The sequence below is a fragment of the Haliotis cracherodii genome, unplaced genomic scaffold (assembly GCF_022045235.1).
Source record: "Haliotis cracherodii isolate W230 unplaced genomic scaffold, xgHalCrac1.p SCAF_13, whole genome shotgun sequence".
Lineage (NCBI taxonomy): Eukaryota > Metazoa > Mollusca > Gastropoda > Lepetellida > Haliotidae > Haliotis > Haliotis cracherodii.
This window is the reverse complement of record NW_027266268.1, coordinates 12296515-12368603: the sequence shown is the minus strand read 5'-3', so window position 1 is coordinate 12368603 and position 72089 is coordinate 12296515. Positions and strand designations below refer to the sequence as shown.

Below are 72089 nucleotides of genomic sequence, written 5' to 3'. Positions count from 1 at the left end.
CAACTACTCTCCGCCGCCGGCGCTGTACAGGAACACGAAATTGTTTCGGGTGTCTTGTTATATATCATCAATTTATACTTCACGGGTTTGTAAACACTACGTTCCTTTCTTCTTACCTACTTACCTACCTACCTACCTACCTACCTTAATTAAATTGCATTGTAGCGGGTGTCTATATCAAGTCGAGCAATAAAATTAGATACATCTCATAGAAGTCACAATAGTCCTAACTTCCGTGTCCTCCTATTAAAGCAGTGTGAAGAGAAGGTGGCCACAAGGGTGCATCAGAAATATTGGTTTTTGTGCGATGTTATCTGATATCTCATTGGTCTGAGCACTCGCTTGTCTCCCTCTCGGTGGAACCAGTACCCGTGGCTTATTTAGTTGTTTATGAACAGCGACAACATCGCAAATCGGTCGTATGTATTCACGGGTGATGGAGAAATGTAACATACACAAACCCGTGAAGTGTAGACGATACTTTAGTATGCCCCCAACACATGTAGTGTGCGTGCATGTTTATGTTTTACCCATTTGTTGTTGAGTGAGAAGGTATTTTCATTTGTAAATATACGTATAAGGATGTGTTTGGTGCCAGATGCATGCTATTTTTTATGGTCAAGTTTTTTGTTTTACGAATAAAATTAATCCGAGGTTGACATACCTCTCTGGACACTGACTTTATAACTGTCCTGGCTCTGTCCATACACCATGACAGTGTTGACCGATGTAAACATCTGGTTTGCCAGGTTCAGACTCGCTTATTAACAGGACGCAGTGGGACCACGTGTGGATTTCGGGTTAGAGTTGGTCCCAGGTAACATATACTGGTCGCAAGAGGCGACTGAATGGATTGGATGGTCAGACTCGGTCCGACATGATCAGTAGCGTGGTTTGCCAGGTTCAGACTCGCATATTAACAGGACGCAGTTGGACCACGTGGGGATATCGGGTTAGAGTTGGTCCATGGCAACCTATACTGGTCGTAAGAGGCGACTTCATGGATTGAATGGTCGGACCCGGTCAGACATGATTAGTAGCGTGTCATCGTACCCCGACAGCGCGGATCGTTGCTCTGTTGTCTGTTCCACGATCGATTATTTACAGGCTGCAGTCATGTGGCTGGAGTATTGCTGTCTGCGGCGGTTAAAAGCCAACCAACTAAACAAACACTCACTCGAACATCATAACGGTTCATCCTGCTTGAATCCTGAATCCTGAAATCCTGAAATGTGGTATCCTTTTAATCAACATTGATCACTTTACAGATTCGTTTTGGTGGATTCGATCAGTGTGTTGTATTTCTGCATAGAAATACATTATTTCCCCTTCATCGCGACAGCCTGTAAATAATCAAATCTTGGACAGGTAAATAAGCGGAAGATGTTATGAGCGACGTTCCACGCGGTCAGTGTCATGCCATGACTGATACACTGTAGTAATATGAAACAATCGGATGCTCTTTAACTTCTTTTGAGTAGTATATATACTTTATAGTCAGAAACCACAAAGTCCAAAGAGCTGAAAGTGAATGTGATTCACAAGGATCAGGAGTCATAAGGACCATTATGTTTTAGAACATCGTTCGAAGGAACTATCATCTACATTGCATCTCCGACAGAGATCACGTAAAGAATATTCAAAGAGAACATGCTTGTACATCTTCCTGAGGCAAGGTCGGTAACTGAGTCCAGTTACCACCCTTGCCGAACTACGATGGAATGTCCCTTCTATGTCCCTCCTATTGACCAATCAGATTCAATCTCTCTTATCACTGGGGCGGTGCGGTAGCCTAGCGGTTAAAGCATTCGCTCGTCAAGCTGAAGACCCGGGTTCGATTCCCCGCATGGGCGCAATATGTGAAACCCATTTCTGGTGTCCCCCGCCGTGATATTGCTGGACTATTGCTAAAAGCGGCGTAAATCCATACTCACTCGCTCACTCACTCTCATATCACTTGCATTTGCTGCAAACATAATGGCGGCGCCCAGTCCAGACGATCTGAACGATAATCAGGGTCTCTGTTGTTATGAAACGGGTCTTTCCCAGCGAAGTGCATCAAATCACGAGAGCACCTTGATGAAAAACATGAAACAATTTGCCAAATACCCAGTCGACGTCCAGTTGGCAGTACACATTAATCCTGCAGTCGATCAGGTACATGTTGTTTACGAACCGGGTATCTACTTCGTTAATCGATTTTGATTGGCCTGTGTATCGACTCGTTATTCCAGCCAAAATGTATCTCCGAAATTCCAGCCTAGTTCGGCAAGGGTGGAAACTGGACTTTATATAGTCAATTAACGTCCTTGCCTCGAGAAAAGTTTTGCTTTTAGAACCAAAATATATGTTTTAAAATAATATATATATATATGTGTGTATATATATATATATATATAAACGTAGAGATCGTGAGAATCTGGTACCTCTGGATTATATAACTTGGTGCAGTACCCTAGTCTGTCTTACAGACCCTGATACAAATATATATCAAATACAGCCCATGCAAGTCTATAATGTTTGGCAAGTCTAGATCACTGCAGTATCAGGTCTGAAAATGAAGAGAGTCACTGGGCTCCTTTTTATTATATTTTTATTACGATAACTGAACAACTGTTTTTTTATGTAAGATGTGTTCATTTCAGAGACTAGATGTTAGTCTAGCAATACCCGTATAACCCGTCCGCCTGTATCTGTAACCAGACCATATAGCGGGAGTATTGCCGAGTGCGGCGTTCAACAGAATCAAAGAACTCGGATGACGAGGATTCAAATAGTAAACTCTCACTGGTACTTGAATGTCATGTCAGAATAACTAATCATATAATCTATGGATGATGAGCAATAAACACAAAACAATCAGAAGTTGAAATAAGAGTAATTTATTCTTGTGAACACTCGTTCTTACTGCAACATATTTACAATGTTATATACCTCGTCAATCCACCGAGATGTCTTAAATTGTGCATTGCGATCATCTTGACGTTGATATTGACATAAGGCAGACACAGAAGCTCAGTTGGGTCATCAGGGATCAGTTGAAACCTCCAAATGGCCATGATAGTGTAGTGATTGACTTGTTTGTTCAGAAAAGTGTGAACATGTTCTTCTTCTTCGTCAAATATACAACCAAAGAAAATTCAACACTGAGACGTTTTATGATTTTACAGAGTTCCAAAACGTAAGATAATGTCAGCAAGGATTAAGTATGCTAGGACCCATGAAGATCCGGGGTAGAATAGGTCTTCATCAATCCATGCATGCCGTAAAAGGCGACTATGCTTGTCGTAAAAGGCGACGAACGGGATCGGGTGGTCAGGCTCGCTGACTTGGTTGATACATGTCATAGATCCCAATTGCGTGGATCGATGCTCATAATGTCAATCACTGGATTGTCTGGTTCAGACTCGATTATTTTACAGACTGCCGTCAAATAGCTGGAATATTGCTGAGTGCGGCGTTAAACAACGAACAAAGTATGCTTGATCCATGAAGAGCTTCATCTTCTTCTAGAATCTTCTCTAAATGTATTTTCTTGACAATTACTTTCTTGGTTCCTACTCGTCGTCATGTAACTTGGTCTTAACATCTTGCAGACACTGATTTCGGTCTGGAGACTGTTTCGTTGAGTTGATCGGTTGCTCGCAACACATATTTCCATCTGTAGAAAGAAGCTCTTTCATCAGCTGTCATCTTTGTAAACAGAATAATGATGTTCAACCATGAGAATGTCTCTGTCTACCGTTAATAGTTTAATTTTAGTGTGTCGTATTATTTCTAAAACCACTCACCTTAGGAAACAAAACGATATTTTAGCAGACAACGTACGATACAGCACTCTAACAGTAAGAGTCGAATATGCTCTCCTTTTACTCAGGACCCGTGAAGATTCGGGCCAGAATTGGTCTTCATCAACCAACTTGCCGTTAAAGGCATCTAAACTTGTCGTTAGAGGCGACTATAAACGGGATCGGGTGGTCCGGCTTGGTTGATGCATCGTGTCCCAATTGCGTGGATCGATGCTCATGATGTCAATCACTGGATTGTCTTGTCCAAACTCGATTATTTACAGACCGCCGTCATATAGCTGGAATATTACTGAGTGCGGCGTTTAACAACAAATAAACAAACAAACAGTGTAGATGGCCACAAGGGATTGTGTCATGGAAAAAAGATATGTAAACTTTCTAGTTAGAAACTACAACGTCCAAAAAGCTGAAAGTGTATGTGTATCATACGGTTCATTAAGTGTTGCATGGTTCGAATAAACTATGATCTAATAGACTATCACCGGTAGAGACCATGTAAAGAAAATATTCAAAGAACATGGTTGTATGTCCGCCTTGTCTCCTCAGCTGGCGTTGAATGACGTTACCGGAGTTATTACCTGATGGCAGTGTCATGACCCTGAAATCACGGTGATTAAATATTAATCCAATATCATAGTGGTTATGTTCCAATCTCATTAAATTCAGTACTTAGTTCTCGTTACTGCCTAGTCGGTTAGCCTAGTGGTTAAAGCGTTCGCTCGTCACGCCAAAGACCCGGGTTCGATTCCCGACATGGGTACAATGTGTGAAGCCCATTTCTGGTGTCCCTCGCCGTGATATTGCTGGAATATTGCTAAAAGCGGCGTAAAACCATACTCACTCACTCACTCTCGTTATCGCTAAACAAAGATCTGAGGACATTCCCTTATGGGTCACGTCAGAAGGACATTTCATCCGACCAATCAGAGCATCGCTTACCAGATCAGGAAAGTGACAGGCGGAATGTGTTTTGTAATTATGCAACCTTGAAATGTTAACACGGGGTATTCCGAACGACAGTTTCGACCTGTGCGACTGATTCCGTCATAATTATGTTTTGCTTCAATTGGATGAACATTTGAAATCAGACTTTCCATAGCCCGTTCGTAGTACTGCCATACAACCCCAACCATCTATCAGCCATTCCAGAATTATCTTTTGTTCAGTTTTCAAATTTTAAATTAATATTTTGGAATGGAATTCGCCAGTTTTAAACTAATGCCTTAGAGCTCGAGAAAACTGCTTTCTGATTGGCTGATGTCGACTTCTTTCTAGTCATGTCATTGGTCGGTCAAAGTTCGTGAAAGGACTTTTTGACGTGACCTGTAATGGGATATCCTTTGGTACACATGTACGTGTAGCGGTATCCAGCATTACAATCTGATTTTAATGTGATTGGTTATATTTCAATATTAGTTTCGTATTACAACTAGCGAAATCAAATTCTAGCGGACCGTCACAAACCAGTAACTCTTAATTATGTAACTCAGTCCAGTTGCCATGTCTAGGGTTATGCTAGATATAATTGTTGATATGCCTAGTGATAAAGTCATACACTACAAAACACGAGTAAGAGTACATGGTGGTTAATACTCGCAGGTAATCTCGCGTAACTACAGAACGTCGGTCAACAAACACTTTTTTTGCTAATTGTTTGAGTGGCGGGTGCTACGGGTAGGGGACATGCATACCTTTTTCGCGAACACATGTTTGCCATTCATGATTTTCAGATATCCATTCACATTATGTTCACCGGAGTTATTCTTATTGCGCCCATGAAATATGTTTCGGCAGATTATTGAGAGTGATTATTCTCTGGCGTTGGCGTTGTATATTTATTTTATCTTCAAAATGTCGAACCCTACGATTAACAGAATCATTTACGTAAAATACACGACCCCGTTCTATAAATTCACGCTTGTACATGTATAACACGAGCCTCCAAACCAAAGAGAAACGCTTTCACAGGACCATCTCTTTCCAGGAAGGTCCACGTTCAGGGCTGAATAGCTACACAAGTGGCCCGACGAAGGGGTATGTATCAAAGCCGTTGTTTTGTTTGCGGTTGCCGGTAAATAGGACGGACAGTGACACGTTCACGTCGATATGTACAGGTGAGTAGTACAGTCGCGTATCTTATAAGCTACACACCCGGACAGGTAGGTCACTCATTGCTGGGTAGTTATATAGATTACATCTTCTTGTGGAATATTGACGATCAATTTTATTCAGATAATACAACATATCAGTCATGCATATTATCTGACAGCGGACTGACCCTCTATGTCAATATAGTTTAGTCTAAAGTATAATTATGTCTGTTGTTTCAGCGGGAATAATTAGAGATGGCGTCCCTAGAGAATAAAGTGATCATAATCACAGGTGAGATAATCAAGATTGTATTAATGTAACGCTGTTTTGTGCGTTAGGATTCATCTGTAATAGGGATATCCGTTTTTAGATGCTGTGGGTTATAACACATTGAATACTTTATGAGTGATATAAACGTTTTCTTCTCTATACTGCACTGTATGCTCAGATAGTACTCTCGAACATCGTCAAGATGAAAGTAGGACAACAGCAGCCCTTATACAAGACACTGACCTAGTTTGAACAGAGATGATAGAGCTGCCTCCCCTTAATAACGACAAACGGTGGACAATACGGTGATCGTTCGGAGCCATCCCGCACGTAGGCCAAATACAATTACTATTTAAGCAGAAAAACATCGGCGTCCCTGTCATTAGGTTTGAACTAATGTGTGTAAGCAGGGTGATCACATTTTGCTTTAGTCACGAATTAAGTTCATTGTGGAAGCTATGATTGTGGGTTCGAATCCCGGTTCGCACCGATTATGTTTCTAGCATTGTCAGCATCATATACCTGTGCTCTTAGGTTTCACCAACGTGGAAAATATCTGAGACCTGTACTTCGGTATTTCCTCTCCCGTCAAGCTGACACGCCGTGATATAACTGGAATACTGTTCAAAACGGAATACTGTGCAAGTTACTTACTCACTCATTGTAGAAGAAAATAAATATGTATGTATGTATGTATGTATGTATGTATGTATGTATGTATGTATGTATGTATGTATGTATGGGCGGATACAGAGGGGGGTGCGGGGGTGCGCAACCCCCTTTAAATTTCGAAAAAAATCTTTATTTCTGTATACATTACCACCAAAGACAATAAATAGATCTTAATTGTGCACCCCCCCCCCCCCCCCCCCTTTCAAAAAAGCTGTATCCGCCCATGGTATGTATGTATGTATGTATGTATGTATGTATGTATGTGTGTGTGTGTGTGTGTACGCACGCACGCACGCACGCACGCACGCACGCACGCACGTACGTACGTATGTATGTATGTATGTATGTATGTATGTATGTATGTATGTATGTATGTATGTATGTGAAATGCACGAAAGTAACTATGCCGGGGTAATTGATCGAACGTGCAGTGAATGGGTGAGTGAATATTGTTTTAATGCGGATTGTTTTGTTTTATTGTTTTCTTCCGATCAAGATATTACAGTCATGCGTGGAACGGAAAAAAATTGTCTTTATATTGTGACGTAATAGTTAACTGTTATGCTGCTGTGAATCTTAAAATGTGAAGTAGAAGACATGCATAGTAGTTTTTGAATCAGGTGGGACTGATAATTTGCCCAACCCTAGTTCCCTTAATGAATATTCAACTCATGCCACATTGGCTTGGACGCTGTCGAGACACGTCAGTGGTTAACAAATTGAGTATCAATTGACGACTTCGGGACATATTGATCCATACTGCCCTTATTAGGTCACCCGATAGGACCACCCGATCTCCGGAATCCCGGCGAGGCGACAACATGCTTGTCTGGGAACTTGACTAAAAATTCCCATCAGTCTTTAGAACACGATAGAATGTAATAGCAATCTAGGTTATATACGGGCACTGGCTCTGCTATACGTATTGTGAATGTTCAGGTTACTTGTTGTTACCCTGCGTGATGCTCGGCCTTAAAGAGCTAAAACAGGGACTGGTCTGACACACACGCATGCACGCACGCACGCGCTGCTATATTCGTGCAACAATCTTGAACTCGACGTTAAATCTCATTTCATCTCACCTTGCATAATGGTACCAGGTTCTGGTATCACGAGCGTTCATTCTTTCATAATAGTATTCCCTCTAATGGGAATGTTCATGAGCACTGTGTCTATTGCGTTATGGTACTAGCTCTCTAGTCACATTCGTGAGGGTTTCTTTCTCTTACATAACGGCACTTTCTCTATGGCGCATGCTCATGAGGTTTTTCGTGCTATTACATAATGGTACTGGTTCTGGTGACGTGATTGTTTTTTTTCTAGTTTTCTTGAATGATGGTTATACCGATATTGTGAATTGTCGTGTTTTTTTCTGTTGCCTGCAGGTACCAGCTCCGGTATCGGAGCCCAGACCGCCCTCCATCTGGCCCAGTACAAGCCTAGACTGGTTCTGGTGGCTCGCCGTCAAGAGTTGCTGGAGAAGGTGGCGGAGCAGTGCAGGGAGAAGGGGCTGCCTAAAGACAAGGTATCCATGCATAAACTTGGTTAGAGAATCATATACGGAAGATGGTTTAATTAGTATATTTTTTTATCAATGATTATGTTAAGAATATTGTAAAACTGAAATGAGCGATAATTTGTTTTGTTCCAAGTAAAATAATCTTGGATCGTTACCTCCGTATTGATGTCAAAGAGAGCTTCTTGATTTCTGTGTAGTATTAATCTGCCTTAGACTTATCATTAATATGGAGCTGACGACGGCTTACACATGAGGACGCATAGGCCAGTTGGGCCAGTGGATTATACCATGATCACGTTCCATGCCGTCCGGTCACACTTACATGCAACTCACGGACCCTGCACTGAGACAAAAGTCTAATATTTTTTATGTTTGCATGTTATTTAACGCCGCACGCAGCAATATTAGAGCCATATCACGGCGGTCTATATATAATCGAGTCTGGACCAGACAATCCAGTGATTGACATCACGAGCCTTAATTCTACTAATTTAATTAGTCACCGCGCCAGAAGGTCAGTAAACAACGAATTTACTATCCTTCTTAGTAGATTTCACGAAGACGCTAATGATTAGTTAATATCACTGATTAAATAACTACTACTCAGACCACACTGTAAAAGTGTGTTAAGAATGTAAGCACATAGAAGACATGTTTAGGAATGTGTTTCAATCATAAACGGTATGCACATTTGATGTGTTCTATCTATAGACGTTTAGAGTCTAAACACAAGTCATAAAATGAGTTAACGCCTCATAGCACCAAAACATCGAAACGTAACATACCAATAATCCAAACATGTTTAAAATTTAAATGCCTTTAAACATGTTTAGAATTGAAACACGCGTATATGAATAAAAAAAAGTGCATATCATCAGGCTATGAGTCAAATATGGATGAGATGTATACTACACATTAGAAATTAGATGTGCAATCCAGATTCACATGTACTTGTATAATATATACCACCAGAACTTACACAGAACTCGGAACAATGTTTACAAAATTTACCCTTGTGACGACAGCAGTCTCCGTAGCACGGGTGGTATCGTGACGGACTACGAATCAAGAGGCTGTATACAAATCTTTACGTTCGTCAATATGGTGTTGTATGCTCAACGGTATTCTGTCAGAGAGGAAGAATATATCTGCTTACTACTCCACTTATTAAGTTAGTGACGATAGACCACCTAGTAAAATAATACTAACTGATTAGTAAAGTCTACTAACATGTTAGTGTCTGAGTAGAAAGTGAAATTCAATAAGTAAACTTTACTATTTCTGTCAGTGTGATTCTAAATACCCATTTTGGCCGTCCCCAGTCTCATTAGAATCAGTTCTTGTAATCCATTATGACTTCACTCTGCGTGGAGACCCCTCCTTTATAGCATCAGCATCAGCTTCAAATCTGCACGCGGAGAGGTAATTGATTTTAATGAGACAGATTCGGCTCTGACGACATCATTAGAAACGGCGGACCTCCTTTCACCTCCTCTGACCCCGAAATGCCCACTGGAGTAGATGAGATGAGGTAAAATGGGGTTAACGTCGCGTTCAAGATCAGTTCACATATATAGGCTTAGCGACGTGCATGCACCTGTGTTTGTTCCCTTTCTACTATTACGGACTAGTGTTGTGCCAGCCCACTGAGATATCATGCCACAGTTTCACATGGGTACACAAACCACACACAACACTTACTCCGAGCCGACCAAACGGGTAGAGATTGAGAGAAATAAACTCAGTGTTGAAAGTATTTCTCTGAACACAACACAGATGACTTCATACCAGTCTTTGTGTTGTAGATTTTTATCCTGCCTGCTGACCTGTCCAAGTTGGAGGATTTAGAAAGAATTGTTTCTGAGACGGTAAAAAAGTTTGGACAAATTGACGTGCTGGTAAGTAGGATGTTCTGCTTAAGAACCATCGTTTGATAACGACCCAGGGTGAAATGTTGTAAATCAGAGACCATATACCGAGTGTAAATGTACATGTGTTACATCTGGCTGGCTGTGTGTAAGTGTATACCCAGACATCGTTGAAGTTAAGGCTTTCTTAAAGTTTCCAATGCTGTTCATAATTGTTTGTAAATCCCATTTTGTTTTATATGTATTATTTAATTACTGTACTCACCTGAACACATACAATCACCATTTCAAACGAATTAGTGAAAGTAACTTATGGCTGAATTTGCTTCAGCATGAAAAGAACAATCTTCTGATACTTGTTAGAAATACAGAATTAATATTATTTGTGTCTTGTCAAATCACAATTTCTCATTTCGTATTCTGAAAAGCTGTTAAAACAATTTAAATATAAAACCTCTCAGCAGGTCTCACTTGAAAGCAGTACCTCTCATGAGGCTACTACAAGATAGCAAGCTATCTACAACACTAAAGGCAAACATTACAATAGTATTATAATTCCTAGCTACGGAGGAATGTAACACGGTTGTTACAAATATTTATGCTTCACTGAAATATAGAATGTTTGTCATGGGCTAGTCAGTGTCCACTAAATACAGTAAATGAAAATTCACTGAAATGGAAGGCTTGACGACCAAATGCCAACATGCCTGAATCCCACCCTTAAACAATTACAGGATACGTATGTATTAATTGTTCAGCCCAGATGCCCGTCCATGTACACTGTACTCGATATTTAGTTTGACCTCCACTGTTGACCAGGTCAACAACGCGGCCGCCATGGCCGGCATGACAGGGGTGGGCAGCTACACCCCCGAGGCGTTTCAGAAGATCATGGACGTCAACTTGAAGGCCCCGATGTTCCTCTCACAGGCAGCCGTGCCGCATCTGAAAAAGACTAAAGGTACTGGTGATCACCAACGTAAAGGGACAGCAATTGAATATTCTTGGGGATGATGGCTGTTTTGTAAGACAGGCACATACTGTGGGACAATAACTTGAAATATTCAACCTCCATGGTCCACTCTAGTTAAAAAAGATGTAATTTTTTTAAAAAAATAATATGATCATGAGAAATATTTAGAATCATATTCAGAATCGCTCTTGCATGACTTGGAGTGTTCTCACTGTCTCAATACGAATAGATGGAAACGCCCTCACTTAAACGTGATGCAGCGACTCTGCTTTTGGTAGCAAATGATAAAAAGGATGACTGTCCTGTGTCCCTGTGCTCATTTTAACGCAGGAGATACATCTTCCAGAGGCAAGGGAGTTAACTGACTATAAAAGTCCAGTTTCCACCCTTGCCGAATTAGGCTGGAATTATGGAGTTACATTTTGGCTGTACTAACGAGTTTATACATAATCCCATCAAAATCGCGTAACGATATCGACATCAGGCTTTAATCAACATGGCGACGACAACGACGAAGTCGCTATGTGGCTGAAATAATGCCGAGGCGACGTTAAATTGTAACTCGATCACTCAACATGGCGACTGCCGTACAGATTTTGGTCGTTTGCAGGACTTACGTATACAGAGCTTGTGTACCGTCAACTTAGTGTCGACAGATATTTTCCAAATCATTTCATGTTTTTAATCAAAAAATTTCTATGCACTATGCCTTCATTTTGTTTGAAACAAATGCTCGTGATATAAGAGGTGGAATCTGATTTGTCAGTAGGAGAGACAGAGACGGGACATAACTCGTATTAGCGACAAAATTCCAGCTTATAGTTCGGCATGGGTGGAAACTAGACTTTTACAGTCCGCCAACTTGCCTCGGAAAAATGAGGATATAAAACCTGACGACAAATTATTCTTTTCAAGCATATATCAGGAACCGAGAATGCCCGTTACAGGTTTCCATACGAAAGAGATATCCAACTTAGTTAATTATTCTTGGGGAAAGTTTTAAATAATCAAAATTGTGTTTCAGGGTCCATAATCAACATCTCGAGTACAGCGGCAACCGAAGCAGTAAGTGAACGATGTATCCTAACAGTAATATAATCATCACCTACTATCGTATAATTATATATAGGAGAATGTCCGAAATCTTGCGACTATTTTCGAACGTGAAGCTTCACAAGTTTCACGTGCGAAAATAATCGCGAGATTTCGGACTTTCTCCTACTTAAAACAACGATCGATCAAGTTAATGCCTCAAACTAATCTTCAAGTGATATTCACTAGTATACTATGCTATACTATGGCAGGGTGACCACTCTTGTTTAACTATGGGAGGGGAACCTTTCAAGGAAAATTATGGGACGATTTAGTACCCATACTCAAACTATTGGAGTGTTAGCAAACTGATTGCATCTATCCAACTGTCATTTAAGTTCACGTAACTTTGTTTTAATGTGTTGTATAAATTGGATGTGTTTGTCTCCAGACGCCATTCTTCACGATATACTGTGCCAGCAAAGCGGGACTTGACCAATTCACCAACTGCCTGGCTCTGGGTGAGTATCCCCTCCCCTAACCCCGCCTCCTTGTAGGGGTGTACCACCCTCGAACCCCGTGGACTGCACGGTAGCATTCTCTTAGCCGGTATAACATCAAATAATATCTATATAAGACCAAATCTATTTCAGTTATGGTAAACTACGGTTATAGCGAACTCAAAGGGACAACTTATTTTAGTTCTTTATAACCGTAGTTCGTTATAAGCATATATACAGCATACCTACAGCAAATAGTCGGGACCAAAAAAGTAAGTTCATTATTTCCGTCAGTTCGTCACAAGCGTGTTCGTTATAACCGTAGTTTACTGTGATCCTAAAAGTTAGTTCCAGAAGGTAACGTGATCGGTCACAAATACGAAAAAAACATATACATGTGTTATTGACAATACTCGAAATATTTTGAGAAAATTGTTCAATGTGTTTCAGAAATGGCTCCATTTGACGTCAGAGTCAACACAATCAGGTGAGTATTTGAAGTATTCAAGGTATCCCCGCAGTGTACATTAAGAGGTTAATCTTAATTATAAAACGTCGATGCTAGAATATAACAAGTCTCTATTATCCGCCGAAACAGATTCCAAATGACGTAAAAGGTCAAATAGTGGTGAAACTATATTAATGGCCCTGAAAATATGTGATGACGCCAGGTGTTCGCGAAAAGGGTGAGCATATCCTTCCCGACCGGTAGGGCACCCGTCTCTCCTACTAATTGCATTAATGGTAGTGAGTGATTCCTGGAGATGCCATACGGTTATTTATTTATGTTTTATTCTCCAGACCTGGGCTGATCTTGACAGACTCCATGGCCAACATACCGAATATGACAGAAAAGGTAAGATTAGTTATTTAATACCTCTACTGCTGCACATTCAGGCACCGAACACACCAATCATAAATTTGTTCGTTTGTTGTTTAACGCCGCACTCAGCATTATTCCAGCTATATAACGGCGGTCTGTAAATAATCCGGTCTACACCAGACAATCCAGTGATTGAGATCATGAGCATCGATCTACGCGATTCGAATACGATAACATGCAGTAACAATGTCAGTGAGTCTGACCATCTGATCTCGTTAGTCGCCTCTTACAACAAGCATGGGTTGGTGAAGACCAATTCTAACCCATATCCATAAATGTGTTCACAAGTTGACAATATTATATTTTGAAAACAATATACCTTGTTAAGAAATGTCCTGAAAAAAACACACCCTGAGTGCAGCTCCTCATTCAGAGAAAAGATGTAGGTCTTAAAGAAGTGAACGAAAAAATATGAATAAATACCCCAGCTTTTATCGAATGGAACAACTCTCTAAGTCTTTTTAGGAGTGAGTGAGTTGGGTTAAACGCCGCTTTAAACAGTATTCCAGTTATATCACGGTCTGTCAGCTTACTGTGGGAGGAAAATAGGAAGTGATGCAGGTCTCAGACGTCCACCACTTTGATGAAAATCACGAGCACAGGTATGGTCCTTTACAGACCGAGAAACTTAATCGGGGTTAGACGGGATTCGAACCTACTATGTGGATTGCAGTTCGTATTTCTCGTAGAAATAGTGTTTTGATATTACACGTCCATCTTCCAGATGAAGGAGATGGGTAAGTCTAGTCAACCGCTCCGAGGAGTCGGGGAGGGTCTTGACATTGCCAAAGTCGTCAAGTTCCTGGCCAGTGACGACTCCGTCTTCATGACCGGAGAAAACCTGTACGTCGACGGTGGGCGTCATCTTGTGGGCGCCTCAGCATCAGTGAAGATGGGATAGAACCGCCATGACAATCTATGACTTGACACTCTTTAACTCTCATTATTCGGCCTGTAGCGCAGTGTTTTTTAATGATTTTTAAAATAATGTTATTATTATTGCATTTTATATATACATTTACAATTTGTAAATAGTTTAACACAAGAAGCTACTTTTAGCATTATATCAAATGGACAATGTGAATCAATTAAATAATAAATGAAAGGAAGGCCAGAATTTAAGAAAAATATCCACTCTTCATCTTGCAATTGCCGCACATTTTGTAATAGTATAATACCAATACAATTCCAATGAGATATTGCTCATAAGAAAGTGTACACGTTTTGCATATGTACATGAGAATGCATCAATAACAATCAAATATATAGAAAACTAAGATTTTAAACACATTTTTTTTCAACTGAACCCGCAACCAAAGGACACTAGATTTTCAAGGACCGGTCGTACTATGTCATTGAAATAGAAACGTTTCTTATGAATTGGTTTAAGGATACTTGTTCTCCAAACTTTAGGACGATAATTTTGTAAATACAACTGGGCTGAGTTTTTAAAATGTTGAAAACGAGTCCGTTTGATAAAAAGAAAATATGTGAGAGTATGATTCATAAACACATGTTCATAGTATAGTCTGAATGGAGTCTGAATGGAGTCTGCTTTTAATAGAGATTTTTATGATTGTAGAAATGGTTTTGTCGCTTTTATATGGCGTGACATGCTGGTGAACAGATGTTGCCCAATGGTGTTACATTCTGTCTTGTTTTAACATCTTCACGAGGCAAGAGAGCTAGCCGACTTTGAAAGTCCAGTTCCCACTTAAACTGCATTTATAAAGTCAGGAAACTCCCTTGCCTCGGGAAGATGTGTTTTAACAACTATTCACGGGATATTCACTATTGAATACCCACGGATCATTGCATGACATGTTTTGTCTCATATTCTTTGGTTTATGTGTTTTTAATATCAATGTTATCACATCTTTTAGAAATAAATCCTTTCATAACTGTGTCTTTATCGTCTACAGTTTTTGTTTGTTTGTTGTTTATGCCGCACTCAGCAATATTCCAGCTATAACGGCGGTCTGTAAATAATCGAGTCATGAACGTCGATATACGCAATGGGGTTACGATGACATGCATCAAACAAGTCAGCGAGACTGACTATAGCCACCCGATCCCGTTAGTCGTCTCTTTGTAAATTAACATATAGAAGCAATTTTAACATGGGTAAGTATATACACTCAAGTCCCGTTAATCCGACATTGTTGGTTGCATATTATTTTGTCGGATTAACGAGTATGTTGTGATCGAAAATCGGACATCTTCATGAATATTTATATTGTTATGTTGTTTATTTATTCATTTATTCCTTAATTTATGATTAATGACATTGCAATAATAATAATAATGTTCCCATTTATACAAGACAATACAGAAATTACTCACTGAATTCATCAGATCAACGACACACGTTTCCTCGTGTACATGCAAGTGCTGCCGTCTTGACAACTTGCTTTCATTGACACTTCATCTAACGAAAATAGTCTTTCGGTGTTTTCTGTTTCTCACATTTTGAAGACACATTCATCAAAGACCCTGCATGTTTGTAATAAAGTTCAAGTCAGTAACGGAAAACGCATCTAAGTGGTGTTCGACGAAGCATGCAATTTGAGCCTTGATGTGCCTTGATGATTGCTGCTGGTGGGATAATTGGGTGCTCGCTGTCGTCTGCTTCATCTGCTGTGTTATCACCGTCAGGCTGCCCGCGGATGATGTCAGCGATGGTGTCGTTGGCCATCTCTTCCTCACATGGGATGTCGTCATCGGCGGTCAAAAAGCCTCGCTCGATGCCGTGTCGCCGTACACGGTGTTGAAAGTTGTATTAATTGCATCGATGGCTTCGAGGTCGGTGATGACAGGTTCAGCTGTAACAGGCGCATCGGGGAGAATACGGGTCTGGTGCCAACAGTAAAAGATGTCTTGCAGTGTCAACAGTGTCTTGCTTCACTTCTTTCCAAGCAGTCCTGATAAAAAGCAAAGCTCGCTTGACACACCGCCGTCATATAGCTGGAACATTGTTGAGTGCGGCGTTAAACAACAAACAAGCAAGCAAACAAACATTCAACCAATTCACCGAGCCTGGCCAACCGTCACAAGCATTAGTTACTTGAGACCAATTCTAACCTGGCATCCCACCGAGGATGCCAACATACTTGTATGGTGCCAGTATTTCGTTAATCTATTCGATTTCATCTTTTAGAAATAATCCAGCGAACGCTTTAGCCAATGGGCTTATCCCTCTCCCCACCGATTACATTGAGACCAGTATCAATTTCCCCGAGGCAAGGGCGTTAACTGACAATAAAAATCCTGTGGAAACACAATCTACAACAAAGGTAAAGAGCACAACGAACAATTAAGATGTTTTAAAATACCTATTTAGGGCTGACATAGCAAGCATGTATGTACGTATACAGTCACAAAGTGAATAGTCTTGCTCATACAAGCGCAGTCCAGTCGGTGACGTTGCAAAATATCAGGTAGGTCATTCGACAGCTACGATAATGTTTATTAGAACTTAAATTGTTTAAGCTTTAACACTGGCTTACTGTGTCGCTGTCAGACTGAGTTTTCCCCCTAACATCACCAGCAAACACAACGCCATGTTGTAGCTACCTATCTTGTTTCGACAGGGTAAGAAGTGTCCTTCAAAATGGCGTCCTTGGAGAATAAGGTTATCGTCATCACAGGTGAGATATAGACTTCGAGAGTACATATTTGAATATAATAACAAATCCTAAATGTTTGACAGTGCCCAAACAAACAAACAAACACTTAAAAGTCAACTTGAAATATTGTTACAGAATAAAATGAATAAACTAAATAGTATAGATACATTCATTCAGTCCCACGTAGGACTTACTATCTGACGAAAGCACATTGGGCGATCTGCCCCAGGGACGTTTTGCACTCACTGACCCCGAGCACGGAGGCATGACAATCTAAATGACGTCACGCTAAAAATAGCTTACCAGCGTAGTACATTATAGAAGAAGAAGAAGAAGAATAATAAGAAGAAATGTTTATTTAAGTGTCACATATTGTACATAAAACACATTTTAAACAAAAGCATGTTGCCATTAAAAGTACAATATCCAGCCTCTAGGGCTCATGAGACACTCTAAAAGCATTTAAAACATATAACATTATTAAATATAAAACACAAAATAAAAATATAATATACAATGTTAAGACTAGAAGAGATGCACTCTCCTTCTATACATGCTGTATAATGTGTTTGCTAAAAGCGGCTGTAAAATCACTTCTTGCATCAAATAAGATAATTGCTGAATGCTATTAAAATAATAAAAGTCTTGATTTAATTCAGCTGCCTTGTGTAGTAGTTGATATCTCAGGTCACTGTATACAAAACAATCTATTAAAAAGTGTGATTCATCATCTAACATAATTATTTTTTTCTGCACAAAATTTACATATTCTTTCATTTAAAGGAATAGGTGGCTTGGAATAGCGGCCTTTTTCGACTAATAGAGGGAGGTTACCACACCTAAACTTAGATAAAACACTTCGATAATCCCTTCGCTTCACACATTTCACATAGTGGCTCACATTCACATCAAATTTGAAAAGTCTGAAAGTCCTTAGCTTGTTACCATTTGGTTTGTTCTCATCATCCCACACTTGTTTACACCATGATTCACTATCTTTCTCTTTCAAGATATCCTTCAGTAAGTTCACTTTTTTTCTTGTTATTGTCACTGTCACTGATAATCCCATCCACATTTAAGTCTCGTATCAGCATTTCAGTTCTTTTATCAAGAGATTTACTTTGATACATTGCCCATTTATGAATAATATTTGGAATTCTGCTATCTGGCATTGATTCACATCTGAAGAATTGTCTAAAGAATTCTATCTTTTGATCCACATCACTTCATGACCATCCCATATCGCTGCGAATCGCCAAGTTAGATGCATTTTGACCGGTTCCTAGAAAAAATCTACAAGCTTTGTTTTGGATGACTTGCACCTCCCTGTATTTGTTAATCCCCCATATACCAGCTCCATAGAACAAAACAGGCTTGATGAGGGTATTGTACAACTTGGTATACACTTCATAGGACATCCTACCACAACTTCTAAATTTAGTGTACAATGCAGATAGTGCTCTACTGGCAGATTTACAAAGTTCTTTTACAGTCTTATGCATGTCCATATATTGATTCAACCAGATGCCCAGGTATCTATAGCTCTCTGTATATGGTACAACATTTAAGCCACATTTAAACTGGTAATCTGAAATGATTGTAGACTTGGGTCTGAAATGCACAACTTGTGTTTTCTCACAGTTTATTTCTAACCTCCACTTTCTGCACCATTCACTGAGTATACATAGCATTTTCTGTAGAGAATCTTCATCCGATGCGATTAATGCTAGGTCATCCGCATAAAGGAGAACAGATAACTTATAGTTCTCTATTTCGATTCCACATTGTAAACCTTTCAATTCCTCAGCAAGATCATTAATGTAAATAGAAAATAAAGTTGGGGATAATTTAAAGCCTTGTTTAACACCATACTTCACATCAAATGGATCTGTATACAAGTCATTTAATTTAACTGTGCATTGCACATTGTTGTAGAGTGACTGTATGCATTGAAGAATTTTTCCTTTTATACCACATTTCATAAGCTTGAACCATAAGCATTGCCTGTCAACTGAGTCAAATGCCTTCTTTATGTCAACAAAACACACAAATGTTGACTTTTTAGTGGACTTTTTCACATTGATGATGTTGTAAAGTGCATTAACATGATCTATGCAAGTGCGATTCTGTCCGAATCCATTCTGCTCTTCTACTAATGTATTATCATCTTCTAACCAGGATTGAATCCTCCTATTTAGGATGTCTGTGTATACCTTACATGGAATAGATAACAGAGTTATTCCTCTATAGCTAAGTGGGTCAAGTGGATCACTATTTGACTTTGGAATAGGATTTATGATTCCTTTATTCCATTCATTAGGTGCAACTGAATTCTCAAAACAAAAGTGTATTAATTTGTGGAGTAGCTTAATACAGTGATTATTTTGTAGGACTTCAGCAGGAATATTATCCAAACCAGCAGCTTTACCTTTCTTGAGATGATTAACAGCTATCTCAACCTCACTGAATGAAATAGGTTTATTTAAACTTGAGATATCTCTGTCTTCTTCTGTTTTCTTCAATTGAGCTAATTCTTCTATTATATTTTGATAAAATTCACCATCAAACAGTTGACTGCTCTTTTCTTCATTAGCAGAAAACAATGAATGATATGAGTCTCTCCAGTGTTGTGATACAGTGTCTGCATCAGATGTGATTTCTTCATTGTCTAACTTCATCTTCATGGGAATTTGTTTCTTCCTATCATTTGATAATCATTACAGGTTGTGTTGCAATCGGGGGAAAACCCTGGCTAAAGATAGACCAACGGTTATACATTCAAACATCGGTATAATTAAAACTATACAATAGCTTGTATGAAATTGCTTTAAAATAGAAAGGGTACGATGTAGTTAGTCCTGTTATGTTTACAGAATTTGTAAAAATAAATAGAACCTGGTGTTACTACGAACACGGTGTTGAACTAGGTCACTGCATTATCCACTGAAGGCAGTCAGTAGCGTAAACAAACCTTTGAGGAAGGCAGTCCTCTGTATCCACGAGTTAACATACGAGAACACACAAGCACGTTTGTTATTGAACGTAACCCAGCCTCGTCTCAGTAGTTATGAATGGCTATGTAGTTGATAAATATTATAGCTCTAATTACATTTTTCAGGCTTCATTTCTCATGTAACCATGTCAGCTGATGGATGGAAAGCATACTTGTCTGGTATTTATTTAAATACCAAACATCAAACAAAGGAAGGTAAATTTGATATTAGTTTACATCACATAAAGAAGTGGCTAGCTTCTCAAGACGTTTATTCACTTCAGCGACCCTTAAGATACAAGTCCAAGCGGAACAGAGTGGTGGCTTCAGGCCTCAATGCTCGATGGGATATCGACTTAGCTGGTGTATCTAACATAGCCTCGGAAAATGACGGTGTGAAATACCTCCTATTGGGGCAGAACGCCCAATGTGCTTTCATCAGATAGTAAGTCCTGCGTAGGAGATACAAAGTCCTACGTAGGAGATACTTAGACAAAAAAATAATTCAACGTGGGCCTACAACGCTTCCGTAGTCATCGGCTACCTCACATCAGCACGTATTATAATGTGGTATTGAACTCGCCAATAGAACTCGTATCCGCACATATCCAGCGTACTACTTGTCGGGGACCGCCGTCATATAGCTGTAATATTGCTGAGTGCGGCGTTAAACAACAAACAAACGAACCCGCTACCCCTTTCTTCACAATGGTACGCGCCAGTGGACGGACCTCATACACAGTCATACGGGGCTAATTGTCAGGTCATAATTCAACTTAAAGCTGGGTGCCTCTGCATCCTGGTGAAGATTCCTGACCTTCACCAACCCATGCTTGTAAGAGGCGACTAACGGGATCGGGTGGTCAGACTCGCTGACTTAGTTAATGCATGCTGTCGTGTCCCAATTATGTAGATCGATGTTCATGATGTCAATCACTGGTTCAGATTTGTACAGACCAGCGTCATATAGCTAGAATAGTGCTGAGCGCGATAACGAACAAACACATGTCTCTGCAACAATTAGGGCTTTACCACACCATATAATGAATGAACGATATTAATGACAGCAGCGTTAAACACAACTCTTTCACACACTCCTCTCGGCTCGGTGAAACAGAAATGTATATATATTCTCTCACTTATTCGATTGCAAGGCTCCAGCTCCGGTATCGGAGCCCAGACCGCCCTCCATCTGGCCCAGTACAAGCCTAGACTGGTTCTGGTGGCTCGCCGTCAAGAGTTGCTGGAGAAGGTGGCGGAGCATGCGCAGTGCAGGGAGAAGGGGCTGCCTAAAGACAAGGTATCCATGCATAAACTTGGTTAGATATTTAATCAGGAACGAAGATGGTTTAATCTTTTTTATTAATAATATATTTAAGATCGTTTCAAATGCGGGAAGAACGGTCTGCCACGTGACATGGGCCCACTTGCATAAAGCGATCCTCAATGATCTTAACTCACTTAGGGTTAAGATATCGATAATCTAAATCTAAATCTAAACTGACTCCGAGCCGACCAGTCCTTGTTTTAGCCCCTTAATGCCGAGCGCCAGACAGGGTAACAACAAGTACTAGTCGGCTCGGAGTCACTATATACTGTGTCTGAGTGGGGTATTCATGTTAAACTGCGGCATGGTATCTCAGTGAGCTAGCACTATAAACCGGCATCAATCTGGACAAGCACACACACACACACACACACACACACACACACACACACACACACACACACACACACACACACGTGCATGCACACACACACGTGTATGCACGTCGCTATATAAGTGCAATAATCTTGGATGCGACGTTAAACCCCATTTCACCTCACCTCACCTCATGACAATGTGTGCAGCCCATTTCCGGTGTCCCCCGCCGTGATATTGCTGGAATATTGCTAAAAGCGGCGTAAAACCATACTCACTCACTCACTTTAAGCTCGGGCACGGGTGGCCCAGTCGTCTAACGCACCGCAATATGTTGTGCAGAGTTGTATCCCTTGGGCAAGCGAGAAACGTATGATCGTGGTTCGAATCCCGGCTCATTCACTCAAATCACAAGATCGAAAGTAAGCATGTATCTTTATCTTTGTTTTCTCTATTATTTGATGAACAAAAGCGCTAATAGTGCTTTGTGCCACGGTCACCTTCATGAGGACGACCTGTTGGAGTATGACTCACGTCTTTGGGGCACGATGTCATACAGGTTCCATACTGTAACCACAAGCTAATCCATCAACAAACAATACCCACGTGAGATTAGATGCAGTGCAACTTAAAACTATACTAAACATCAAAAGTTCCTTTCATGATCTGTCATGTTTGGTGATCATTTGTGTCAAATGACGTGGTGACCACAGCGCTGTCATATGACCTGACGACAGTACTGTCAAATGACAGAGTGATCACAGTACTGTCAAATGTCATAGTGATCACAGTACTGTCAAATGTCATAGTGACCACAGTACTGTCAAATGTCATAGTGACCACAGTACTGTCAAATGTCATAGTGACCACAGTACTATCACATATCAGTGATCACAGTACTCCCCAAATGTCATAGTGACCTCAGTACTGTCAAATGTCATAGTGATCACAGTCCTGTCAAATGTCATAGTGACCACAGTATTGACAAATGACACAATGAACAAAGTACTGTCAAATGTTACAGTGACCACAGCCTGAACCTACTTTCAGAAACACACCTTTCAACAATGTATTTATTGTGTATTCTATTAAATAATCGGTCCCTAAAGCCTACTTCAAATGTTGGTTGCAGAGATGGCACCACATGGAGTGAGTGTTAACACAGTCAGGCACGTGCATCTTCTTTCCTGTGTAAAGTGTCTAATTGGCAGTATTTGATATACTGTTTGATCGATGAGAAAAATAGTCAGTTAAAAGAAAACAAAACGTTAAAAACTATCATATAGAGAAATCATTTTTTCTGTTGCCTGAACAGGCCTGGGATGATCCTTACCGACACCTACGCCAGCGTCCCTGGTAGATCGGAGATGGTAGGTGCAGTGAGTGAGTGGATTGTGGAATGTGGAGGACTGAAGGTGAAAGGTGGAGGGTTGGTGAATGGGGTTGGAGTGTGGACGGCAAGAGTGAGAGGGTTTGTTTGAAAGGAGAAGTTGGGTGAAGAGTGCCCGAAACTAACAAACGGGAGAAGCATTTTAGGAATCAGTTAAACACCAGTTGCTACATGACTAGTTGAAAGACACTATTACCTTGTCCTTTGGGTCACGACATACTAGTCATTCGAAAAGGAAGAAAATGCTCATGCCTCAAATTAAAAAGCTTCACAACATAAAAGACTTTTGTACCGTGTCATGAGACGCTCCAATCGAAATACGTAGCTGCACCTAGAAGGAAGATGTCACTTTAGACATTTTGCCTTGATTTTCACGTAATAACTTGGTGTAAGTAGTCATACGTCTGTATTCCACGCGTCCATATTTAACACGCATTTATACAACACGTTCACATTCCATATGCCCATATCCCACACATCCATATTCAACACGTCCATATACCACACGTCTATATTCCACATGTCCATATCCCACAGGTCCATATTCAACACAGCTATATTAAACACGTCCAAATTTTACACATACATATATCACACGTCCATATACCACACGTCTATATTCCACATGTCCATATCCCACACGTCTATATTCCACATGTCCATATGTCTCACGTCCATATACCACACGTCTATATTCCACATGTCCATATATCACACGTCCATATACCACACGTCTATATTCCACATGTTCATATATCACACGTCCATATCCCACACGTCTTTATTCCACATGTCTATATTCCACACGTCAATATTCAACACGCTCATATTAAACACGTCCACATTTTGCACATACATATATCACACATCCATATACCACACATCCATATGCCACACGGCCATATTCTTCACGCCCATATACCACACGTCCATATACTACACGTCAATTTGCCACACGTCAATATACCACACGTCCATACTCCACACGTCCATACTCCACACGTCCATATTCCACACGCCCATACTCCACACGTCCATACTCCACACGTCCATATTCCACACGTTCATACTCCACACGTCCATACTCCACACGTCCATATTCCACACGTCCATATTCCACACGTCCACATTCCACACGTCCACATTCCACGCCATCATATTTCAGTTGACTGCTATTGGAAAAGCAAGTCAGCCCCTGAAAGGCATCGGCGAGAACATGGACATTGCCAAGGTGATCCAGTTCCTGGCCAGTGACGACTCCGCCTTCGTAACAGGAGAGAGCATCCACGTCGACGGTGGCCGCCATCTCATGGGCGCTTCAGCAACAGCAAAAAAGGATATGAAATCTTAGCCATGGCTATCACACCTGCTTTTGAAGACCATACATTGGCCAAGAGGTCAGGACAGGATAATCATCCAGAGTTATATATACAACAGAATGGTCTTTAGGGAGTCGTTAAACAATAATTCTGTCAAAGGTCCACAAAAAAGGAAGTTATGTTTGGTAATAAATATTTCTAGGTAAATCTTTTGTTTTCATTTTATCATATTCCTAGATCGTGAATTCGAACTAAGAGAGTAGTCAGCTCTACGTCCACGTCTGACAAGGACATCTTGCAAGTGACGTCATTCGAACATAGATAAGTGCAACAAGCCTGTTTGGGTTTGTCTTTTGTTTTACACCGCAATCAACAGTGTTTCAGCAATATGGTGGCGGTCTGTGTCATTGAGAATGGGCCAGATAATCCAGTGATATGAGTAACGGTCCACGATGTCGGAATACGAGGACACCCTATCAACCGTATCACTGGGTCCTCACCACCAGACAAAAGTATAACGATTGAGTGAGTGAGTATGGTTTTTACGCCGCTTTTAGCAATGTTCCAGCAATATGACGGCGTGAGACACCAGAAAAGGACCCCACATATTGTACCCATGAGGGGAATCGTACCCAGGTCCTCGGCTTGACGAGCAAACGCTTTAACTGCTATGCTAACCCACCACCTCAACGGTATGTAGGTCAATTTGAGAATAATATTGATTATTAGCCATGTTGTCTACATTACACAAAACGTGTTTACAACACGTTTACAACTTCGGTGAAAGCCACGAATACGGGTATGGTGCTGGTATGGCGAATCCACAATCATAATTTTATGGTGCGTCCAAGGGACGCAACTCTGCACAGCGAATCGCGGCGCCTGTGACGACAGGGCCACCCGTGCCCCCAGGTCATGGTAGAGTCTCCATATTCAAAATACTTATGTGTGCTATTGTTGAACAGAAAAAAATGACTTTCATTCAAACTTCATTGGTGAAGGATATTAAATAATGGTTTGTCTTATACTTCATTTTAATGACTCACGCATTCACTTACCCGTCATGGGCAATTATTTTTACCAGAATTTGTATCGCTCGTTGGTAAAATTTAAAAACAAATAGGCAACTAATACCCGTAGCAACTTACACTTTTGATAAGAAATGGCGTGCCAGAGTTAAAAATACATATCTTTGTCTATGATAATAACAGTGTCAAGGACCTAATCATTAATATAGGTATGCGCAAAGGAGAAATACTAGAAGCTCTTCCAGCCGATTATAGGACTGACTGATTCAAGATGGCGACCGTCTTTCTGAGTGTCGTCTGCTTGTCTGTTCTGGGAGCTGCGTTCTCGACTTGTCCTCACACAAATCCCGGACTGAGGAGATGGTCACATACTTCATCGTGGCCTGGGAATCGGGTAAAATTACTTTTATAAGCCCCAAGAACAACTTCTCATCTGATTACATGACACAACTCTTCCCCTGTCCTGATTCCGGGTTAAAATAGGTCCCAAGCAACCCACGCTTGTTGTAAGATGCGACTAACGGGATCGGGTGGTCAGGCTCGCTGGCTTGGTTGTTGCCTGTCATTGTATCCCATTTTTCGTACATCGATGTTCAAGATGTCCATCTAAAATATTTGTTCCATCATCTAGCTGGAATACTGCTGAGTGGTACGCGATGAAAAACAAACAAACAAATGCTTCTATGCAAGGCCGTAGTTAACTTTTTTGACAGGGGGGTCAAATATTTGTACAAGTATCACTTGTCTCCAACTTGTATTTTCATGATTCAAATAAAACTGTTTTCTATAAAAAAAAATCCAGGGGGGCAATTGCCCTCCCTGCCCCCCGGCTGGCTACGGCACTGCTATGATCATTAATCTTTAATCCGGGTTGTTTGTTTCTTTGTCTGAATCCAACTTTTTGTCAGCCTATATGAACTGTTTGCCAGATGTCCGTTTCCATGTCAGCATAAGTATTTATATCTGTACTACAAAGCCTATCGTCGAGAGGATTATCTTTCACCTGAATAGACATTCTGTTATGTGTTTAACGCCGTACTCAGCAATATTCCAGCTATATAAGGGCGGTCTATAAATAATCGAATATGGAATGGACAATCCAGTGTTTGACATCGTGAGGAGTGATCAACGCAATTTGGATACGATGACATGCATCACTCAAGCCAGAACCCCCGACCCCGTTAGTCGCCTCTTACAAGCAAGGAATTTGCCTGTTCTAACCCGGATCTTCACGGGTCATGTCGCTGTGTATCGTGTGAGCAACGGCTCTATCCGTAACACACATACAAGTCTGACAATGTGCGCTGTAGGATGTACGCCGCATTTTACATCACTGAGTGACTACACGTCATAAAAGGTTTTGCAATAGAAACACTCATCTCTTAATCACTTACCCCACAAGTCTGCAATGTTCCATTGAAGATCTGATTTGAATAAGTGGGTGAGTTAAAATGTTACATCGCATCGGCAATATTGCAGCCATATTGCGATGAAAACAAGTTATTATTATTAAATAATGTCGATAAAGGACCGAAAAACAGTCAGTCACGTACCACAGCTTATGTATAAAACACACAAGTTCACAATAAAAACAAAGAATTCTTCAGTAGATTAGGTAGCCAGATAAAACTAGGTTATATACCACTGGCAACAAAAGCTGGACCAGCTAACAGTGGATCACGGGGACTTACAGTGCTTTTGCTTCCTGCATGATTCCCAGCAGGATTTATGTCATCACTTTGGTCACAATTGGTCATATTCATTGCTAACCAATATTAAAAGATCAAACCATAGTCAAATAATTATAACACTAGTTGATATTATAAACTTTTATTTAGATGGACTTGCGTGCCTCGGTCGGAAGGACAATAATTTTATACTACTTTAACCCCCTGAGCGCCACCGCCTTCAATAATATCAGTTGTTAATAATATCACACTAATTAAAAACAATTCAAAATTCAAAATTTATCAAATAACTCTATTTCTCTAAAAAAACGAGAATTAAACGAACGTCGATATTATCAAAAAGATCCTTTAAAGACGTTGAATGACAATAAAATTTTGAATAAGGATTCCAGATAGAAGCAGAAACTTGTATAGGTTTCTAAAACAAGATGGCGCCCACCACGTGTACATCTCACGGTCCCCATGCTCTTTCAACTTCGACCGTTCCCAGAAACCCGAGCGCGACGCCAAGGTGGTCATTTCTGACCATATCCTCCTCGACGAGTCCCCACCGGAACTCCACAGCATCACTATCGAGTCACGTGGTCGCTTAGTGTGGAGCCCGGATGGAGACTACAACGTCACGACCAAGTACATCCTCATCAAGGGCCAGATGGACATCGGCAGCGAGGACTGCAAGTTTCCTGCCCTTGCTCACATCACCCTTACAGGTGAGATAGATCGAGACTGGACGCCTCACAGCAGCCACAATACGTGAGACGATAATCGAAACTCCGATGCATCCCGATGCGCGGCCTGAGATACGATACACGATACAGACGATTCTGTACCGCGATACAAAATACACGTATTTTCTGCATCAAGATTAAATGGCTGTAACGTGAGTTCATTTTTCTTCATTATAAACGTTCAGTTCATATCGTGACCAGTGTAGCAACATACGTATCAAGTCACCCCTGACGCTACTAGATAATGACGTTTCTAGCTGTAGCAGGTCACATGTAGGTTGAGAAGACAGTGAGTGTACATTAACGAAACAAAATCATGATATTCTTATCCAGTAGGGCTCCGTTGCACAAAACGATCTCAGCTCTAAAGTATGGGAGTTACGCTTACCGTGACGCTAAGATAGCCTTGTGACCCTGGTCTCCGTTTGTCAAAGTCATCGTACGCGCTAAGACTGACGTAAGTCAATGGTTAAGCACGTGAGATACGATCCCGGGTTCAAGGGAAGGATCAACGGTAGAAGAAGTCTTACCAAATTTGGAATTTATTTCAAACTTAACTGTTTCAATGTTTAGACCCATTGACAATTGCAAGCGTTTTCGGGGTTTGTGAAAAACGAAAGTTTGAAACGTCGCTTTCTGTTAACAGTTACATTGAAGGTTTAATATTCGAAAATTCTGATCACAACGTTTCTAGCGGAGGTGAGCAACGTCAATAACCTTTTAGTGATAGTATACCAAGGTTTCAGAAGCACTCCGTGAACATGCAAATGTTTAAATGTTTCCTTTTCATTCGGGGTTTCAGATGTTATTGATGAATATAGTGAGAAAATCGATTTTTTTGCAAATGATCTTTATCACAAATAATCCAACTGAGTGAAAGATGTTAAACGCCGCAGTCAGCAATATCCAGATGCATCTTGGCGACCATAACAGCGACCGGCTGAACATATGAGGTGTGAGGTGAGGTGAAATGGGGTTTAACGTCGCGTCCAAGATTATGTATGCATATTTTAGTAATGTATGTACAACCCCGCCCGTTGCTAGGTATCCGGGGCACGTACAAGGTAACCCTTGGCAAGCACCTGTTCGGGGAGAAGTTTATCGGGGTGGCGCCGGGTGGCACTCTGGAGCTGCACGGGCAGGAGAAACTGCCGTGGACCAAGCTGACCAACACGCTGCCCAAGTTGGACGTCAACCATGGCCTCATGTACGACCATTTGGTAAGATTACAAGCGTGATGTTTCGTACGATTCCAGACCATGTTTACCTAGAAGTCAACAGATGACAGCGCCTTTAAACCATTCAGCCACCAGTTAAACCTCACTCATATTCCAATATTACATAAGTCATTTGCAACTTTGGGCACGGGTGGTCAAGTCGTCGAAGACATCACAATACACCATGCAGAGTCGCGTCCCTTAGGCGTGCCAGAAATCTATGATAATGTTCGACTCCCAGATTAGCCCTAATTATGTTTTGGGGTTTATCAAAACCATGCCCATGCTCGTTGGGTTTAGTAAACTGACATGCCGTGATATAACTGAAATTCTGTTTAAAGAGGCGCAACTCACTCACTCTGTACAATTCATAATCGTGAATTGTATTTTTAATATATTTGTATAGATAATACAAGAAAGCAACATCTTCTGCTGAAACAAACCTTTAACATAGCTCCTTAAAACATTCCGTGTCATAACTTTAACATCTGGCAACTTCTGTAACAGACCAGCAAGCACAAAGACGACGGCAGCTGGAAGGATGGCATCAACGCCTACATCTTCGACGGAAAGACAGGCAACTTCATAACGTTTGCAACTTATTACCTAGGAGAGTATGATAAATACCACTACAAGTCCGACCCAACAGCCCTGGCTAGCCTAATTAATAGTGAGTGTTTTCATTATTTTTTACGAAATAGTGTAATACATAACACCGTCCACGTTAGACATGTAGCATCTGAAATATAAATAAACTGACGGCCAAAAGAAACGTTACCAACGATATTTCTAGGATAAAATATGACCGACGCAATTTGAAGCAGCAATAACAATTGTATTGTAGAAATGCATCATTCTGAACAGTAATATGCGAATTTACTAATTCAACAACAAAATCTTTGACCCCCAACAGGGACATTTCTTGACAAGGGGTCATTCATCCAGTATTCGATCAACAACATTGGTTTCAACTTTAAGGTGACGACGGCCCAGACCGTTCAATACGGGATATGACCTCCATGAGCGGCAATGCATCTTCGAATGCGGCGTTTAACTGAGTAGACAGGCGTCCTCACATCGACTTCAGGTATCCGATTCCATTTCTAACGGAGGGCAACGATCAACGCTTGTCTCGTGAAGGGACGACGTTGACGTTTCTGAAGACGGCGCCCCAGCTGGTCCCAGAGATGTTCTATGGGTGACAGATCTGGTGATCGAGCTGGCCACGGCAGGACAGTCACGTTATTAGCGTTGAGGAAGTCTCTAGTAATAGGGGCTTTATGGGGTGTGGCGTTATCTTGTTGGAACACCGTCAGTTGTTGACGCTGGATGAAAGGAAGAACCACTGGCCGTAAGATATTGTCAATGTAGCGTTGTGCTGTCAGATTGCCTTCGATGATGACAAGTTCCGTCTTCTCGTCCCCGCAAATGCCGCCCCAGACCATCACACTTCCGCCCCCGTAAGGTTCCACCTCCTGGACACAACAAAGAGCCGCACGTTCACCACGTCGTCGATAAACTCGCGTCCGCCCATCAGGTTTGAAGAGTTGGAACCTGCTCTCGGCACTAAACAGCACTCGCCGCCATTCCCTTTGTTGCCATCGCTGAGTTTGCCTGCACCACGTCAATCTGGCACGTCGATGTTGACGTGTCAAGGTCATGCCCTTGAAAGGGCGATAAGCCCGGAGACCATAATGTCGTCGCGTCTGGTCACTGTTTGTCTGGTGACCGGATGTCCTAAGCTGTTGGCAGCTGATGACGTCACAGTAAGAAATCTGTTCCTCAGATGAAGTACCCGTAAAAAGCGTTCATCCTGCGGGGTCGTGACCTTTGGTCTGCCACTCCATGGTCTGTCTGCGGTTCTGCCAGTCTGTCGGAGACGTGCGACCAGTCTGGTAATGGTCATCTTGGAGCAGTTCATGTTAATGGCAACCGCTCTCTGTGTCGCTCCCATCTGCAGCATACCTATGGCTCTCTCCCTCTGGACAGCGGTCAGTCTTGGCATGTTCGTTGGTGTTAATCATCGCAACCAATGATAGGGAACAGATCTGTGCGTAATTTATGCCAGGAAATTGCACGATAATTTGGGAAAGAATGTTTTAAAAAATTGCTGAAAAACACCAATATCTCCCCAAATCCGCAAAGCACGTACAAAGAACGAAAGAGAACATGAAGGCTGAATTCGTGAAATGTGTTCTTTGCTGTTTTTGAACAGGTTGGCATCTTTGTGTCAAAATGACAAATCAGTTAGTGTTGGTAACGTTTCTTTTGGCCCTCAGTTTTATCTTAAATTGTCTTGATAAAATATAATAAAAAGGAGCCCCGGGACTCTCTTCATTTTCAAACAGTAATCTAGACTTGCCAACTGTTGTAGACTTGCATGGGCTCCATTGGATAAATTTGTTTCAGGGTCTGTATGACAGACTACGTCCACGGGTGATAACTATTGCATGTATTGAGGTGTCCGTTGAGTAACAAGCTTTGTTACAAAGCAGTAACAGAATTTGTTCGGAAAAAAGGCCAATCATTTAGAGAAATCCTGCTACTTATAATGTCATGATCAGGATAAATATTATAGGAAAATATTTAACCATGAGCACGAATGAAAGTTTTATCTCCATCCTATGACCATGACGAGGGATCAGGTGGTTACATTGTCTGCCCTGCCCTGTGTCATCCGATGGGGTGTCCAGGTCGTTGCTCATACCATCAGTCACTGGTTTGTCAAGTCCAGACTTGTTTATTACTCGCTGTGATGTAGCCGGGATGTTGCTAACTCCGACGTTAAACAACATTCACTCATCTGCATAAATTCTTACAGTGCAGGCTACTGATAAAATCTTTTCAGCACAGTACAAGAAGTTCTTGTTTTAAGCTGGTTGTGTGTATCACGATCTTTCTGAAGATCTCACAACATGACAAGTATTTTGAACCTTTTAAACCAGGCACCGATGATGGTAACGTTGTCATGTTGGCGGTTAAAACCAATCTGGTCGAACCCCGGGTGGACCTAAAACCTGTCTACGAAGCCATCGAAACACTCACCCAAGGTCGTGTAACGGGATCTGGTTTGATCCGCACTGTGAAGAAAGGCGATGCATATGCTATGGTCATAGAAAAAGGTATGTGTAATTGCTAAAGAAACGACTTGTGAAATCATACTTGAAATGTAGTTATATTTGCGAATCACAAAAAATATATTACTCAGAAAACGAGCCGATCCCAGTTTACTGTTTATGTCTCAGCTAACTATCAGCTAGAACATGCCCTCTGTCAAAAAGGATTGGAGATAAGGGCGGTAAAAATATATTCTTGTTAGTTTTCTTATGTGATTTGTTTCAAAACTGTTTGAGAAGGTATGGAGGATTTTACCCTTTTTTAGTTTATGTCTCTATCAGGTTACAAATCAAGAAAAGTAACTTTTATTCTAATGGACAAGGGGGCGGCGCAGGAATTCGATAAGAGTTGAGTCCCTTCGGCACATCTGAAATTATGATTGTGGGTTCGAATACCGATGTGCCCCGATTATGTTTCTAGGTCTATCAGCACCATACCCGTACTCGTGGGTTTCTCTAAAGTGGTAAACGTCTGAGACCTGCATCACTTGGACTTTCCACAGGAAGCTGACACGCCCTGTTACAACTGTAATAATGTTCAAAGCGGCGTGAAACCAAACTCACATACTCACTCACTCTGTAGCTCATTTAGCTGACACACCTTTATGTAACTTGAATACTGTTAAGATCACGTTAAACCCAACTCACTCACTCACTTACGCTAATACACTGAGTGAGCTCATTTGGTCTTGGTGGCATGTAGTGCAACATATTAGAAACCGGTGCAAAACGAAATTTATGTTGAAACAGTAAACTTTTTTCGAAACAAATATTAAAAAAGGTGGACGGATGATGAGAAACATGTTATTAATTTTAACCAAATGTAATGTAAACTATTAAATGCATGCCGGAGAGGTGTAAGGTAGTCATCTCACCACGGCAGGTAAGCAGGACACTCTTGATGAGCACGTAGGGGTCAACTATCACCTGGAGAGTCAAGCAGCAGCAGCGTCAATGACGTCATGGGACAACAAACTGAAGTTTTCTGTCAGGAGCTATGTCAACAACAAACACGAATATAGCGACAGGGTTAACTTCCGGGTCATGACCACCGCTGGTGCCTACCCCATACTTGACGTCATCGATGACGTTACATCCTGGCGTCCAGGTAATACTGTGATGACGTGACGTTATTTAATAGTAAAATTCAAAAGATATTCTTATATACTACTCCCAATGACAGATTAACTATAGTCATATGAAAGAATCGGGTATTCTTTAATTTCTTTTGAGTAGTATATGTTTGACCATTTGATTTGCAGTAACAAAAATGTCATTTATTGTTTGTTTGTTTATTGTTTGTTGGAGTAGCCTCGTAGTTGAGGTGTTCGCTCGTCACGCCGATGGTTGGTTGGTTTGTTGTTTAACGCCGCACTCAGCAATATTCCAGCTATATGACGGCGGTCTGTAAATAATCGTGTCTGGACCAGACAATCCAGTGACTTACATCATGAACATCGATCCACGCAACTGGGATCGATGACATGCATCAACCAAGTCAGCGAGCCTGACCACCCGATCCCTTTAGTCGCCTCTTACGACAAGCATAGTTGCCTTTTACTACAAGCATGGGCTGCTGAAGACCTATTCTACCGCAGATCTTCGCGGGTCCAATGTCATTTAATAGGTTAATTCAGTTTGTTTCTCACTATGATCCGGGTTACAATTCAGCAACCCATGCTTGTCGTAAGAGGCTGGGCAGGCTTGCTGACTTGTCGATGCAATGAATCGTGTACCAATTGCGTAGATCGATGCTCATGATGTCCATCACGTTATTTATTATGACATTTACGACACTTTCAGCAACATTCTTGCCATATCAAGGCTTGGAACGCATTGTACCCAATTGGGAGTCAAGCCATGGCTATCGGTGTGTCGAAACAACGCTTGAACCACTGCACAAACATTGATTTCCAACTATAATGATTAGATATGAGTGGCACGTTCTGTATAAAGAATCTGCTCAGAGGTGATAATCACATGCCCATATAAACACAAAATTGTAGATGGGATGTGAAGCTTGATCTTTAAGCGTGAAATACATCACGAATGGGGGTTCAAATATATTATCGAAATTTGTCATTTTCTCCTCCGAGCCATGTTGTCGTGAATGGCAGTTGGCTTGTTACAATATGTGGTGCAGGATGATTGCGTGTCGAAACCGCCTTGATCGTTGCTCATTCTGTCAACCACTTGAGTTCCTGGTCCTGAAGCGATAAATGAGACCTCAGTGATAAAGCGTGGATAGTGCCGATTGCGACCTTACACTACACACGCTCACTCAAAGTGAGTGAGTGGGTTAGAATGTATAGCCACCTCGGCAGTATTTCAGTCAAATCGTGACTAGGAAATGTCCAACTCGTCACCGATGGACAAAGCAACAATAGTACAATAACGAGCAAAATATCACATTTATATTTTGAATGCCAGTTGCAGAATATTTAAAACGATAAACTATCACTTCACAACACAAACTAGAAACAGCTATAGATCGCCACACTTAGTCCACCATACAGACACAACGGGGACTTACGGCACCTCTGCTATCTACATGGTACGCCATCCCTTTAATCGCTGGCTATAGTTCGCAAGTTTAGCCAAAGTTTTAAAATGAAAAACGTTCTACGTTTAAAAGTCTGCATGTATAAAATACTATAAATGACGGGGCAATTCAGACCCTCTCAGGGAGACGTATAACGGTACATCACCCGTTCACATGCACATTGCATGTCGAGGTATTATGATCAACAAAGGTTATATGATATTTTTCAGAAAAGGTCTCGAAGATCTCGTCAAGATCCCCGAGTTCCGTGTTCCAATCCCCGATTGTTCCCGATTATGACCTTTGGTTATCAGGACCAGACCCGTTCTCAATGTCTACGACCTGTGTTACCCTTCCTTTTCCCCACATCTTTCTGTCACTCCTTCAGTACTGATCAAAGCAGGGCGTAACCCAACACACTCGCTCATTTCAGGGGATCATATATTCATTACGTCGACGGACTACTTGTGGGGGCAGCTGGAGACGGCCATTGTGAGGAACTGTACAACCTGTAATCGCAACCAGGTCCAGATCGACCGTATGTACAGTCTGTGTAGTTTGTCCTTAAAATAGTGTCACGTGTCTATTTCTGCCAGAGATTCACAAACTGCCTCACTTGACCGCCTTTCCTTACCCGGATTTCAATCACGAGATCAGAACTCAATGATGATTTTTATCGCTAGCAAAATGGGTTTCATTTTAAAAACGCACTTTTCAAATTTTGTCGTTACTGTAAGAAATATTTAATTTCCTTATCGCCTGAATGGCTTATTGTCGCTTTGTAAGTATAAGCACATGCGGCTATCTTCGTAAATTATGCATCGGATATTTCGTGATTCTATTTCAAGTAGCGAGGAGTGAGTGAGTATGGTTTTACGCCGCTTTTAGCAATATGGCGGGGACACCAGAAATGGGCTTCACACATTGTTTCCATGTTGGCAATCAAACCCGGGGCTTCAGCGTGACGAGCGAACGTTTTTACCATTTGGCTACCCCACGGGTCCAAAAGGAGTAAGGACGACAGTAGCATGCAATAATAGCGTGCAATTACACCAATGATACACATGCTTGCAGTAAAGGCGACTATGCTTGTCCTGACAGGCGACTAACAGGATCGGGTGGTCAGGCTCCCTGTCTTGGTTGATGCATGTCATCGATCCCAATTGCAAAGAGCGATGCTCATGATGTCAATCACTGGATTGCCTGGCCCATACTCGATTATTTACAGACCTCCGTCATATAGCTGGAATATTGCTGAGTGTGGCGTTAAACAACAAACCACCAAACCATCTTCAAATAATACACTGCTGTCACATGCTTCCGATTTATCAACAAGCAAGCAAATTAATCTGTTGCTTTTGTCAGTAGGCCAAAGAGCAAACCGGGAAGTTGGGAGTTTCCTTTAAACAGATTCTCGAAGTAAACTTTAAAACAAAATGAAAAAGTAAAAAATATAAAACAAACACTTTTACAATTTGTTGTAATTGTTGACGAAAGGGAGTATTGGGGTGGCGCATGGGTTCAGTGTGTGTTATTATACCCCCGATGACGTGATGTTACTCAGGATATCGATCACTGGTTTGTATGGTCGAGACTGACGCATAAAACATTCAGTCGCTGTCCCATCAAGTTCTAGGTATCCAATGCTTGTCTACATTAAGCTGTTTCTGTGATATTACCGAAAGCAGCGTTCAACCAAACTCACTCACTCACTCTTCAGTGGAGGCGGCCTACATGCACTGGGGGGACATGATAGACGGAGTAGATGAGAGGGCAGAGGTGGGGCTCCTCACTCGCAATATCCTCATTCAGGGCCGCATGGAGAACACGTGCCCTCCTAGCAACGGTAACTGTGACAAGTTCAGCTACGACACATTTGGGGGTCACCTGAAGGTACGTGGTATATTTGCCGCGAAGACTCTATGGAAATCGAAATTATATACTCCCTAATTAAATTTGTATTTATGAAAGAACGACAGAGTACCTGTACTTGTATAATGATGTTGTATATTTCGTGGGTTGTTTATCGCCGCAATAATCGAGTCTGTAGATATATGTGTAAACGATGACGGCTTGTTAATTAGGCCGTAAAAGGCGACTATGCTTGTCGTAAGAGGCGACAAACGGGATGGGGTGGTCAGGCTCGCTGACTTGGTTGATGCATGTCATCGATCCCAGTTGCGTAGATCGATGCTCATGATATTAAACACTGGATTGTCTGGTCCAAACTCGATTGTTTACAGACCGCCGTCATATAGCTGGAATATTGCTGAGTGCGGCGTTAAACAACAAACCAACCAACCATCGGCGTTACGAGCGAACACCTTAACTACGAGGCCCCTCTACCGCCCACTGAATAACAGAGGATGGGAGTGGGTGAGTGGGTGGGTAAATGACAATTGATATACCCCGAACTCATCAATATTCCACTTATATCGCGGTGGCCTGTAAATAATCAAGTATGGAAGGCCTTCAAGGTACAATGCACGATGACCCACGTTTAATTTCGAACAGCCAAACGGATTATTGTAATATGCTCCAATATGTGTTCCAAGACTGCCGATGCTTTATTTGTATACCTATGCTAAAATTGTACTTCACTGTACCGTTGTCCCTGCAGTTTGTGAGGGGGTATAAGAACGTCCACATCGAAGGTGTAGAACTGACACATATGGGTCAACAGACAGAGAAAGGTAGGGTAATTTCCGAAGACGATATTTAAACTCATTCATGTTATATGAGTTTGAATTAAAATCTGTAAAACTGTTTACGACATTGATTAAAACACGGCAGACATGGGCGAATCCATCCATGAACCAAACAGAGGCATGACCTTATTGAGTTCATTCGAATATTACAGAGGACAGATATTGACTTGCCCTCGATCCGGAACTCTTCATAACTCTTCTTCTTTCGAGATGGCAATTGTGTACGAACTTACTTCTCTTGTCGTTGCCACTAAGACTCTGTATGTGGATATCTGTTTGCAAATATATTGGTTACAACAGTAAATCCTTTACATGTGCCATGACCACTGCATGAGTGTCTTCCCAATCCACTTCCATGTATCACGACCACTGTTTCAGGATTCTATCCAATCCACTTCCATGTATCACGACCACTGTTTCAGGATTCTATCCAATACACTTCCATGTATCACGGCCACTGTTTCAGGTTTCTATCCAATACACTTCCATGTATCACGACCACTGTTTCAGGATTCTATCCAATCCACTTCCATGTATCACGACCACTGTTTCAGGATTCTATCCAATACACTTCCATGTATCACGGCCACTGTTTCAGGTTTCTATCCAATACACTTCCATGTATCACGACCACTGTTTCAGGATTCTATCCAATCCACTTCCATGTATCACGGCCACTGTTTCAGGTTTCTACCCAATCCACTTCCATGTATCACGACCACTGTTTCAGGATTCTATCCAATACACTTCCATGTATCACGGCCACTGTTTCAGGATTCTATCCAATACACTTCCATGTATCACGGCCACTGTTTCAGGTTTCTATCCAATACACTTCCATGTATCACGACCACTGTTTCAGGTTTCTACCCAATCCACTTCCATGTATCACGACCACTGTTTCAGGATTCTATCCAATCCACTTCCATGTATCACGACCACTGTTTCAGGATTCTATCCAATCCACTTTCACATGTGCCACGACATAGATAAAGTTGGCGGCTACTCGGACCCTGCGTGGATAAGACAGAACTCCATACACCATTCTTTCAGCCGCTGTGTCACTGTCCATGGATCACATGGCGCAACTGTGAGTTAAGGCCAAATTCCCAAATGATGAAATTTTCAACTATCACTTATTTAATTTATGCTCACACACCGAAAACAACGACCAGATAGAAATATGGTTAATAAAAACAGGGAGGTGTGACCGATGTTGATAAATCTTAAAACTTACCATTAATTCTGCCATTCAACGATCCATCAATCCTTATATTCATTCACCATCTATCCATCCATCCAGGTCCAGGATAACGTGGCCTACGACCACCTGGGACACTGCTACTTCCTTGAGGACGGCGGAGAGAAGAGGACCGTCTTCGACGGTAACCTTGGTGCGGCTACGAAACACGGATCTATCCTGCCCTCTGATAAAGAGTATGTGGGTATTGGAAACCAGGGCCCGATCCACAGAACAATCGTAGCACTACGACTACCGCAACTCTTGCTACTGTCGGAGCGATACGAAGCTTTGTAGATCAGCGTCCTATATTCCTCGGTGATCACTCTTTGGTTCCACACCAGAAAGAACCACTATAAAGTTCCAATTGCTTCCACACCTGAAAGAACCACTTTAAAGTTCCAATTGCTTCCACACCTGAAAGAACCAGTTTAAAGTTCCAAATGCTTCCACACCAGAAAGAACCACTTTAAAGTTCCAATTGCTTCCACACCTGAAAGAACCAGTTTAAAGTTCCAAATGCTTCCACACCAGAAAGAACCACTTTAAAGTTCCAATTGCTTCCACACCTGAAAGAACCACTTTAAAGTTCTAATTGCTTCCACACCTGAAAGAACCACTTTAAAGTTCCAATTGTATCCACCCCAGAAAGAACCATTTTAAAGTTGCAGCACATGTTCCAATGCACGAACTTCCAATTACCTCCGACACAGTTCACCAAAGATTGTTTGATACCTTTAGCAATGATTGTCAAAATCAGTGCTCCATTTGAGATGCGTATTTTCGTCAAATACGAAACGTTTTAATTTCCTCGCGTTCAAATACGGATGGACATTTTCAAAGTTTAGTTTAACAATACTCTTACGCGTTAGTGTTTCCCCACAGATCCATTTTTACTGATACACTGCAGGTACCAAATGCAAGAACTCGACGGCTTTAACATAGCAAAGGTGCGCTTTATCTCGCTCACAGTGACTTATGCATGCTGTTATCACCTTGACGTTCAGGTCACTTTACTTCGTGTTTAGGGAGCACATAAAAAATGTCCTCCAAAAAATCGGCCGACCAGGGAGAAAAGACCCACCGAATTTGAATACGTACAGATGAACCAGTTGCCTAAGGAGCCGCACATTTTGTTTGATTTTTGGTTTGCCAGTACCAGACAGGTGCAACTGGGTTTTACCAAAGACTTAGTGGTAAACGTCTAAGACCTGCATCTTTTCGTTAAGGTGACACGCCGTGAACAAAGTGCAAAATTGTGGTTTAACCAAAGCATCCTCAAACCCAAGTCACTCACTCCCTGAATGGTAGCTGAACCACATTTATACCCAGACATGTAGAATAAAGAGTTCAGTTTAATAACCACATACACGCACACCCTGCGACAACACCCGGCTGCGGTTAACATGAAAGAGATTTATATAATTACGTCATTTCAACTTGTTTCTGTCGTAGAAATCCTGCGACATTTTGGATGACGTCGCCACTGGTGTATCTGAGAAACAACGTGGCCGCTGGCGGCGACGTGAGTAGCAGGGGTGTCACGTGGACAGAAAGGATAGAAAGATCGAGTTGATATTAACTGTCCAATTTTTGCGTTCCTTCCTTGTTGAGAGCAACAGGTTGTGACGTCATACATGATTCAATGTTGACTTAGGTTCGGGCTACCAAGGGGCGGTCGGGTAGCCTCGTGGTTAAAGCGTTGGCTCGTCTCGCCGAAGACCCGGGTTCGATTCCCCAGATGGATATAATATGTAAAGCCCATTTCTGGTGTAACAAGCCGTGATATTGCTGGAATATGAATATTGCTAAAAGCGACGTAAAACAATACTCACTCACTCACTCGGTCTTCTAATCCTTCACTCGGGACTGTTCATCGTAGCTCCTTGGCTATTCTCTAAAATTGAACATTCAATAACATTCATGCACTTACAGGTATGTCACATCAGACATATCACGTAAGGTTCCGTTCCCAACATGTGCATGGTCATGAAGTCCGTGGTCATCCTTTCCCGTCCTGATGCTTAGAGTTGCTGACCCGTAAAGATCTGGCGTAGAATAGGTCTTCAGCAACCCATACTCGCCGTAAAACGCGTCTATGCTATGTCTGTCTGAGTATGGTTTTACGCCGCTTTTAGCAATATTTCAGCAATATCACGGCGGGGGACACCAGAAATGGGCTTCACATATTGTACTCATGTCGGGAATCGAACCCGGGTCTTCGGCGTGACGAGTGAACGCTTTAACCACTAGGCTACCCGACCGCCCCTTCTATGCTTGTCGTAAGAGGCGACTAACGGGATCGGGTGGTCAGGCTTACTGACTTAGTTGATGTATGTCATCGATCCCAATTGCGTCGATCGATGCGCATGGAATATTGCTGAGTGCGGCGTTAAACAACAAACAAACAAACTTAGAGTTGCTCACCTCAGGAGGATACACCCGTTCTTCTTCATTGGAACCATCTCTACATATCCGATAAACCATTACAGATGTGTATTGTTGCTGATGGGGAATGATAAGCTGCTGTCATGGCCGATCCTTGTACAAAGTTTCGTTTCAGGGTATCGGGATCTGGTACGTGTTCCCAGAGGAGCCACAGGGACCTTCCTATGGTTTGGGGTTCTTTCAGCGGGGTGAGGCCCGTCACACGGCACTGCTGGAGTTCAACAACAACGTCGGCCACTCCAACACAAACGTGGGTGATCATATTCCTTCATCCAGTGTTATATATGTCCCTTCTTTTAGGATAAATACCCTGGACCCATTCGTCACCCCAGCGTCGTTTTGGAAGTGACGTTACCATGCCTGTCTCTCATGTAACACTTCTTTCCCCCATGTTAGCTATTTTTAGCATCGTGTTTTTTTAATCGTGCTCAAAACGAATCTGTGATGGTGGCGAATGGACCCAGGGTGTTATTGTAGCAGAACGGAGATATAAACTCCACTTTTGGTAGGGATACCATATTCGACGTAATAAGCGCCCAGGGCGCTCTCAAAATTAGAAATAGGGGGCTCTTATTAGAATATTATTTTGGTGAATAGAACGGTTGAAAGATAAATTTCCTGGTTTATGCTGACAGCCTGAAATGTTTATATACGAGAGATACATTTTTCCAGAATTAAGGGGGCATATAACACACGAGTGCGTATTATACGCGAGTAAATACGTGTTGTGTACATTGATCAATCGGAAGGGGTGCTAATTGGTATTGTTCATTATCCAATATATTAGCAAATATCGCCGTGGGCGCTTATTAGAGCGGGGCGCTTATTTCGTCGAATCCGATATTTTCTATCTTTCCATGACATTTGATGACCGAAGATGATGATGCTGTCTTCCGCTGTGATATGACTGGAATAATGATTAAAACGGCGTAAATACCAACTCAATCACACACTCAAATCGACCGTATACCATTCTGAAAGGGATTTTTTGTCAGAGACTTTCTAGCGTCATTTAATTTGTACAAGTACAAAGGACGATCACTTACTCCAGCTACGTTATTTCCATGTTCTGCTTAAGACAAAGTCATGTTGTGGTCCTGAAAAAATTCACACCAGGACTTTCCTTATATCAAACTACGGTTAAGTCGATATGTATTCGATGATCTCATTGCCTTCGAGTTAGCATAGGGGCGGTCGGGTAGCCTAGTGGTTAAAGCGTTCGCTCGTCACGCATAAGCCCCGGGTTCGATTCCCGACATGGGTTCAATGTGTGAAGCCCATTTGTGGTGTCTCCCGCCGTGATATTGCTGGAATATTGCTAGGAGCGGCGTAAAACCATACTCGCTCACTCGAGTTAGCAAGGGTTCAGTATGATTGATTGTGTCATATTGCAGTATGGTCTGTTCGTCGACAACAAAATCAACCCTGACGACACGACGAGCAGCGATAACGAGTATGACCCCCACGAGCAGCCTCTCAACCGGTCCTCCGCCCAGAAGGAAGTCCTCTTCTACAGATTCACAGGTTAGAGGACGATATTCTCATCACATTCTAAACTTTCGTATTTTGGTTTTCGTTATTACGAGGACTCTGATTGCCGAGCGGTGAAAGGCGCAGCAGTTTGCCTCGAAGAGTTGCGTCATCTAACCGTCCTCAATTCATTGGTTCGAATCCCAGACGCGCTCCAGTCATGATCCGTGGTCTGTTTCACCAAAGTGGTGGACGTCTAAGACCTGCGTCTTTGTGGTTTCGTCCTCAATAAGCTGACAAGATTTAACTGAAATATTGTTCAAAGCGTTACACCCCACTCACTCTCAAATTGGTTGCATCATATCCCTCAAAATGAAGATGACACTCCTTGATGTAATTAAAATACTGTTAAAGTGGCGTTAAATGCATTTATTATATTCACGAGGTGGAGATGGGGAATTTGTCTCACGGAAGGCACAGGCTATCTCCCTGCAAATCATTTGTCATCACCCGTGCTCGTGGATTTCACCAAAGTGGTAAACGTCTAAGGCCTGCATTGCTGTGACTTTCCTTCCACGTGTAAATTAACATACAGTTATATAACTGAATGCTGTTCAAAAAGCGGCGTTAAACCTAACTCACTCATCCACTCCCTGCCAATAATTAGAAAAAGACAGGTACCATATGCGTCCCTTGTATATCGCCAGACCTCGGACTGTCACCATTCTTTCACTCGAGACATGGAACCACACTTCCTCGTAGCTTGTGACTGAGCTCGATCTTAGGGCAAACCGCACCCAACTTGTTTTGTAACTGTGCTGTATGCTTCACAGGTTACAAGAACCGTTACCAGAACGGCTGGATAAGAGGGGGTCTTATTCTGATGGATCACTCGTCGTGAGTACCGTATCAATATTTCTGTAAATTGTTGAACGAAATACGTATGATATGTTAGGATGATGAATTATGCCCAACAGTACAGCAGTGCATGTGTGCGGACATTAAGCTTACTCTAGGCGGTGTAAAAAAAACCTTGCAATGCTGAATACATTTTCTGGGAATTGTTTAAAATTGATTTTAAATCCTGCATATCGACAAGGCCTAAGCTATGTGTAAGAGCATAGTCATATCGAATTACATATATTATAGCACCTGCTGTTATATGTCAAAATACCCAATAAATAGAGGGGGCACGGGTGGCCTAGTCGTCTAATGCGCCGCGATTCGCTGTGCGGAGTTTCGTCCCTTGGGCACGCCAGAAATCTATGATGGTGGGTTCCAATCCAGGTTCGTCACGATTATGTTTCGAGGTTTGTCAGTACCATACCCGTGCTCCTGGGTTTCACCAAAGTGGTAAACGTCTGAGACCTGCATCACTTTGGGCTTCCCGCCCATATTAAGCTGACACGCCGCGATATAACTGGAAGACTGTTAAAAGCGGCGTTCAACCCAACTTACTCACTGATTCCTATAAATAGGGGCGGTGAGGGTAGCCTGGTGGTCTACGCGGATGCTCGTCACGCCGATGGCTCGGGTTTGATTCCCCAACATGGGTGAAGCCCATTCCTGGTGTCCCCGGCCGTGATATTGCTAAAAGCAGGCTTATACCGTGTTCACTCCAATAAATACATAAAGCTGTAGTAATGGACTGAGACAACAAGCTGTAAATATGTTCATAATCGGAAATGCCCGGTGTAACGAAAGTTTACAATGGAGGATTGTTATGATAATTATGTATATTTAGATTTTTTTCAAAAATATGGCTAGGAAGACGAGGATTCCTAACCAGCGTGATCCGGATTAATGAGGTGTTCGAATTAATGAGGAACATGTGTATATTGCAGGTTTGCTGACAGTGGCCGGGGGATGACCTTTGCTAAGTATGTAAATCTTAACGTTGTTGGGAACATATACATTTTAAATACGCAAAAAAGGTTCAACACTGACCATTCATTTTTTATTGATACAATTTATCTTATGTATGGTATGCTGTAAGGGACATTCTCGCGTTCTCTCTATCTCGACTTTTCGAAACAAGCTTAAAATGCAAAAAGTGCCAAATCTTATATTATTTCGAATAATCGCACTTTTGGCATTTCAGCATGTTTTAAAAGATCGAGATTGCGAGAATGGTAGAACGCGAGAGTATCCCTTACTGTATTCCATACTTAAGCCTTGTTCGACCTTGCTCGAAGATGTGATAAAGGTATACGCTTTCTCATTTTTATATTTTTCTTTGATTTCTTTATGCATATCCATATATAAACCTAAATGAATTTTCAAATTAAAGATTTTGGTAAAAATATCATTGTAGATCATGTCCACTACTGCATTCCTGTAGTTCACTACTGTTTGACGTGGATGTTGTTCCAGTTCCGTCCCCTGGCAGACTCTGACGAACACCGTCATCATAGGGGAGTCCCGGAACCTAGGTGACCCCACCCGTCACTGGGACGGACACAAGTGGGTGTACATGCCCCGGAGTGTCCCCCACGAATATGACACGTGAGTTGTCACTCGGGTTGGAAGGATTCATCGCTAAACTTGATTAGTGATTTTCCATTTGTGACATGAAATGAAATATATGCTCACAAGACTAACAGTTAATCCGTTTATGAATGGGCATTTTTGCAATTTATTCAATATGCTACGCTGTACATTGAACATCATCATATTATTTGATCGCCTTTGGATAACATTACTAGTACTCTTATAATTAATCAACTCATTGCTATGTTTGCTTCTTAATAGGCCCGTCCAGGTGATAAATACCAGTATGTTGGAGGTGGTCCAAAATAAATCGAAAACTTACCCGGAACACGAATTTCGCTAAAGAGAAAAGTGCACGTGCGAACGGCACAAGAAACACATTGCACGTGCGTCACGAAGGGACGATGCATGCAGTTTTCTTACATTTCAGCATTGGGATGATTTTGTCTTTACGGTCATCAAAACAATGTTTTGTCAAACATTTATCTGCCAAGGTATTTGAATGTTGGCCATGGATATTTCACTGATCCACTCTCATACCTATAAGCGCTATTTTGTCCTTTACGCCCAATGAAAACTGTTTCGTCGGATAATCGAGACTGGTTATTATCTGGTGTCAGCGCATTATATTTAAATAAAAGGGTTAAAACAAGGACTGGTCGGCTCGGAGTCAGCACACTGTGTCTGAGCGGGATATTAACTTAAGTGGTTAAGCTTCGGCTTGTGTCTCAGTGGGCTAGCACTATGATATCGACAATAGTCCTGACTAGTGCAAGCAGCCACACACACACGTGCATGCAGGTCGGTATATAACGCGTTGATCTAGAACGCGACGTTAAACTCAATTTCTTCTCAACACATTTCGTCCACGTGGGCGGCCGAGTTGTTTAAGCGTTCGCTCGTCACGAAACCCCAGGTTCGATTCCCTCATGAGCGCAATATGCGAAACCCGTTTCTGATGTCCCCCGCCGTGATACACCTGGAATATTGCCCAACGCGGCATAAAACCATACTCACTCACTCACTCATTCACTCTCGTTCAACTTTTCAATGTATTTGAGACAACGACGTCAAATGGACATGCTACGAATCCCCATTTATACGCACGGTTTATCACAGGATTATCACATTTCCGGATTAACGATTCATGGAATTTCACGTTGTGTACATGTTAGCGTCCCCAGCAGTAACCGTCAAGATTGCGGGGGTTTCTGATTAAAGGGGTCAGGACCAAAGAGATTTCAATGTAAATATGGTGAACAAGAATCGTAAACGGGGCAAACATGGATTCGAATCAAAGTAAACATGAGTATTCAAAAGAAGTCGGTGGTAAAGCTACTGTATATATTTTGAAATTTGAGCTTGTCTAACGGCAGATCATAGATTACCTTATCTTTTCATTTGAAACCGAGTAAAAGGTGACTCTGCTTGTCGTAAAAGGCGACTAACGGGATCGGGTGGTCAGGCTCGCTGACGTGGTTGATGTATTTCATCGATCCCAATTGTGTGGATCGATGCTCATGATGTCAATCACTGGATTGTCTGGTCCAGACTCGATTATTTACAGACCGCCGTTATATAGCTGGAATATTGCTGAGTGCGGCGTTAAACAACAAACCAACCAACCAACCATGTTTATCACCGATGGTTGTACGTCCCTGACACAGTTGTTAGGGTGTATTTCACTTAATTATGTGTGTTCTGAAATTTATTTCACGATGTTTGATAAACTGCTGTCCTTATATTGGACGTTTCAATTCTAATGTGCCATCAACAGCCATTGCAAAATGTATCGATTCATAGGGTATCGATTTATCGATATTTTCAAACGCAAGTGTTTTGTGTGAAAAGTCATGTTAAGGTAGCGCATGGAATTGGATACCTGATAGTGTTAATCATAGTTCGACCAGAATAAAAAAAAAATTGTTCAGTGTCATGGTGGAATTCATGAGGAATAACGTGTGCTTCCACTCCAGCCACCAGCCATTTGTAGGTTTCATGATATACGACGGTCCCGTGCATCTGAAGAACGTGTGGTTCAGCGGCTTCAAGGAGAACATCAACTACACATCTGGAGCTATCGGCTTCCTCAGGAAGGACTACTACTCCATCAACCCGACCAACACAGTCATGAATGCTAAGTTTGACTTCGTCGACGGGGTGAGTTTGATTTTGGCTTCACGTGAAGCAACCTGGGTTCTTATACACAAGTAAAGCGCTCTACAGAGTTACGTCCCTTTGTCGTCCCCGTATCCGATGATCATGGGTTCAAATTCTAGTATCGCCCCAGTTATGATCTTTATTCTTTCAGCACATTCGTTCTCGAAGATTTTATCAAAACGGAAAGCGAGGCCTTGCATCATTTCGTGTATTCGTCTCAATTGCAAACTAAACAGACATGCCGTCATGTGACCTGCGAAATGTTACAAAAAATACGTTAAAGACAAGTCACTCATTTTTTCTAGCATTCAACCGGAAACCGGGTGTATGACGGGAACGAGACAGTTCATGGATTTGGAAATGCCGACGGGGATAAAACCTCCGCTTTCCGAGACTTGGATGGCTCCGTCACCGGATATCCGGGAAGCACTGTGTTAAAACCTGGACCGTTCTTCCACAACGCCCGCTGCTACAGACGAGATAACTGGAATATGGAAATATGTCCACAAAGGTTCGGGATGGTGAGATCTTTTGTTCTTGTAGGTTCATCTTCTACGTTATGGTAAATTGCAGGGATGATAATGGTTGAAATGTGCGAAATTCAGTAATTTAGGTTTCTTAAGGTAGCCGATGAACGACGTATTTTGTTCTTATTTCTTTCAAGTTGTTTTACAATTGTGTTCGTGTGGTTGGAAGTCAACGGGTCAACACGAACATGCATGACTCCATTACGTGATAAGTTCAAAACTTCAATGTCGGATATATGACGGCATTCGTGTAGTTGTTAGCAAACCTTGTCGAGAAATTCCTAACCCACCCACTATAGCGTGGGGATTCTAGGTTGCAGTAGCCCCTCAACAATTTCTGCTGGTTGTGAGAGGCGACGAAATGAATCAGGTGGTCTGGTTCGGTTACTTAGTTTTTATTTGATTGTTTGTTGTCGGACGCCGCACTCAGCAATATTCCAGCTATATGACGGCAGTCTATAAGTAATCGAGTCTGGACCAGAAAATCCGGTGATTGATATCATGAGAATCGATCCTCACAATTTGGATACGACATGCATCAACGCAAAATGGGATACGATGCCTAGGCCACAAACAAGTCAGCGGGCCTGATCACCCGATCCCATCAGTCGCCTCTTACGACAAGCATTCGTTGCTGATGACCTATTCTAACCAGCAACTTCACGGGTCGGTGACTTGGTTGATAGCGTGTCACCGCCTCCGACGACAAGGAACGTTGCTCACAATGTCAATCATTGGATTGTCTGGTCCAGATTATTCACAGGCCGTCATATACGTGGAATATTGCTAACTGTAGCGTTAAACAACAGAAAAACATAAAAGAGCTCCAAGCTTATAAAGTTGATAAATAATTGTTAATCACCAGCTGAACCTTCGTCTGATAAGTACCGAGGATGAAGATAAAAGTCATCCATTCGCTGTGCGAGATGACAATCCATCAGCGAGAATGTACGAGACTTGGCACGCTTCCGCCGGCTTCCCCGTTGCTCTCGGCGGAGACCACAGCTACACTATACACTGGAAGGGGAAAGTTCCAAGGGCATTTGAGTTGAAAGGAGAAGGGGTGGAAAAGTAAGTAATGACGGGGTACCTCGGCTACACCAGACACTGGAATGGGAGGGTCAAGGGTGACGGGGTGGAGAGGTAAGTTACATCAGCATTTGACAGTCTCTTCGTGGAGATTTGGAAGATTAGGAACATTGCACATTCAGTCCGTGGGAATGTCGGGTTAGAAGAGGCCCCCAGCAACCTATTTTTACCCAGACTGCAATTGTCTGGTCCAGATACGATTATTTACAGGCCTCCATCAAATAACTAGACTATATATACTGATCGCTATGAGCTATGTTTTTCGTCAAGCCAAGATAGGCAGAGGTGGTGGTTTGAGCGTTCCCTCGTTACAGGAACGTTCGGGTTCGATTCCTACATATGTGAAGCTTATTTTAACTCTCCCCACATTTAAATGGCTGGAACACCGATGAGCATGCCGGAAACCAATATTCCCTGAATGAACGAGGAGAGTGTAATGAGAATCTGCTGATTATATATCGTGACCGATGTCATATAGCTGGAATATTGCTTAGTGTGTGGTAAAAAAAACAACCAAGAAGTGTGAATGGCTTGATATAACTGGAATAAATCATCGCTAAACACTACTTATTCATTCATGATCACTTTCTACATAGTGTGTCTTTCTACACTATATGCTATAAACCTTACCCAGATTCGATTATTTACGGACCACTGTAATTAGTATATATAAGTGGAATATTGCTGAATGCGAACAAAATTAGGGTGATATATTACAGTTGAATAGATTACCTTGATCAAATGAATAACTTAACACGGACTAGAATGATGTGTGTCTCTTGGTGATTTGAGACATTTGATGACTCTTCAGGCCTGTTATATAACCCAACGGGTCTTATTGTTTACAAGTTTTCCGGAGTGTACTACTTCAGCTGGACTCCAACGTTATTGATATGACCACTGATTATACGTATGATACATCGGTACACTGTTTCAGGGGGGACTGGGTGCGGTTTGGTATATGCTTCCCCCGCAATGGCAAGTTCCACTTCACGATGTACTACCCCGTGTTCCGTGATGACACCGGCTGGGTCGGACACCACTGGAAGCATATGTCCAGCGTGGAGGAGCTTGACCGGGACACCTCGGGGGGAGCTGTGTATCATGACAACACCACCGGGTATGTCAGTCTGTAGGGTATGTCAATCTGTAGGGGTAGAGGGTATGTCTGGCTACAAGGTATGTCAATCTGCAGGGGTAGAGGGTATGTCTAGCTACAAGGTATGTCAATCTGCAGGGGTAGAGGGTATGTCTAGCTAAAGAGTATGTCCATCTGTAGGGGTAGAGGGTATGTCTGGCTACAGGGTATGTCCATCTGCAGGGGTAGAGGGTATGTCCATCTGCAGGGGTAGAGGGTATGTCCATCTACAGGGATAGAGGGTATGTCCATCTACAGGGGTAGAGGGTATGTCCATCTGTAGGGATAGAGGGTATGTCTAGCTGCAGGGTATGTCCATCTGCAGGGATAGAGGGTATGTCTAGCTGCAGGGTATGTCCATCTGCAGGGGTAGAGGGTATGTCCATCTGCAGGGGTAGAGGGTATGTCCATCTACAGGGATAGAGGCTATGCCCATCTACAGGTTATGTCAATCTGAAGGCTAGACAGTATTTCAATCTGAGTGAGTACTGGATATGCAATTTACAGAGTACAGGGTATGCCCATCTGAATAGAATGTTTATCTGAAGGGTACAAGGTATGTCTGCCTGAAGGGTACAAGGTATGTCTGAAGGGATTAGGTACAGATATCGAGAGAATGGAGTACACGTGCAAGAGTAACAGAGGTTTCATTGTGTCCACTCACTGCAGGCTCTGGTTCTTCAAATACATGAACATGAACGACCGGATGGAGAATGAAACAGAGTCATGTCCAGTGAGATGTCCGAGCATCAGGTTCGAGGTGAAATCCGGCGACATGAACGACGGCGACTGCACCTCCAGGGCGTACGGACCCTACAAGAGAGCTCCCATTGTAAGATGTTACAGATGTGTGTAAATCAGCGGTATGAGCTGTAATACGGCTTATTATTTAGGAACTGTGAATCTTAAAGCCCCCTGACACAGGGCTGCGACCTTTGTGGCAACTTTGAGCGATCAAAAACTGGCCAGGACGCTCAATGGTCGCCTAAACCCAGAAAATCATGTTTCTTTGTAACTGCTCCAGCAGTTGTTCAGGTGTAACTGCTCGAGTTGTTCAGCGTCTGCAACCACAATGAAACACTGCAGGTACAAGCCCTCGATCTATAGGCAGGTTGAGGAGGCACTACAGGTAGCTCAAAGGAGGCAGAAAAGAGACAGAAGCATTGCCATTGTGTCTCAAGGGTTGCCGTGGTCGCCGAATGGAGGTACGTCGGTCGCCAGAGTCATCGTTCAATGCACGCTGTTGGTCGCCCTAAGGAGGCACAAGGGAGGCAGAAGCATCGCCCAGATTGACGGGAAAATATTTCAGCAGAACGCATCTTTTAACTGTCGACCAACGGCAATGCCTGTGCCCCCCTCCTTTGAGCCACGGCGACCACGGCGTCCATGGCGATGTCTGAACCTCCTGTGTACCACCGTGGAACGACCCAGGGCAACCAGTCTACCCCCTTGGAGCCTCCAACGAAGACCTGGCAAATTTTATGGTCGCACACGGGAGGCACAAAGGTCGCCATCCTGTGTAAAGGCCCCATTATATCTAAGGGAATGAGTTCAGTTTTGACAGCTTTTTCACGGCATGTAAGCCTTAGGAGATGACGCAGGTCTGAAACGATTAATTTTTCAGCAAATCGAGTAGTACTGGTAGAGTACTGTGAGGCCATCATCATGATTAGTTTAGTTTAAACTGATTGTACAGATCATCACGTTATCATTAGGCAAAAGTGATCCACTTGCGAGAATCTGTCCTTATTTGAATATGAAAACAATCTACAATAGCAGTGCAACTAATATTTAACAATTTGACATCAGTGATAATTTACCAAACTGAGTGACGAGCTAATAGGATACTGAATATTATTTTTGTTGCAAAATTGGGATAAAGACATCAGTAGAAACATGGGACTTCAAATAATATTTTTAGGGAATATGATTGGAGTGAATGGTGTGTCTGAACTCACAATTCGCGGGTTCATGCAGCAAAGGGTCGCAAGTCAGCACGACACATTAAGTCTTAGATAACCTGACTACTTGTTCCTCATTGTTTATCGTAGACATCGATCAAACGGCAACACAACTGATTACATGACACGGCTCATCCCATGTGATGATTCCGGGTTATAATGTGTGCCCAGCAAACCTAGATGTGTCGTAAGAGGCGATTATGATAGATCGGATGGTCAGACTCCATGATCGCATGTCGGCGATTCCTGACCGTGTGTGACGTTGTCCATAATATCAATCCAGTCCAATTGTCCAGCCCAGGCTCAGTTATTTACAGACCGGTGTCTCACAGCTGGAATATTCTTGAATTCGACATCAAACAAATAAACATTGCAAACAAAACAGGATTCGAAGCATCGGTTATCATTATATTGCACTGGCATAAATGCGTCAAAACCCTTTTCATATTCAATAGAAATCTCTGCTAAAAGCAAAGTCGATTGTGCGATTACGACTCTATCATGAGTATGTGTTTATGAATCACTATAGCTATCAAATAGTGATGACCCCAGGTGGTCCCGAAAAGGTGACCAGTGGCTCCCGTCACAAACACATACAAAGGTAAGTCAATTGTTAACTTGAAACAAACACTAGAAGATATGGTACAAGTCAGAAAATGGAATTGCATCGGATATCATTTTTGTCACTGATGCGTCAAATTTGGAAATGTCCTCCATTTATCTACTACACGAATCTAATACATCTGCTATAACCCAGTCTTCTTCTGTTGTTCTGTTTTGCTGTTTTACAGACGGGGAACAATGGTCTTCATGCCAGCAGTCTTCAGGTTACATCCAAGGATCCCCCACACGTATGAACGCCCTCCATCCTACACACCTTCATCCCACAGAATACATCCCCAGTACCCCATGATTCTTGCAAGAACCCACCCAGTTAAGGATCGGTTGTTTGCAATGTGTGACCTGGGTGAATGCGTAACAGGATATCTCATCCCCCTGGAAAATGTTATCCCTGTGTGTATTTATCCTTGGATATTGTAATCTCAGGACATTTTTCACCTGGATATTTTATCAGTCTATGGAAATACCCAGGGTATAAAATCTGTGTGGATATTATTGCCTTAAACAGTATTCCTTTTAACAGTATTCCAGTTATGTCATGACGTGTCAGCTTGGTGTGGGAGGTCTCAGACGTTAACCGCTTTGGTGAAACCTACGAGCACGGGTATGGTGCTAGAAACATACCCGGGGCGAATGGGGATTCCAACCACAATCATTAGTTTCTGGAGAGCCCAAGGGACGCAACTCTGCACAGCGAATTGCGGCGCCTTGGACGACTGGCCCAACCGCACCCTCCTTTTTTTTTAGCGTGGAGGAAATACACTTTATTTGGAGGGCATCAGTGCTACGGACAGTTGTGTGTTCGGTGGTGTGACAAACGAACATAAAATTGTTCCTTGTAATATTGTACTGTTTGACATTACAAAATAATATCGCGTAATGCATTGTATATACGCCCCTCTCCCTCCTCATTCGCATGTGTGTTTGTCAGTAGAGGAATTCTTTGTTTATTTACAATGAAATTTGTTGTTGCAGGGCTGGGGCGCGGGACCCACCAGACCTTTCGAGACTCGAACCCCACCAAATGGAGAGAGTGGAAAGTGGACAGCGTGGTCGCAGTGCTCTCAGTCTTGTGGAGGTATGACATATTTCTTGAACGATTTTCTTTCAGAATCTCGGCAGCAGACGCACTTAAAAATTTCAACAAAATCAGTAAATTTTAATGCACTATGCATATGGTCCATCACTTGATTGTCCGGTTTGTTTACAGGCCGCCGTCGCAAGGCAGTAGGACAAACACCTACATTTTTGAAGCAAATTGTGTCGGGTGCTATCGTTAGAGCAGGACATTGCTCACCCCTTTCGGGAACCCTGGCGTGATGATTGATTTTCAGTGATCCATTTATTTGATGATATAATTTCCTCTGCTCTTTTGCTTTTTATCCAATGAAATCTGTTTCGTCGAATAATCCTGTCTGGTTATTCTCAGGCGTTGACATTTATATTTTGTTGAATTTCATTTCAACCCAACACGTTCATCACTGTTGTGTTGCTCGGAAATGTTGCTGACAAAGCATTGATCACAGTCAGGACTTATTTCTAAGTTTATTTGTAAGTATTGATGTTGTTTCTTCTTTAAGGCGGACTTCAGACGAGGACTCGGTCGTGCAACAGTGTAGGGAGTACAGAGGACTGTCAGCGCCACCACGTGGAGTACAGAGCCTGTAACACGGCATTCTGTACCAGTCGGCTGTTGGGATGAATACCATGACACGCAGTTCTGTTAGGTGTAAATGTGTAACTTATAATGTTGTCAGTATTGTTTTCCTAGTTTTCTCAACGGTTAGTATACATTTATGTGCGTGGATAAGACAAATAAAGCATATACTACTTCACAGTACTTCAGATATGCATATACATATGAGTGAGTGAGTGAGTTTGGTTAACGTCACTTTGATCACTATTCCAGTTATATCATGGCGTGTCAGACTGATGTGGGAGGAGAACTTGAAGTGATGCAGGTGTCAGACGTTTGCTGACAACCATAGAAACATAATCGGGACGGACTGTGATTTGACCCCACAATCATAGGTTTCTGGCGTGCCCAAGGGACGCAACTCTGTACAGTGAATTGACAACTGGGCCACCGTGCCCCCATATACTACAAAGACAGATCGAGTATTTTCAACCGATGGAGATGGGCGTGGTGGACACAAGGACATGTCGGAAAAGGGTGGAGTTGAGGGTGCTCGTATTATCTGTCATTAGTTTGTTTGTTTGTTTACTGGACTTATGTTCTTAGATTATTGACGGGTACGGTTTTAAACAAGAAATACAAACTGTGATGTATATGTACAACTGCCCATTGCGTTCATTGGACAGGCCGTTGGCCAAATGCGTGCAATGGACAATACAGCTTGCCCAATGCACGCAATGTGCAAACAATTATCTTCATACATGCAATGGTCATGTTGCGAATGAAAAGTATTTCTCCAAATATTTCACAACATGGGAAACCAGCTTGCTCATTTCAAGCAATTGGCAGGTAATTATTCTACCTGAAGCGTGCAATTGAAATTGGTATTGTTTTATATATTTTGTTGTTGATAAAAAAACTCTATTAGTAAGTGAATAAATAGATAACAACCAAACAAATATGGTATCTTAAGAAACTTTATTTTCTAAATAAAAACAAATATCAAGCAGTGTTATCTGTATATAAAGAGTCTCTGAATCACGTCACCGCTCAGTTGAGTCACAGTTGGCACAGGATTTGTGGCTGTGGCATGCACTATTGTATCTTAACCCCGATTTCAAACAGGAGCACCTGTGCGCAGGACAACTCGATGTCAAGAGGACTAAGACAACACTCGTACGAAAGACACGCAGGAACTATACACGACACGGAGACTCGTATCTCATGAAGAAAGAATAAACTATTACAGAGAGGCACAGAGCGCCCGAGTGTACTCTTTTACAGGAATACCGTATTCGACGTAATAAGAGCCCCGCTCTAATAAGCGTCCTCGGCGATATTTGCTAATATATTGGCTAGTGAATAAGCCCAATTAGCATCCCTTCAGATTGATCAGGCGCAGCGTTTCGCTGTGCAGAGTTGCGTCCCTTGGGCACGCCAGAAACCTATGATTGTGGTTTCGAATCCCGATTATGTTTCTTGGTTTGTCAGCACCATACCCCTGCTCATGGGTTTTACAGAAGTGGTAAACATCTGAGGTCTGCATCACTTCGGGCTTTCCTCCCACATTAAGCTGACACGCCGTGATATAACTGGAATACTGTTATATAAAAGCGGAGTTAAACCCAACTCACTCACTCACTGTAAGAAGCGACCTAATGGATCGGGTGCTCAGGTCCGCTGACTTGGACGATTGCATTCGACAAACCCGGGCGGCGTGGATCGTTGCTCACATTATCGATCATTAGCTGACATCATGAGCATCGTTCTACGCAATTGGGATACGATGACATCCATCAACCAAGTCAGATCCTGTTAGTCGCTCCTAATGACACGGGTTGCTGAAGGCCAATTCGAACCGGATCTTCACAGGACTCCATCAAAGTAAATACCAACCGAGTTATCGAATTAAAACAACAAGCGCCGCAGTCACAAAGTTATTGTGAAAAGAAAGCCGTCGAGTGATTGGTTGGCTCAATGACCTCAATGAGAACAGGTGCGACAGCCAGTCGTTGTGATCGACCACACCTACGCCAAATGTATCTGCCCTGCTGTAATCGAGGTATGTTTAATTCCTGGTCGTTCATCCCTTCGGCATTGTTATGTGAACACGTGTATGTGGAGTGTGACAACGGCAGTAGTGATGTCGTGCCGATAATATTTCCCTCCATGATCCCAGCAGTTGATGTGCACTCTTAGTGCGACACATTAACATATTTCAATCTTCACATCTGTAATATGTTGAGAAACCTAGAAACATAATCAGGGCCAATTGGGAATCGAACCATGATCATAGGTTTCTGGCACGCCTACGGGAGGCAACTCTGAGCAGCGACCTGCTACCCCTCACACCACTAAGCCACAAGTGCCCAATCAATGACAGTTAACAAAAGGGTTAACCGACTATCAGATGAAATACACCTGATCGATTTTGTCATGTTGGTGTCTTGTCATGACAATGACAACTTATACTCACAGGGAGGAGACAATGTTGGTTTACGCCGCACCAAGCAACAGTGCAGAAATATTACGACGGTAACTGATTGAGTTGTGGCCAGGCGAACCAGTTGCTACAGACCACCTGATCCGAATTAGTTGTCTTGAACAGACCCGTGAAGATCCGGGGTAGAATAGGTCTTCAGCAACCCATGCTTTCCGTAAAAGGCGACTATGCTTGTCGTGAGAGGCGACTAACAGGATCTGGTGGTCAGGCCCGCTGATTCGGTTGATGCATGTTGTCGTATCGATCGTGGATCGATGCTCATGATGTCAATCACTGGATGGTCTGGTCCAGACTCGATTATTTACAGACCGCCGTCATATAGCTGGAATATTACTGAGTACGGCGTTAAACAACAAACAAACAAACATTAATTGTCTTGAACAACAAGTATGATATACTGGGTATCCATTCCACCACTACCACCACCTTGTTTACGTACCTGTGATCATGTTCATATTTGTGTTTAATAACTATTTAAAATAACTTTCTAAAACTATTTAAAATGTAATGTTTATTAGACCCTTATGCTTTCCCCAAAACAATTCTGAGAAGTGAAAATGTCTTTTCAGCTCGTTGTAATAATAATTGTCAATAGCTAATTAATATGTATATTCACAGTTATTTTCGCCTGTGAGTAGTTTTCAGATCGGCCACAATGATCATAGCTATGTCCCATATCTGACCTTTGACGGTGCTACGTGAACATTTACACAGTGTCCAATGTAGGCTTGGCAAGGATAAAAAAAAAACTAGGTCAAATTATTTATAAATAGTTATAAAACGCTTATTTGCATTTAAAAAAAATTCTATATGTGTGTTATATCGCAATAGACTTTCTAAATACAAAATGCCGTTTAGAAAGTGGTCAAATGTAACATCCGGACTCAAACCCAAAATGTTTCAGAATTTGTACTTTACCAAGGAAGTTTTATCATGGGACTCAACCCCCAAAAGTACTAGAATTTGTACTTTACCAAGAATGTTTTATCAAAATATAACATTTGTTACACTTTTTAAAGTTATTAGATCATAAAATGAATAAAACATATTTAATCTCAATAACCATGTACCCTTGGGGGTACATATCGAGTCAGAGTGGGTTTGTAGTGCCTTACATAGTGCCTCAGAAGCCGACTGGTGGTCAGGCTCTGTACGTGTCATCGTACCCCGACTGATGGTGATGACTCTTTGTCTGATCTTTGGACAGACCGCCGTGATATAAACTGACGGGTATTGGGAAATATGCACTCATGGCTTTACTATTCATATGTGGAGCAGAATCCATTACAAGGATCATACACCATGGTCACAAAATAACAATGGCTAATATCACAATTGCAATGAAGAATTCACTCCATCAGAAAATTATTGTTTCATGCAAATTATGTTAATTTTTATAATCTTCTTCAAACACATTGCTTAGTTATATGTAATGTCGATGTAAGTTTAACGCACTCTTAGGAGACAAGTATCTGTGGTTCAACATGTATCTTTCCTGTGGCATATTTTCATATCCAAGAGAAGACTAGTTTTAGATTAAAAAAAACACATCGAGGTTAACGTGGAAGAAATACACAAGAACTTGCTGAGGCAGTTTCCATCACTAAGACATGACGATCACTAGCTGTGTGTATCCTTCAATGAAACATCGTTAATGTAAAGCCATCGAGACTGGGAAATGTAATTAGTGACTCGTTGTTGGGAACAGGTCACTATTTGTGAGAGAATGAGTATCGAAATAACGCCGCTCAGAACACTATTTCAGTTATTTCCTGGTGTTCTTGATGATAGAGCAATTCCCCAAAGTGATGCAGGTCTTGCACGTTTACCATTTTGGTGAAACCAACAAGCATAGGTATGGTGCTGATAAACCTAGGAAAATAATAAGTGTGAATCATTGATTTGAACCCTCGAACAGGTTTCTAGCCTAAGGGCTCAACTCTGCATGGTGTTCTTGATGATGGAGCAATTCCCCAAAGTGATGCAGGTCTTGCACGTTCACCATTTTTGGTGAAACCAACAAGCATAGGTATGGTGCTGATAAACCTAGGAAAATATTTAGTGTGAATCATTGATTTGAACCCCCGGACAGGTTTCTAGCCTAAGGGCTCAACTCTGCAAAACGAATCGTGGTTCATTACACCGAGCCCGAAGTCAAAAGCGCCACACCTATTGTGTCCATATTGATCCAGGTGATATGGACACACCTATCAGGACTTGTCAACTTTCACGTCTGAAACTTCAAGGTTCACATGTTCTTACCTGTGACCTCTCTCGGGGCGATAAGTCAAATATATATTCTGTTACTATATCGAGTAACGCTTCTTTATATTTAGAAAAGCAATACTTGGACACATAGAAAAGAGCGTGGGACCCACCCACCTGTCTGTGGCTCCCCGTGTCACAGTTGGCGGTTTGATAACGCGAGACTCCATTGGTACCGACATGTCTTGTTTACTGAAACTGTTTGGTAAGATATAATTTTTTTAGTATTATTTACTGATCTTTGGCACGAATGTGTGTCTCATGTCTGAATTGAACCTTAGTTACCAATATGTCACTCCGACCTTATTTTATTTTTTTTGGTAAATTTATTTTTGTTTAACGCCACAATCTGCCAGATTCAAGCAGACAGTACATAATCGATTCTGGATCTTTCAAACCGTCGGGGTTCGATCACACACAATTGGAAGTCGTTTCGCACGACCAGTATAGGTTGTGAGGGATCTATTCTAGCCCTGGATCCACACGAGAATGTAATGATGTTTGTTTATGTCCTGATATTTCCACAAATGTCAAATATGGCCACCAGTGACAAAATGCCTACAATTTGAGTAATGTGATGAGCTTACGTAATACGTCAAATGTAATCTATCACAAACATGGTCTGATTTTGAATGTGTCACTGAACTAATGATTCGGCAGAAATATCATGTACACGTGGTCTTTTGACATGAGTGTGAGGGGGGACGGATGGCCCAGTCGTCTAAGGCGCCGCGATTCGCTGTGCAGAGTTGCCTCCCTTTGAGCACGCCAGAAACCTATAATTGTGGGTTCGAATCTCGGTTCGCCCCGATTATGTTTGATGTTTGTCAGCACCATACCCATGCTCGTGGGTTTCCGAAGTGATAACCGTCTGAGACCTGCATCACTTCGGGCTTTCCTCCCACATTAAGCTGACACGCCGTGATATAACTTTAATACTGTTAAAAGCGGCGTTAAACCCAACTCACTAACTCACTAACATTTGTGTGAAGGTTGTTGAATTTATAGATATTTGTAGGTATGTTAACACGAAATCTTCGCTCATGCTGGTAGTAGCTTGTATGAGGGAGTGACGTACATGATATCTAAGCAGCATCAGGACGCAGCTCTGCACAGCCAACTGAAAAACCGTAGATCAATGGAAGAACTGTGCACTAATATTGCCTTGAAGTACTCACCTCAATATATTCGTTGTGGATTTATTCCGCATACTGAACAATAACATTTTCAATACATTATACATTGCACCAGAATATGAAATTGGAATATACATGTATGTGTTTCCGATTTGAAGGACATGGCCAACATGTCCAAATGATATTTATAGCACTTCTGCTAGAATACTCGTTGATGCTCGATTTCTGTGTTGCAGTGTTGGGGTCATGTCTTGTCTACACGGTCAATGGTCACGACGTGAATACAACGAGGTCAAGGCGGCAAGGTCAATGTCATTCTACAAAATTTTAGTATAGTATTCGGTTTGATTTGTGTCTGTATACTTGCAAAACTGACAGTTGTGAGCCGAAAGATGAAAAGAGTCAATACTTGAGGAACATGCTGTGAATCACTCGTCGTTAAAAGTAAAGAATACTTATCAGCTTACCGTACCCTGTCCATACATCTACCCAACCCCAAACACATATTACTCATTCACTGTTACTCTTCCCCTCCAGGCCTATTTCATCCCATCCCAACACATCCCTTCCCCTTTCACAGCTGTTCCCAAACTCAACCCTACACGCGACCGATCCCCGTCCATCCCCCAACACACCTTCTTCCCATTCCATTCCCTATCCCCTCCAACTCTATCCTGACCCCCACAGTATCCCATCCTCAGTCCCAGCGGTATCCCCACATCCTCCCCACGCAATCGCTCTCCCCTCCTCGTCCTCCACACAATATCAATCCCTTACACTTTATCCGTATCACATTCTTACCCCCTATATCAACACCCACACTAGCCCATACACATAACAAACCCGTCTCCATCCGCCCTCAATCCTACCCTATCCTAAGTGGGGACGGGGGAATAGAGGAAAAAAAAAGTTTGGAATAACCTCCCTTCCGTTCAAAATAACCTCACTTCAATTGAGAATTGCCTCCCTTCATTTGAGAATTACCTTAGTTCAGTTTCTGACACGGATCTATCGCGATTTGTCCTATTTGGTTGCGTTCAGAATGTTTAAGGTATATTTTAGCAATAATATTTTAGATAAATCCTTTGGATTGGAAGCGAAAGTAAATGGATTTATTTAAAAACATATTTTACTTATTTCTGTTCGGCGAAATAACACTATCCACTGCCTTTATATATTTAGTTTTTGTACATTTCATTTTCGGGGAGTTGACGGATTCGTAAACCAAGTTTAACAATAATGTCTGGCCTAAATTGATTTGTATGATTTGAGAAAGAATAGACTTATTTACTTTTCACATGCGCATTCCATGACTATTTCAGCTGGCCCCAACTGCCTCTATTGTGATAGAGTAAACCAACCCCATGACTGTCACCAGAAACTGCAGTGTGAATCGGACGAGGTAAGACTGAGAGAGAGAGAGAGAGAGAGAGAGAGAGAGAGAGAGAGAGAGAGAGAGAGAGAGAGAGAGAGAGAGAGAGAGAGAGAGAGAGAGAGAGACAGAGGAGTTCTCCATTCCAGCATTTCATTGTATTGTTTAACACTCCATTCAACACTTACGCATTTAGAACCAGTACACCCATTATATTCCTTCCTTCCAGGCATGCTTTACTGATGAGTATATCACAGAACAGGGCCACATCTTCTATAAAGTCGGCTGCAGAGCACAGTCAGTAAGTATAAATCCGAACGAAATGCCTCTGTCTTAATATTTTTTTATGTAACTATGTCTAGGTAGATGTGATGTTATCCATGTTATGCCACATCGATAAAAACCGTGAAGATCTTCAGCAACCCATGCTTGCTTTAACAGGCGACTAACGGGATCGGGTGGTTAAACTCACTGACTTGGTTGATGCATGCCATCGTATCCCAAGTGTGTAGTTCGATGTCAATCACTGGATTGTCTGGTCAAGACTCGATTATTTACAGACCGCATTCATATAGCTGGAATACTGCTGAGTGTTGCGTTAAACAACAATCCAACCAACCTAATCGAAAACAGGTGATCTAAAACAGAGAATTACCATAAGTCAAGAGCCTTCATAATTTGCGGTAAAAACATTTTTGAGAAGCTTTTTCACAACTATGTCAACTACTTCACTGTCATAGACATTCCAGACTGGTCACCAACTTGCCCAGTATTTTGTTGAATGATACGCTTCAGTATACTGGCCCCTAGATATTTGAAAATGCCAGACGGACAAAGGTATTTAACGTATACAGAAACGAAGCTGTACCAATCAATACGTCATGATTTAGATGTTATGTGATCCCTTCATGGGGAATAATTATGTCATATCTATCATACATCAAACATTGTTGAACGTAAGATGTAAATACCATTACTTCTTTTTATGTATGGCATGAACGTACTAAATAACAATAAGTAAATGTATAACTTTAAGCAAATTGTGTCTTCTTGTCTTACACCCCTTTGGTGAGCATCTGTTAACTCGATTATTTACTGGCCGACGTCTTATAAATGGACTATTGCTGGAAGAGTGCGCCGTAAAACACCAAACAAACACATACTAAATTTAATGCAGCAGGTGCCAAATCCTATTCATGAGAATATTAAATTTTAATCTTAATTATCAACAACAAAAATGAAAATTACATTGGTTCTGTTTTCGAAACAACAGATATCCAATGTTGGTTTTTCGAATTTGAATGATATTTTTATCGACGTCTATATGTTCGTCACACAATGAATATGTCATACAGTTTTACATTATTTTCCTTTTAGCTCTGTGGTACTGGCGCTGGGAAAGGTCGAAGGTCAGATGTCGAACGTAAGGATGTCGCCATCCACGTGTGCGAGGACTGCTGTACCGGAGAGTACTGTAACAGGATGGGATGCAGAGCAGGACGTAAGTTATGAGGGTTGGCAGATAAGTTCTGAGTCTCGCATGAAAGGAATTGCACCACAGTGAATTCGTTTGTTGTGGACATTTCATGATTTCATCAATAACCATTTGAGTTAGGTGTGCAAATTACAAGTTAGTAAATAGGATTATGTGTCCTTTAATAATTGGACAAACTTGGGGGACGGGCAGTGACCAAGTACTTGCAGAAAAAATCTTAACACCAAGAACCACCCGAGAAGACCTGGGCATAACACAAGGGAAGGATGCCGATCCTATGCCACCGTAGGGAGGTGGGCGGCAGAATGTAAGCGTGGCAGGGACAGCCTTGAGGACGATCCCTGTCCTGGAGGACCTGTGACGTCAGCAACACTGGAATGATCCAGAGAATGCACGATATTGTGATGACCGACGGCGAGTTCAGTAGGCATTTCCCAGGAGAGAGTACATGCCATTGTCACAGAACTTGATAAAATAAAGAAAGTATGAGCTTGTTGGATTCCAGAGCTTCTGACATCTGATGAGAAATGAGTTCAAACGACAATCAAAACAGCACCAAAGCAGGAAAAGCTGGTGTAGGTGTGGTCATTCATCACGACAATACACCAGTGCATAACTCACTGCCATGGCTACAATTCACGAGTGTGGCTTTGAACTCCTATAACACCGACCTTATGCTCCGTTGGACTTCCATCTGTTCCGAAACATGAAGAAAGCAATGAACAAGAACTCATTTCGACTCTTACAATGAGGCCGTTGCAGCTGTGGAGTTTTGGTTTTGGTATGTACAGTGGGCGGGTGTGGTTACCAAGTTGTTGATCCATCAGACCCGGGTTCGTTTGTTCTATGGGTACAATGCGTGATTCCCATTTCTGGTATTCCCTGCCGTGATATTGCTGGAATATTGCTTAAATGGGCGTTAAAACCATTCTCTCACATTCCCTCACTCACATGATCGTCCATGTGCAAGTCTGCATGACGCGAATCTCACGCCATCAATGTGAAGTCAATGGACGTGCGTATTGTACCAGTGTCCCAATAAATGCTTTAGACTGAATGTCGTGTCTTCCAACTTCAGCACCCAAGGGGCGGTCATGTTATCATTGTGACTTCATCAAGGCACCATCTGAATGTGAACAGGTGAAAACCTGTGAAGCAAATCAGGTAAGAACTTATACAAAAAAAACTGATGCTATAGGAGATTGGGATAGAGACGATGGTGGCTTTCACTCCCATACTCTAGCATGGACTTAAGGTGGTCCAAGAGCTAAGATCGATTATTTCCGAAACGGGGATATAGCTAATTACAGCAATTATAGCAATTATTTTCTTTGCATATACAAATGTGTGTGAATAGTATTGAAGCACTTGGATGATGCATGTATCATTACTTGTGTCATTACTTGTATCATTACTTGTATCATTATGTGCATCATTACTTGCATCATTACTTGAATGTTTACTTGTGTCATTCCTTGTGTCATCACGTGCATCATTATTTGTGTCGTTGCTTGTATCATTACGTGTATCATTATTTGTATCATTACTTGTGTCATTACGTGCATCATTACTTGTATCATTACATGTGTCATTACGTGCATCATTACTTGTGTCATTACTTGTATCATTACGTGGATCATTACTTGTATCATTACTTGTATCATTACTTGTATCATTACTAGTATCATTATGTGCATCATTACTTGTATCAATATGCGCATCAGTACTTGTTTCATTACATGCTTCGTTACTTGTATCATTACTTGTTTCATTACATGCTTCGTTACTTGTATCATTACTTGTTTCATTACATGCTTCGTTACTTATATCATTACTTGTATCATTATGTGAATCATTACTTGTATCACTACTTGTATTTTACTTGTGTCATTACTTGTATCAATACGTGCATCATTACTTGTTTCCTTACATGCTTCGTTACTTGTATCATTACTTGTGTCATTACTTGTATCATTACGTGGATCATTACTTGTATCATTACGTGCATCATTACTTGTGTCATTACTTGTATCAGTACGTGGACCATTACTTGTATCATTACTTGTATCATTATGTGAATCATTACTTGTATCACTACTTGTATTTTTACTTGTGTCATTACTTGTATCATTACGTGCATCAATACGTGCATCATTACTTGCATCATTACTTGATTTTTTACTTGTGTCATTCCTTGTGTCATCACGTGCATCATTATTTGTGTCGTTGCTTGTATCATTACGTGCATCATTACTTGCATCATTACTTGAATTTTTACTTGTGTCATTCCTTGTGTCATCACGTGCATCATTATTTGTGTCGTTGCTTGTATCATTACGTGTATCATTATTTGTATCATTACTTGTGTCATTACGTGCATCATTACTTGTATCATTACATGTGTCATTACGTGCATCATTACTTGTGTCATTACTTGTATCATTACGTGGATCATTACTTGTATCATTACTTGTATCACATCTTGTATTTTTACTTGTGTCATTACTTGTATCATTACGTGCATCATTTTTTGTATCATTACGTGTGTCATTACTTGTACCATTACGTGCATCATTACTTGAATCACTACTTGAATCACTACTTGTATTTTTACTTGTGTCATTACTTGTATCATTACGTGCATCATTACATGTATCATTACTTGTATCATTATGTGAATCATTACTTGTATCACTTCTTGTTTTTTTATTTGTGTCATTACTTGTGTCATTACGTGCATCATTATTTGTGTCGCTGCTTGTAGCATTACTTGTAGCATTTCTTGTTTCGGTACTTTTTTCCTACTTTTGTCATTACTTGTGTCATTACTTGTAGCATTACTTGTTTATTCTCAGCAATGTTACATCGACGAGGTTATCACTGACGAATTTGAACTGCGATTCAATCTTGGATGCGTGGATACCTATGTAGGTAAACTTGATAGTGATTCACTAAGAGACTAAGAGATTTCTTGAATATGTCCAGGGTTTTGATAAGTCGTCTTAGACGCCGCGATTCGCTGTGCAGAGTTGCGTCCTTTGGGCACGCCAGAAACCTATGATTGTGGGTTCGAATCCCGGTTCGCCCCGATTATGTTTCTTGGTTTGTCAGCACCATACCCGTGCTCGTGGGTTTCACCGAAGTGGTAAACGTCTGAGACCTGCATCACTTCGGGCCTTCCTCCAACATTAAGCTGACACGCCGCGATATAACTGGAATACTGTTAAAAGCGGCGGTAAACCCAACTCACTCACTCACTCACTCACTATAAGTAATGGTTACCATGACACAGAAACAACCAATTCACAAAGCCCGACCAGCCGATACATTCAGTCGCCTAGGTTTCTGAGGACATCTTCTGACTCTGAATCCCAATGATGCAGGTATGTACTGCCCCAACTCATGAAGTAAGAGAGTGAGTCGGGTTCAGCGCCCCTTTAACCATTATATAAGGCGTTAAACTCACTCCCTTACTCTAGTATTTGTACCTGCTTGTCCAAAACTCGAAATGTAGTTGATGGTCCCAACATGTCGAGCAAGCGAGGTCCCACTTTATTCGGCCTGTAATGTAACTGTCACAATATGTAGAGATATACGACATTTACATTGTTTTAAAGACTTGTGGACAACTCAATCACGCAAAAGGCAGGAGAGAAGAGGCCCTGAGTACATTGTGTGCCAGATGCTGTGACGACGACTACTGTAATCTAGCGTGTGGAAAGGATGGTTAGTATAACAGCAGTTCGATTTCATTAAATCAGATCTTTCTCTTCGATAACACACCTATCTGCGTGAAGATCTGGTGACACATCTATAGGAGGTGTCGTCGGGTTAACTTCCTAATGAGGCGATCAGCGTCGAGGCGTCTAACTTCTCGGTACGAGTGAGCAAACCATCGAGACCAGCATCTGATTTCTGTATCACGAAAACAAACTAAAACGACTAGTTCCGAATGCAGATGACAAAGGCTGCGCTGATATATTGCTATGGATGTTATATCATCCTGTGGACTCTGAGCCCGTTGGTATCTATAGCCCTAAAGGAGTATCATCGAAGGCAGTTTTGTGTTCTGTCAGTTTTTTCTCCTTTCAAATAGACATTTTCGACCGAGGAGGTAAATGAAGCGGAATTGTTGTATAACGCTCGTATCTTTATGGCTCAGAAAACCGCGCATTCTTTATTTAGATTGGGCAGTCAAAGTTCAGGGTTCAACTGACGTGATTAGTGTGTTGTAATATTTGTGTTGTGTTGTGTAGTGTAGTGCAGTGTAGTGTGTTAAATGTGTAGTATGTTGCGATTAGTGTGCTGTAAGATGTGTGTAGTGTAATGTGTTTAATTGTGTAGTATGTTGCGATTAGTGTGTTGTAAGATGTGTGTAGTGTAGTGTTTTGTGTTGAATGTGCAGTTTCTTGTGATTAGTATGTTGTGAGATCTGTGTAGAATAGTGTGTTGTTTTCCAGGTGAAGTATGTTGTGATTAGTATGTTGTGAGATCTGTGTAGAATAGTGTGTTGTTTTCCAGGTGAAGTATGTTGTGATTAGTATGTTGTGAGATCTGTGTAGAATAGTGTGTTCTTTTCCAGGTGAAGTATGTTGTGATTAGTATGTTGTGAGATCTGTGTAGAATAGTGTGTTGTTTTCCAGGTGAAGTATGTTGTGATAAGTGTGTTGTGAGATCTGTGTAGAATAGTGTGTTGTTTTCCAGGTGAAGTATGTTGTGATAAGTGTGTTGTGAGATCTGTGTAGAATAGTGTGTTGTTTTCCAGGTGAAGTATGTTGTGATAAGTGTGTTGTGAGATCTGTGTAGAATAGTGTGTTGTTTTCCAGGTGAAGTATGTTGTGATAAGTGTGTTGTGAGATCTGTGTAGAATAGTGTGTTGTTTTCCAGGTGAAGTATGTTGTGATAAGTGTGTTGTGAGATCTGTGTAGAATAGTGTGTTGTTTTCCAGGTGAAGTATGTTGTGATAAGTGTGTTGTGAGATCTGTGTAGAATAGTGTGTTGTTTTCCAGGTGAAGTATGTTGTGATTAGTATGTTGTGAGATCTGTGTAGAATAGTGTGTTGTTTTCCAGGTGAAGTATGTTGTGATTAGCATGTTGTGAGATCTGTGTAGAATAGTGTGTTGTTTTCCAGGTGAAGTATGTTGTGATTAGTATGTTGTGAGATCTGTGTAGAATAGTGTGTTGTTTTCCAGGTGAAGTATGTTGTGATAAGTGTGTTGTGAGATCTGTGTAGAATAGTGTGTTGTTTTCCAGGTGAAGTATGTTGTGATAAGTGTGTTGTGAGATGTGTGTTGCGTAGAGTTTTGTGTTGAATATGCAGTTTGTTGTGATTAGTGTATTTCTTATTAGTGTGTAGTGTAGTGTAGTGTAGTGTAGTGTAGTGTAGTGTAGTGTAGTGTAGTGTAGTGTAGTGTGTTAAATGTGCAGTTTCTTGTGATTAATGTGTTGTGAGATGTATGTAGTGTAGTGTGTTAAATGTGCATATTGTTGTGATTAGTGTGCTGTGAGATGTAAGTAGTGTAGTATTTTGTGTTAAATGTGCAGTTTGTTGTGAGTAGTGTGTTGTGAGTTGTGTGCAGTGTAGTGTTGTGTGTTAAATATGTAGTATGTCGTAATAAGTTTATGATCTGTAGTGCGATTGTGTAGTGAGTGTTGTGTTATATGACTTTGTATAGTATGTTGTGAGATGTGTGTAGTGCAGCGCGTAGTGTGTTGTGAGATGTGTGTAGTGCAGCGCGTAGTGTGTTGTGAGATGTGTGTAATGCAGCGCGTAGTGTGTTGTGAGATGTGTGTTGTGTCGTGTAGTGTAGTGCGTAGAGTGCTGGCGTGTGTTGTGTTAAGTGTTTTGCATGAAATGCGAAATGTTATTTGTGTTGTGAGTTGTGGAGTAGATTTTAGTATGTATTGTGTATTATGTTGTGTTTATACACTAGTGATGAGTGTAGGGGATGTGAATGTAAGCCTTCGCCAGCAGCACCCCAAGCGCTTCACAATGAACAGTGAATAATCCAGCTTGGTAGGACGTTAAAATCCAACTGGGAAAGATGCCACTCAGGTCATCCATTGTAAACACCCCCCCCCCCCCCCCCCCCCCCCCCCCCCCCCGACCCCCGATCTTCTTGTCTGAAAAACCCTTTATACTTCGATATCTTACACAACAATGTATGGTCACACAGGAAAAATAAGAACGTTTTGTTTTAGGATTTGTTGGGGTTATTGGCTTTTTCTGCCCGGAAAGTTCATTGCATGTTTTTATCTTGTAGCTACATATCCTCCGTCAAAGCCTACTGTTCTAACATCGACAACAACTGCTAGTCCAACAACTATTACTACGACCTCAACAACAGTAGCTACAACTACTCCGACAACAACAAAGACTACTTCTACACCTACGATGAAAACTTCCACCCCCACGAAAACCTTAAGTACTACTGTCACGTCGAAATCAGTAACTACACCAACAACAACTACGACGTCGTTATCATCAAGTCAATCTACGCCAGAAACGTCAACAACCACATACACAACTACAAGTGGTACGTCTTCAACTACACCACTGGCCTCTACAGAGTCGACGTCTGAAATCACTTTTCAACCCACCACTGAATCTAGTGGCTCGTCAACATCAGCTACAGTAATGCAGACATCACCAACATCATCAATGTCCTCTCCATCATCTTCAGGCACGTCTCCATCAACCCAGGTATTAATGACGACATCTTTGTCTTCAGATACCCCACCGTCATCATCTGTGACCGTGACAACATCTTCGTCATCAGTTACCGAAACATCATATGTCGATACGTCAACGCCCTCGTCTTCGGACACCCCGACATCATCCTCTTCTTCCATGACAACAGATTCGTTTTCGGGCAAATCATCATCTGTTTCCATGACAACAGATGTGTCTCCAGACACCCAACCAACAACATCTGTCGATTCATCAACATCCTCATATACTAACACTCAGCCCTCATCAGCATATGTTTCCATGACAACAGATGTGTCTCCAGACACCCAACCAACAACATATGTCGATTCATCAACATCCTCGTATGCAAACACTCAGCCGTCATCAGCATCTGTTTCCATGACAACAGATGTGTCTCCAGACACCCAACCAACACCATATGTCGATTCATCAACATCCTCGTATGCAAACACTCAGCGGTCATCAGCATCTGTTTCCATGACAACAGATGTGTCTCCAGACACCCAACCAACAACATATGTCGATTCATCAACATCCTCGTATGCAAACACTCAACCGTCATCAGCATCTTTTTCCATGACAACAGACATGTCTCCAGATACCCAACCAACACCATATGTCGATTCATCAACATCCTCGTATACAGACACGCAGTCGTCATCATCTGTTGCCATGACAACGTCTTCGTCAGTTACATCTCCAACACCAACATCAATTGAATCAACAACAACACCTTACGGTGAGCTTTAATGTTTTCCCTCCATTCCCTACAACGTCAAAACGTTTAACTGGAGTTTAACCAACAAGATACCAGGAAATATGCATTTACAGCACTATTTCACCAGAGACAGATAATCCGTCATTCTGATGAAGTTATTCTATAAACTACTGTTTGTCAAAGGAGATAATGAATGAAAAAAGCATAAAATGTCATACCTACAGAAACGTCTACAGCAGTGTGATTTCATATTACTTCAGGCAGGCAATCAAAATCGAAATTCGTTAACAAAATAAACTATTTTCAAACATCGGTTATTACCATTGAATTGTTAAACCCCAACGGGTATATAAACCATTGTTAGGGATGTCGTGGTTCACACTCTTGAACAAGGGAATACAGACACACACACACACGCACGCACGCACGCACACACGCACGCACGCACGCACGCACGCACGCACGCACGCACACAAATAAATATAATTTCCATTTATAAACAAAATTTTATATAGACAAACATAGGAATGCAATCAGGATATAAACACTATTTCAGTAAACATTCACAATCGTTGGCTAAATTTAAGTACATCCAGTCAAGATTTAATACATGACATTCTTCATTTCCAGACTGCAGCCTCAATGCCGACATTGTCTTTCTTGTTGACCACTCGGACACCAATGTACTCGACTTTCACAACAATGTGGACTTTTTGAAACAAACGGTCAACGAGTTGAGGATGTCCCCAACAGATGCGCAAGTCGCACTTGTTGCTTTCAACAACAACCCTGACTTAATACAACCACTGACTGATGACAAGAACATGGCCCTACAGGGCGTCGACGCTATCTCTGGTCTCCCAGTAGAAGGTCCTTCTTACCCAGACACTGCCATTGATGAAGCGCTTCAGATTCTGAATGGTCCAGATTCCAGAGAATTCGTGGATAAGATCATCATCATTATAACCGATGGGATCACGAACCATACAGATGTGACTGCAGCGGAGGCGATGGCAGCTAGAGACAATTCCACCTTCATCTTCGTCTTTGCTCCTTCTGCTCAGCCGACAGATCCTGACGAGCTCAATATTACAGTTGATGCTAGTTTTATCCTCAATACCACAGATCTGATGCTTACAGATTTTTGTCAAGGTTAGTTGTGTTTTATACTTGATTTACTGATATAAGGATCTAATTTGACATGAATGTAGATTTAATATTCAACCAAAAGCCTTAACTTTTCAATTACCAACATTCAAAGTAAAACGATAAGGGAAGGGAATTCACTTTTCTTTCAAAGCAACACCCCAAACAGTGTTTTGTTAAATTAACTTTCACGCTACTTATGAAAAAAGTGCATTGTCTCAATATTTTTGTCAATACTTTACTTTGACAAAGAACACCTAATCGGAAAACAAAATAGCACACACCACGTTAATCAATATTAAACGTATTTGTTTACAAATTCTCATTGAGATTTCATAAAGACTCAATA

At 41.7% G+C, this 72089-nt stretch overlaps 5 protein-coding genes across 5 annotated transcripts in view; all 5 read left to right on the top strand.

Annotated features, from left to right (window-relative positions):
- Window positions 1-523, top strand: part of LOC139458925 (3-oxoacyl-[acyl-carrier-protein] reductase FabG-like) — a 12322-nt gene extending 11799 nt beyond the window's left edge. Inside the window, exon 9 of the mRNA XM_071240360.1 lies at window positions 1-523. This exon is cut by the window's left edge and continues 561 nt beyond it. The gene's annotated coding sequence lies outside the window, so the exon portion shown is untranslated.
- A 5262-nt stretch (window positions 524-5785) lies between these two features.
- Window positions 5786-14545, top strand: LOC139458926 (dehydrogenase/reductase SDR family member 4-like). Its single transcript, XM_071240361.1, has 10 exons — window positions 5786-5843; window positions 6140-6191; window positions 8228-8367; window positions 10167-10259; window positions 11049-11190; window positions 12227-12267; window positions 12686-12755; window positions 13185-13221; window positions 13536-13590; window positions 14342-14545. The coding sequence occupies exons 2-10, from the start codon at window positions 6155-6157 to the stop codon at window positions 14516-14518; spliced, it is 792 nt and encodes a 263-aa protein (XP_071096462.1). The 5' UTR covers window positions 5786-5843; window positions 6140-6154; the 3' UTR covers window positions 14519-14545.
- A 2682-nt stretch (window positions 14546-17227) lies between these two features.
- LOC139459473 (hydroxysteroid 11-beta-dehydrogenase 1-like protein) lies at window positions 17228-24618 on the top strand. Its single transcript, XM_071240914.1, has 3 exons — window positions 17228-17264; window positions 21390-21535; window positions 24433-24618. The coding sequence occupies exons 1-3, from the start codon at window positions 17228-17230 to the stop codon at window positions 24616-24618; spliced, it is 369 nt and encodes a 122-aa protein (XP_071097015.1).
- A 1237-nt stretch (window positions 24619-25855) lies between these two features.
- LOC139459629 (cell surface hyaluronidase-like) lies at window positions 25856-54589 on the top strand. The gene is made up of 25 exons (XM_071241210.1): window positions 25856-26008; window positions 27793-28012; window positions 29075-29250; window positions 29755-29917; window positions 32193-32369; window positions 33247-33471; window positions 35339-35443; window positions 36626-36798; window positions 37526-37598; window positions 38564-38703; window positions 38917-39050; window positions 40309-40378; window positions 41417-41551; window positions 42696-42825; window positions 43605-43668; window positions 44616-44651; window positions 45145-45276; window positions 47238-47421; window positions 47727-47942; window positions 48814-49019; window positions 49975-50157; window positions 50845-51007; window positions 52928-52987; window positions 53733-53835; window positions 54338-54589. Exons 1-25 carry the CDS (start codon window positions 25886-25888, stop codon window positions 54457-54459), a joined length of 3513 nt encoding a protein of 1170 aa, XP_071097311.1. The 5' UTR covers window positions 25856-25885; the 3' UTR covers window positions 54460-54589.
- Window positions 54590-59288: 4699 nt separating this feature from the next.
- Window positions 59289-72089, top strand: part of LOC139458923 (uncharacterized) — a 16270-nt gene continuing 3469 nt past the window's right edge. Inside the window, exons 1-10 of the mRNA XM_071240359.1 lie at window positions 59289-59366; window positions 60534-60602; window positions 61620-61699; window positions 61899-61970; window positions 63047-63170; window positions 64243-64328; window positions 66020-66091; window positions 66782-66890; window positions 69428-70615; window positions 71225-71746. Of these exons, the coding sequence (XP_071096460.1) occupies window positions 59342-59366; window positions 60534-60602; window positions 61620-61699; window positions 61899-61970; window positions 63047-63170; window positions 64243-64328; window positions 66020-66091; window positions 66782-66890; window positions 69428-70615; window positions 71225-71746 (2347 nt within the window). The 5' untranslated portion in view covers window positions 59289-59341. The remainder of the gene's footprint in view (window positions 59367-60533; window positions 60603-61619; window positions 61700-61898; window positions 61971-63046; window positions 63171-64242; window positions 64329-66019; window positions 66092-66781; window positions 66891-69427; window positions 70616-71224; window positions 71747-72089) is intronic.

Bases quoted from the DNA above. Each gene is read 5' to 3' on its own strand.
- LOC139458926 (XM_071240361.1), top strand. From the start codon at position 6,155: ATGGCGTCCCTAGAGAATAAAGTGATCATAATCACAG. The intron at 10,260-11,048 runs GTAAGTAGGATG...ACTGTTGACCAG, and splicing joins TTGGACAAATTGACGTGCTG to GTCAACAACGCGGCCGCCAT. The intron at 13,591-14,341 runs GTAAGATTAGTT...TCCATCTTCCAG, and splicing joins TACCGAATATGACAGAAAAG to ATGAAGGAGATGGGTAAGTC.
- LOC139459629 (XM_071241210.1), top strand. From the start codon at position 25,886: ATGGCGACCGTCTTTCTGAGTGTCGTCTGCTTGTCTGTTCTGGGAGCT. The intron at 33,472-35,338 runs GTAATACTGTGA...CGCTCATTTCAG, and splicing joins CGTTACATCCTGGCGTCCAG to GGGATCATATATTCATTACG. The intron at 47,422-47,726 runs GTGAGTTTGATT...CATTTTTTCTAG, and splicing joins AGTTTGACTTCGTCGACGGG to CATTCAACCGGAAACCGGGT.
- LOC139459473 (XM_071240914.1), top strand. From the start codon at position 17,228: ATGGCGTCCTTGGAGAATAAGGTTATCGTCATCACAG. The intron at 17,265-21,389 runs GTGAGATATAGA...TTCGATTGCAAG, and splicing joins TAAGGTTATCGTCATCACAG to GCTCCAGCTCCGGTATCGGA. The intron at 21,536-24,432 runs GTATCCATGCAT...ATCATATTTCAG, and splicing joins AGGGGCTGCCTAAAGACAAG to TTGACTGCTATTGGAAAAGC.